Source organism: Aquarana catesbeiana, linkage group LG10 (genome assembly GCF_042186555.1).
Source record: "Aquarana catesbeiana isolate 2022-GZ linkage group LG10, ASM4218655v1, whole genome shotgun sequence".
Lineage (NCBI taxonomy): Eukaryota > Metazoa > Chordata > Amphibia > Anura > Ranidae > Aquarana > Aquarana catesbeiana.
In genome coordinates, this window is record NC_133333.1 from 203962772 (window position 1) to 204034860 (window position 72089).

The following is a 72089-nucleotide window of genomic DNA, read 5'->3' on the forward strand; positions in this document are numbered from 1 at the left end:
GGAGCCAAAAAGGCAGAGTTCCTCTTAAAAAAAAAAACCTATCTATTCTGCTCTCACAACTGCCTCACTTAAATGTGTACCCCATGCTGTCTGGGCAACGCTTAATATGCGCATCTTCCAGACCTGCTTCCCTTACTATCGTATTAAGAAAGACGCTATCATATCTTAGCCTTTCCTGTCTTTGGGCCCAGTAACGGTGTTAAAATCACCTCCAAAGACAACTTGTCGAGATGTCAAAAGGAAAGGCTTAATCTTTGTAAAGAGGCATTTCCTCTCCCATCTAGTATGTGGTCCATAAATATTTATTAAACGTAGATCATGCCCCTTCACAGAGACGTCCATGACCATACACCTTCCAATCTCTACCTCGATAACCCGCCGACATGTTACCATGCCAGTAAAAAGTACTGCAACTCCGCTGTAAGGCTCAGCCACAAGAGACCAGAAGGAGGGCCCATGCCTCCACTCCCTCTTTGCCAGGTGGACATCGGCAAGGCTATTTAGCCAGGTCTCTTGCAAAAATAAAATATCAGCATCCATCTCGCTGAGCAAAAATAAGGCCATGTTACGAGCCCTTACAGATTTTATGCTGGCAACATTAATCGTTGCCACCTTTATCGGAGTGGGATCTGCCATCAGGGTGATTGAGGTAGGCATTTCTTAGCCTGAGCTCCCTTGCCCCTTACTGGAGACCTTGTCCTCTTTAGGGAACACTACCTCATCGGATTTAGAAGACTCCTTCTCCCCCTCAGATAAGGACCCAAATTTGTTTCCCAGAGGTAGATCATCTACCTCTAAAGATGAGACCGAGGAGGCAGAGGTCAGGACTACCTTATTCCTCCTTCTCCCCACCTTGGTCTACTCTCCCTCCTCCCCTGAAACATTACCCTGAAATACCTCATCTACATCATTAGCAGTGGCAACTTCCCCCTTCTTCACCTTAGAACCTCCACTAGAGGTCTTACGTTGCCTCAGGGAAGGCCCAGATGAAGCTGCCACCTCAGATCTGCACGAATTTGCCCCTTTGGCAGCCTCAGCCAATCTGGATGACTTAGCCACATCTGGAACACTGGGCACCTGAAACACTGGGGAAGAACACACAACAGAAGTAGACACCGACACAGTAGGGAGCACAGACTGGGGAGCAGACACAAGAGGAGTCACACCTTCAGATTGGGAAACTGACACCTGGGTGGGCCCCTTAGGACTAGCTAAAACAGCTCCACCAACCCCTTGCTGCCCCCCACGTTCCTCCTCCTCCATCCTCAACAGTTCTTCCACCACCTCTGGCTGATTATGGAGGGCTTCAGGGCACAGGCTATAGGGGTGACCGAACTTGTTACAGAGATTACAAAGAATACTAGTGCAGTCCTTTGCAACATGCCCTGAGCCCTGACAGAGGGAACATTTCTGCACAGAACATGAACTTGAAAAATGCCCCTTTTCACCACAGCGATGACACAGCTTTGGTTGTCCTGCATAAAAGGTAATAATCCTGTCATACCTATAAAGGCAGACGAAGTGATGTGCTTAACAACATTACCCATGACATGCAGTTTTACTAATACTGTCCATCCTCCCGTCCATATCCCCCTATCATCTACAACTTTCCTGAAGGGGGCTTGGACATCCGCATATCTCCCCAACCACACCACCAGATCTGTAGCAGGAATGGACTCATTACGTACTAGAATGGTGACGTTCTTGTATAATGGCTGGCAAGAGACTACTTTGGGTGACAAACCTGCCCATCTTGGGGACTCCTTCCACCTCTGCTCATACCTCTCCCAAAAGACATCTAATCCTTCTTCCTTGACAAAGCGGAGATCATACTCATATGACCCAACTGGGCTGATAAGGGCAAAAATCTCCTCCGCTTTAAAACCCATCCCCAGAATACGGTCCACCACATCTCTCCTATTTGGGGGGGGGGCCTTCTCCAGTCCACCTCAATTGGACCACATTGCGGCTTTTAAAGGAGCTACCAGATGGTGTCAGATTGGCCTGACCTTCACTCACATCACTAGTGATCGCAGAATAACTGGCTATACTCACCCTTGGGACAGGTGCAGTCACCGCTGCAGCATAGGAAATAACCGCACTCCTTGCAGCATCCCGCACATCACTTTTAGTTACAGACCCCTCTTTAGATAAAGTAGTAACAACATTATTGTCAGAAACAGATGGAGCAGAGACTTCTGACAAAGAAATATTTACATTACCCTTGGTAATACTTCATTACCAGTAACTAAAGGGTTACCGACAGTGGAGATGTCCTTATCAGCACTCTTCACAGCAAAGTCTGCACACCCTTCACTGGATTTCTGTACACAGGTGGGAGTCTCAGCCAGGAGATGAGCTTGCTCTCTGCTGCCCTCTACTGCACCGTCCATAGGAACTACACCTCCATTATATTGTATAGGCAAGTCATGAACAAAAACAGCTTTTTATGTCACCTGTTGTTTCAAAGGTTTTGGGGGGACATCATTATCCTCTTCTTCATCCTCAAATGATCCAGACACGGCAAGCTTGCGACCATACAAAGGTGATTCCATTTCTGAAATTAACTTTAGCATACCTGCTCCCTTCACAGGCTCAGATGGATCATCTTGCTCCATAGTCTCCTGCTGCGGTGACATGGGCACAGAACTTCCTTGGCCTAATGACATATTGCCAGTCAAAACATTTGACTGCTGATCACCGGCAGCCTGTGTGCCAGAGCTTTATCCACTACCTGCAGGCATACTGATACTTGGCATGGGATGCGAAGATTTTCCAGTTTGCTGGCCAGAAACACAGTCCAAGCCCACAGAAACTTTTTTGCTTTGTACTGACCTTGGCTTCTCACACTCTGGTGGGTGATGCCTGCCCTCCACTGGACTCTATGGCCCCTCTGCGCATTGCACAGAAGCGATCATCGTTGCCATACTTTTCCTTGAAAGCAGCGCTGGTTTCTTTCAATGTGGCCACCAGCAGACTCTGCTTTTCCACTTTGGCCTCCAAAGCCATTAACTCAGGCCGCATCTGTCTTCTCTTGGAACTGTGAAGCCGGTCATTTGCAATTTCTTTATGCTTGAAATCAAACTTTAACTTCACCAGTACCTATTCCTCCTTGGCAATTCTCGCAATCCTAGCACAAACCTTCTTTCTGGAGGCTGCCAGGCTTTCACCTTTAGCTGGGCCATTTCCCAGGTCCTCAAACACTGGTATGGGAGGATCGGTACCCTGGCCATCTGGGGGATCCTCCCCTGGGTCCACCCCAGATTCCTGCATCCACTCTGGGTATAGGGAGTAATCAAGTTCCCTGGATCAGTAGGCCTCACTGGAGCTCAGGAGATCAGCAGTAGTGCAGCCACACCCATTGCAGCTATAACAGCTTCAACTCTTCTGGAAAAGGTCCATAAAACATGGATGAGCGTGTTTTGGGTGGAGGAACTTGACTGGCCTGCACAGAGTCCTGACGTCAACCCGATAGAACAACTTTGGGATAAATTAGAGTGGAGACTGCAAGCCAGGCCTTCTTGTCCAACATCAGTACCTGACCTCACAAATGCGCTTCTGGAAGAATAGTCAAACATTCCCATAGACACACTCTTAAACATTGCGGACAGCCTTCCCAGAAGAGTTGAAGCTGGTATAGCTGCAAAGGGTGGGCCAACTCAATATTGAACCCTACGGACTAAGCCTGGGATGCCATTAAAGTTCATGTGTGTGTAAAGGCAGGCATCCCAAAACATTTGACAATATAGTGAATGTTTCAAAATCAGGAAAAAAGGGAAGCAGAGGAAAAAGAATCCTCTAAAAAGAGCTACGGGCAGACCAAGCTGCTTGAAAAGGGTTTAACTTTATTGCACAGAAATAATTGATTGTACATATTACAAACACTAAGTACCCATCACCAACACCTAAGCTCATTTTTAAAAAAAGGACAACGTTGTCTAATTAAAAAACAAATACGTCACATAGAGTGCATGCATTTATCAAATACCCACTATAGCGCTACCTAATAAAGTACAAAGAGTATTCACAGATCCCGGTGAATCTCACCATTGATCAGTGTGCTTAACCAGTTATTAGTGCTCAAAAAACGCTCCCCCCCCCGACTGGGGGATAAGCAAGGGCAAGGATGAAATTAACTGTACACTTGAGGCCACTGGTCCGCTCACCCAGCCATGGTACACAGGGAATGTAGATGTTCAGGCAGGTATCCGGATGTTTCCGTGAAAGTCCACAGGTGGCTGAGTGGCATACACTGCATGGGGCTTTAGCAACTGGAGTATTCTACTGCCATCTATCGTTTCGGGTGGTCTGCCTGGGGGTTCTGCTAGACGCTGTATAGCGCTGTCACTTGTCCCAGGAGCCGTCCTATTAGCTTAGCCAAAAATGGCTGCTGCTGACTTTAAACAGTGTGCTGCGCATGGGCCGGCGTGACGTGATGCGTCATTTGTGAGGAGAGAAGAGTCACCGTCGTGGTATTAGGTCCGACATGTTTCACCTAATAAAATGGGTTTTATTAAGGATGGGAGTGGCTAGTGGTCAGCAGCATCTATTTATACTATTCATATGCAGCACATGCTTAATTAGGATTTGCTATTCCACTAGATGTCAGCCTCCCATAATAAACACCACATAAATTTTACTCTGCTGCTGGTCAGAGAAACTCCAGCAATTATGTAGTCACAGATCCATATATATATAGTTATTTATACTATAAATTGTATAGGGATCAAAACTAGGAGGGAAAGGAGTAAACAAAGGGTACCATAATCATTAAAAGAAAAGGATGATGATAATGAAGTGATATCAATCACAGCAATTTATAGAAAGAAATGCCAGTGATCAGTTTCTGATATCACATCAAACTGTATACCTGGAGGGTATTTATATATCTCATTTTGAGGAGCAGTAGGTTTGCAAATGTCCTCATCGTTGCAGAAAAGGTTGAAAACTACATTCTGTGTTTAAACCTAGGGGCGCAAGCGTTTTGAGCCTGAATATCCACATTTTTTCCTTCTGCAGCAGGATGGTATCAAAATCACCTCTATGTGATGGCAAATTAAGGGTATAAATCCCCTTAATGCTAATACCTGTCGTGCTGCCTCCGTGGAAAACTGCAAAGTGCAGTGCTAGTGGGGACATATCTTCTCTTTTTTTATTATGGTTCTCCTTGGTTGAGTTCCTTATACTTCTCAGATGTTCACCAATGCGAGTACTAAGTTGTCTCTTGGTTTTACCAATATAGTATTTTTTACACGGGCATTCCAGCATGTAGATCACTCTGGAAGTCGCACAGTTGATAAATTTATTAATACGTAAATTAACACTCTGATTCGCATCGGTGAAGACTGCTGTTTTCTCCACAAACCCACGCATCTGGCAGTGTCCGCATGCGTACATCCCCTTAAGGGGGGGGTAAGTCAGTCAGCCAATTTGTTGTTTTTTCTCTGGTATATTCTGAGTGGACTAAAATGTCCTTAAGGTTGCGGGCTCTTCTGGCGACCAATTGGGGACGAGGTCCCACCATATCTTTTAATGTCGGTGATTTTGAGAGTATTCTCCAGTGCTTTTGAAGGATATTGTTGACTTGGTCCCATTATGCCCCATAGGTAGCGATTATCCTTAAAGGGTTTTTGTTGAATAATATTTTTCGGGTACCCTGCTTGCTAGTCAAAAGATCTCCCCTATCCTTCTTCCAGGCCTTTTTACGTGCCCTTTTCAATACCTTATGAGGATAGCCTCGATCTTTGAATCTAGCAAGCATCTCACCTGCCTCCCTATGAAAATCAACATCGCTGGAGCAATTCCTGCGAAGTCGCAGGAACTGGTCCACTTGGATTCGCCTAATCAGATGATCAGGGTGATGACTAGAGGCCTGGAGCAACGTATTTGCTGTAGTCGGTTTTCTGAAAGTGCAGGTGGCTATTCTGTTACCAACTGTAGAAATTTTTAAATTCAGAAAATAAATTGTCTGCGGGTCCACTACATGGGTTAGTCTGATGTTCCTATAATTTTTATTAAGGGCCGAAAGAAACTCATAGAGTTGTTCCTGGCCATCCAGCCATACCATAAAGATGTCATCAATGTACCTCAGCCAGATAAGTACCCCGCCTAGGTACATTGCCATCTGATAAACCATCTCCCAGAGGCCCAGATGGAGACATGCATATGATGGAGCCCATGGTGCTCCCATAGCTGTACCTCTAGTCTGTTGATAGAACCCCTCTAAGAACTGGAAATAGTTATTGGTTAAAGCTAGCTCCAAAAGTTCCAAGATGAACTCGTTCTGTGCCCCAAAATTAGAATAGGTTACCTCCAGAAAGAAGGAGACCGCCCTGAGGCCCCAGTCCTGGGGTATCGATGTGTATAAAGATTCCACGTCGATCCCCATGAGTAGGGCCCCAGGAGGGATCTCCAAATCCCGTAATCTGGTAAGCATATCACGAGTATTCTGCACATAGGATGGCAGCAGAGTAACCAGGGTTTTAATAAATCCATCCACGTATCTACCCACTCTCTCAAGAGGACCCTGATCACCGAGACGATGGGTCTGCCAGCTTGATCTGTGAGGGATTTGTGAAGTTTCAGGATTATATAGAAGGTGGGATTGTTATATTCTCCCACCCTCAGATAATCCAATTGCTTCCTGTTCAGTAAGTTTGCTTTATGGGCAAGAGATAGTTGTTGGTTAACCTTAACAGCCAGAGAAAGAAAGGTGTTTTGTGACAGTTTTTGATAGGTGGAGGTATCACCCAACTGTCAGAAAACCTCTTTTTCATATAAATCACCCGACAGCAGAACCACGTTACCCCCCTTAATACTGCTCTTAACTATTAGGTCCCCTGCCTTCTCCAACTCAAAAAAAGCTTTTCGTTCTTCACTGGATAAGTTGTCTGGGCCCCGTCTTGACCAATCAATCTTATCAAGATTGTCCCTGACGAGGTCAAGAAAAAGCCTCATCCAGTGATGCTTCTATATAGGAGGCATTTTTGTAGATTTAATATATAAATCACTAGGTCTTTTAATCTTATCTGAATCAGGGTCATTTTGAGATCCGATTTGCTCATCCAGGAGAGATATTAAGCTCTCCAGGGCTAGTTTCTTCTCCTTATCCTCAGGGGTCATAGGTAGTGAACCATCATTAAGAGAAGTGTCCCTCTGACCAGCATGCCAGACTTGAAAAATAGCTTTACATAGAACTAGGTTTATATCCTTATATACAGTAAATTCGTCCATAGGTGTTTCCGGGGAGGAGGACAGTCCACTGCCTAGTAATTTAATATGTCTTTCCTCAAGTGGAAAGTTTGAAAGATTAATTACCCGCATATCTGTACTTGGGTACATTGGTAGATCCACATTGTCCCTTTCCTCTAATGTTTGGTACTGCAGGTTCTCATCTGTCTCTGACTTTTCCCCTGGGCGTTGCCTCCCCCATCTATTCCTCGTTCTCTTATGTCTAGTCTCCCCTCCTCTTTGGGAAAATCCCCTGGGGGTCCTAAATTTTCTGCTCCAGTCCCATCTGTGTACATAAAGTCAACAGCTCCCAGTGGGCCAGTTCCTGGAATTGCTCCAGCAATGTTGATTTCCATAGGGAGGAATATACCAGAGAAAAAACAACAAATTGGCTGACTGACTTACACCCCCCCTTCCCTAAGGGGATGTACGCATGCATGCGGACACTGCCAGATGTGTGGGTTTGTGGAGAAAACAACAGTCTTCACTGATGCGAATCGGAGTGTTAATTTTCGTATTAATACATTTATCAACTGTGCGACTTCCAGAGTGATCTACATGCTGGAATGCCTGTGGAAAAAATACTATATTGGTAAAACCAAGAGACAACTTAGTACTCGCATTGGTGAACATCTGAGAAGTATAAGGAACTCAACCAAGGAGAACCATAATAAAAAAAGAAAAGATATGTCCCCACTAGCACTGCACTTTTTCACGGAGGCAGCACGACAGGTATCAGCATTAAGGGGATTTATTCCCTTAATTTGCCATCACATAGAGGTGATTTTGATACCATCCTGCTGCAGAAGGAAAAAATGTGGATATTCAGGCTCAAAACGCTTGCGCCCCTAGGTTTAAACACAGAATGTAGTTTTCAACCTTTTCTGGAACGATGAGGACATTTGCAAACCTACTGCTCCTCAAAATGAGATATATAAATACCCTCCAAGTATACAGTTTGATATAGGAAATGTGAATGATTCCGCGCAAAGGAAATAAATCTTGGCCAAAAAAACAAAAAAGAACTGCTGTCTCTACTAATTACTACCACTAGGTGGAGTATATGATTGAAAATAAAATAAAGTAGATATGGCGCCGTTCTATATACGTGTTTGAAAAATAAATTAATTGGTGAATATACAAGTGTTGGTGCAATTGCCGTGTGTACTACATAACTTTACAGTGTCCTATTGACCAAAAGAAATAAACATATAATATTAATATATTATCGAACTATTATAAAAAAAACTAAATAAATGTCCTGTGCTGATGTACTAAACTAATAAATCCTCCACAGAAAATTTTCTTTTTCTACAAACTATTAAATGATTCCATTTGTGATTTAAAGTGCTTCTGTGCAAAAAACTTTATGAAAAAAAATGAAAATTAAAAATATAAAATTAAAAATTAAAAATACAAATATATATGCAGTCCCAAATTTTAAACTTCCAAAATTAAGGTGCTTCTGTACTTGTGAAAGACAATATTGTTCATTTTGCAAAGGTGATCACAGCATGCGTGCTTTATCCGTGCTTTTATGGTGGCTGCACTCACCAGAATTTCCCCCCCTCTTGGGGTATAGAGCATTCACAGTATCTGCCACTGTGCAGCAATCTGAAGGCTGGATATTCCCCGGTGTGTTAATAGTTTCCACTCTAAATTATGGGTTCCCTTATCTTTACAATTCTGGCCTTTTAGTCCCATTGCAGTTTGATTGTGGTGTGCCACACCGGGGAATATCCAGCCTTCAGATTGCTGCACAGCGGCAGATACTGTGAATGCTCCATACCCCAAGGGGGGGGGGGGGGGGGGGGGAATTCCGGTGAGTGCAGCCACCATAAGAGCACAGATAAAGCATGCATGCTGTGATCACCTTTGCAAAATGAACAATATTGTCTTTCACCAGCACAGAAGCACCTTAATTTTGGATGTTTAAAATTTGGGACTGCACATATATTTGTATTATTTTTAATTTTTAATTTTCACTTTTTTCATAAAGTTTTTTGCACAGAAGCACTTTAAATCACAAATGGAATCATTTAATAGTTTGTAGAAAAGAAAAATGTTCTGTGGAGGATTTATTGGTTTAGTACATCAGCACAGGACATTTATTTTGTGTATTTATAATAGTTTGATAATATATTAATATTATATGTTTATTTCTTTTGGTCAATAGGACACTGTTAAGTTATGTAGTACACACGGCAATTGCACCAACACTTGTATATTCACCAATTAATTTATTTTTCAAACACGGATATAGAATGGCGCCATATCTACTTTATTTTCTTTTCAATACAGTTTGGTGTGCTATCAGAAACTGATCACTGGCATTTCTTTCTATAAATTGCTGTGATTGATATCACTTCATTATCATCATCCTTTTCTTATAATGATTATGGTACCCTTTGTTTACTCCTTTCCTTCCTTATTTCGATCCCTATACAATTTATAGTATAAATAACTATTTTAGAATGTGGATCTGTGACTACATAATTGCTGGAGTTCCTCTGACCAGCAGCAGAGTAAAAATTATGTGGTGTTTATTATGAGAGGCTGACATCTAGTGGCGGCTCTGAATAGCAAATCCTAATTAAAGTGGAGGTCCGTCCAAAAAAAAAAAAAAAAATTAAAAACCAGCAGCTACACATACTGCAGCTGCTGGTTTTTAATAATTTGAAACTTACCTGTCCTGGAGTCCAGCGATGTCGGCACCACAGCTGATGTTTCCATCAGCTGTCGGGTGCTGCCGTCGCCATTGCGGGTAAGGGTATCCGGCAGTGTAGCCTTTGGGCTTCACACCGGGAACCCTACTGCATGTGTGCGGGGCCCCGCTCCTCTCTCCTACTGGCCCGGCGACAGGGGGAGGAGGAGGGAGCCCTAGTCGTGACGTCAATATCCGCGGCTGAGGCTCCCGGAAGTGGGAAAGTATACCTGTCAAAGGTATCCTGTCCCCCCCTGAGACTGTGGCACCGGAGGGGGGAGGAATCAGATGAGTGGAAGTTCCAATTTTGGGTTGAACTCCGCTTTAAGCAAGTGCTGCATATGAATAGTATAAATAGACGCTGACCACTAACCACTCCCATCCTTGATAAAAACCCATTTAATTGGGTGAAACATATTGGACCTAGTACCACGACGGTGGAGCTTCACTCGTCATTGATGACGCATCACGTCACGCCGGTGTATGCGCAGTACACTGTTTGAAGTCAGCAGCAGCCATTTTTGGCTAAGCTAATAGGACGGCTCCTGGGACAACAGACAGCGCTATACAGCGTCTAGCAGAATCCCCAGAACGATAGATGGCAGTAGAATACTCCAGTTGCTAAAGCTCCACGCAGTGTATGACACTTAGCCATCTGTAGACTTTCACGGAGACATCCGGATACCTGCCTGAACATCTACATTCCCTGTGTACCATGGCTGGGTGAGCGGACCAGTGATCCATACAATTGTGCTTCATATTTGTCAATACCATGCCTGTTCTGATTTGAGGCTATTGTCCTCAGCTGCTAACTTCTCCGGGACTGTACCTTGTTTTAGTTCCGAATTATCTGGTTTCACTAGTGATTGAATACCTGGACTGTCCAATCAACAGTGGCAGGATGCCACCTTCTATACAGGACTCAATTCCAGTTCACCACTAATACCATTTAGTTAACTAGCGGTACACTATCCCAGGGACCTCAAGTGTACAGCTAATTTCATCTTTACCCTTGCTTATCCCCAAGTCGGGGGGGGGCTTTTTTTGAGCACTAATAACTGGTTAAGAACACTGATCAATGGTGAGATTCACTGGAATCCGTTACTCTTTGTACTTTATTAGGTAGCGCTATAGTGGGTATTTTATACATGCATGCACTCACTCTATGTGACGAATTTGTTTTTTAATTAGACAACGTTGTCCTTTTTTTTTTTTTTTTTTTTTTTTTTTTTAAACAAGCTTAGGTGTTGGTGGTGGGTACTTAGTGTTTGTAATATGTGCAATCAATTATTTCTGTGCAATAAAGTTATACCTTTTTCAAGCAGCTTGGTCTACCCATGGCTCTTTTTAGAGGATTCCTTTTCCATTCGCTTCCCTTTTTTCTCAAGTCTAAGGTTCAGTTCACGGAGACCGCGCTAACCTTGGCGAGTCTGCAAACTAAGGGACGCTGCACCAGTAGGCACATATTTAATATGGTGTAGCAGTTACTCAATAGTAAGCTGATGACCTCCACCCCTTTTATATGTTTCAAAATCACTCAGGGTATTCAGACGGTGTATATGGGTGCAGCTCTGGTTGATTATATTACATTTTAGCTCAAAATATTATATATATTATATATATATATATATATATATATATATATATATATATATATATATATATATATTTTGTAACAGTGGTGCCATAGTAACACTGCACTACTCTGGGGAAGTGATCATTATTTTTTTATTTCATTTTTTTTTTGTTTTTTTTTGTTACACATTATGATTGCTTATACCGATGAATTTCATTGGTATAAGCAACCTTTTTTACTGAATGAAACTGATTCAGTGTCTTTTGATGTGACTAGCCAATGCTAATGACATGGTACAGATTTTCTGTGATTGGCCCTGTCTGTACCATATGATCAATGTGACCAATTACAGCTAGCAGCACAATTGTATACAATGCATGGCATGAAAGGAAGCCATCCATTGTTTACAATTGTCCTGTGATCTGCTGTGATTGGTCACATGATCCTGGCAGCAGGCCAGTATAGTGATCAGTCATCAGCTGTGTCCAGTGACAGATCCCACCGCCGCGTGCCCACATGAGCAGCGCCTTCTGAGAGGATGTCATATGACGTCCACTCAGAAGGATGAGAGTCCCGTCCGGCCATCAATCTGCTATAGGCCAGGCAGGAAGGTGTTAAAAATAAACCAATGCAGTCACCACATGTGTCTTATATTTTTGTTTTGGGGTTCAGATACACCAAAATAAGTGAAACTTGGCAGGGTATACAAGCAATGTCATAGATGGTCATGAAAGGCAAGTAGATTCGCAAGTCAGAAGTTGCATTAATCCACTAGCATTAATTATGGAATACCTCTTTAACCACTTCAGCCCCGGAAGATTTTACCCCCTTCCTGACCAGAGCACTTTTTACAATTTGGCATTGCATTGCATGCTTTAACGGACAAATTGCGCGGTCGTACGACGTTGTACCCAAACAAAATGTGTGTCCTTTTTTTCCCCACTCATAGAGCTTTCTTTTGGTGGTATTGGATCACTTCTGCGGTTTTTATTTTTGCGCTTGAAGAAAAAAAAACAATATTTTTTTAGTTTTTGCTATAATAATTATCCCAAAAAATGTTTTTTAAAAAACAAAATGTCTTCATTTTAGGCCAATATATATTCTTCTACATATTCTAGGTAAAAAAAAAAACCAAAAAAAATAAAGAGTATATTGATTGGTTTGCGCAAAAGTTATAGCGTCTACAAACTATGAGAAAGGTTTATGGCATTTTTATTATTATTTATTTTTTACTAGTAATGGCGGTGATCTGCGATTTTTAGCGGTACTGCGACATTGTGGTGGACAGATCGGACACTTTTAACACATTTTTTGGGACCATTGATAGTTATACAGCGATCAGTGCTATAAATATGCACTGATTACTGTGTAAATGTCACTGGCAGAAAAGAGGTAAACACTAGGGGGTGATCAAGGCGGTTAGCTGTGTGTTTTAACTGTATGGGGATAGGACTGACTAGGAGGGGAGACAGATTTTTGTTCCTACTTAGTAGGAACACACGATCTGTCTCCTCTCCTCTGACAGGATAGGGACAAGACACACAAATCCCTATGCTGGCTCTTGTGCACAAGACCGCCTGCCATGCGCAGTGGGCGGCGCTCCCTCCGGTGGCTCTTAAAAGGGAAACCCCGTATATGTATGGGATTTCACCCAGGAGAGCCATTGTGCCTCAGTAAATCTGCGTGAACCGGTTAAAGTGACCCTATCGTCAATGATGTGTCCTGTGTCTAGAAGATGAACCCAAAGCACACGTCAGGGGAAACAGGCATGCAATTTTATCTGGAAATGCTGAATATTGAAGAGCCTTGCAGAGGTTGCAACGCTGGAACACAGCAAAGTTGCAGACATGAGCTCCTAGAGAAGGGAGTATATCAGTTCCTTTATTGCACAGCACTGACATTTAAATTTAAGCAACGCAGAGTTGCTCAAACTGCTCCATGTCTATGATCTGTATATTAACATTTCTCAGGAAAATACAGGCTGAGCACCCATGCTTACTGATAGTTACATTTTTTGCTATACATTTATTATAAGCTGTTAAATGTAAAACTGATTTTTACGTTTAAGTCAATTTAATAGCCTTGAATAAAAATAAACTATATCTGGTCTCCCACAATACACAGAACATGGAAATGCAATTATTTTAGTAAATATAAACGCTAAATACCTTTTCTTATCAGCAGTATATAGCAGTCTTAAGACTTCTATCAGTGTCTGATTAAAGCTTGTAGGAGGAGAAGTCATTCCCCTCTGACTGTCCAATGAGGCTGCAGGACCCCTGACTTTGTCTGGACAGTGCTGATTGGCCCTGTGCTGATCACATGCACCCTCCCAAAAAAAGAACACCTCTAGCAATACAAACCAAACTAAGCATGTGTGCAGAATGGCTCCAAGGCTCTGTACTATCAGCAGATGGATTGGGGACAGTAAAAGAGGAGGAGAATAAGAAAAGACAGGATCAAACAGCCTGTTTGCACAATGCAGAGGATTAACTCCTTAGGTTCCACAGTTTGCATAACAAGCATGCTTTACTGCAGCTACAAACTGATTTTACTGTTGTGGGTTTAGTAACACTTTAAAATCATATATTAATTTCCACATTGTATCTCAATTATATTCCAGAACAAATTCCATTTCTCCTGAATGATCTTGAGGTTTGAAAAGAGTCCTATACATTTGCTTGCTTGAAATCTATGACACGTATTGACTATGTCCTGTAAGTAGGAACTGCTGTGTCACACAATTCACAGAGCCTTCTGAACTACAGAGGTGCGGAGAGAAAGAATTATAGGGACACAGTCAGTACAGGAATCCCAACTTGTAGGCAGCAAGGGATATGTATTGTAGTCCTTAGAAATGAAAGTAAATGAAAAGAAATGGGAAGCTGAAAAGCATGCAGGGAATCCAGAATTTGTGAAAACAGATGGTCAGCAGACAGGCAGCACTGACCATATGAAAGGAGATTTTGCAAGTAAGCTTATATGGGATTGTCAAAAAACAAATGTATGTATTGTTATCACAATGCTGATGTTATAAAAGGAAAGTCAATGCTGCGACTGTAGATCTACTTTAAAACTGTGCATTACATAAATGCCCTCTATGTCCTTAACAAACCATTTTAAAGTTTTCTGGTAGGCAAATTAGTAACATTTGTTTTTAAGTCAACCGACACATACTGACCCTGCTAAAATATGTCCTGAGCTTCTAGGAACCAGAGACATCTGGTAACAAAAGGGTTAAATAAAATATATACATATATATTCTCGCTCTGAATTAAACACGGTACCATAGTTATTGATGCCAGTATTTATTATACTTTATTTCAAGCATTAAACCAAACATATTCATTTCCGAGCTCTATTGAGAATTGCGCAGGCACTCTTCATTAAATAGTGTGTAAGTTTATTTAATGCATTAAAAAGAGAAACTTATTAAAACTAGCAATGAGGCTGAAGGATGTACAGATGCCCTTTCCACCCGGAAGACAGGATAGTATAGAAAGTGTGTTGATCAATCTGGCAAACCAATATATTGACAAAGAAATTGTAATTGGGACAATAACATATAGTGCAATTTCTGGCAGTAAAAGGAAACCGGCACTGCAACTGGATGCAGACCATGTTTGGAATATCAATCTCCTAATACAGAAAATGGTCAGATCCCCCAATTTAATAGTTTCTGGATAAGGTTGTGCGGCTGTATCTGGAAGAGGGGGGCACATTAAAGAAAAAAAATTAAATAGACTGTATATAATGTACTGCGGCCATAATTGGCTGCAAACACAACCTCCATCATAGACAGGCCAATGTACATCAGCTACTGGCACTGTCTGGTGCCTTGTTCCTCAGAGGTATAAAACAGTTGTTGCAATACATTCATTTGCCTTCAAATCACAGACTCCAAAGCATAGCGACTGCTTTGCAGATGCCAACGTCATGATAATTGAAATAACACAAGCCAGCAAATGTCAGGGACGAGAGAGCCAGAAGTCCAGTATTGGCCAGCTTGATCTTTGTATCTCCATGAACATAGTCAGTCACTACTTGTCCAAGACCCCTAAAAGAAATAAAAAAAAATATGAGGGATGTGTGCATGTGTGTATATACACATACGTTTTTCTAAAATACCAAACATGTTATACTTACCTGATCTGTGTAATGTATTTAACCACTTGAAAAACAAGCCTTTTCTGGATCTTATTTTTCAAGTTTAAATAAGTATTTTTGCTAGAAAATTACTTAGAATCCCCAAACATACATACATAGATATATATCTATATAGATTTAAATATATATCTATCTCTATCTATAGATACATACACACATTATATATATATATATATATATATATATATATATATATATATATATATATATATATATATATATTTTATAGCAGAGACCCTTGAAAATAAATTGGTGATTGTTGCAATATTTTATGTCACAAGGTATGTGTGCAGCGGGTCTTTCAAACGCAATGTTTTTTGGAAAAAAAACACTTTAATAAAAAAAAAAAAAAAAAAAAAAAACCACTTACCAGGTTTTTTTTTTATACAGGTGATACGAACAATTAGAATATCCTGCAAAAGTTCATTTATTTCAATAATGCAACTTAAAAGATGAAACTAATATAGGAGATAGACTCATTACATGCAAAGCAAGATAGTTCAAGCCGTGATTTGTCATAATTGTGATGATTATGGCTTACAGCTCATGAAAATCCCAAATCCGAAATCTCAGAATATTAGAATATTAGGGGCAATCAATAAAACAAGGATTGTACATAGAACAATATCGAACCTCTGAAAAGTATAAGCATGCATATGTACTCAGTTCTTGGTTTGGGCCCCTTTTGCAGCAATTACTGCCTCAATGCGGTGTGGCATGGAAGCTATCAGCCTGTGGCACTGCTGAGGTGTTATGGAAGACCAGGATACTTCAATAGCGGCCTCCAGCTCTCCTGCATTGTTCGGGTCTCACGTCTCTCATCTTTATCTTGGCAATGCCCTATAGATTCTCTATGGGGTTCAGGTCAGGTAAGTTTGCTGGCCAATGAAGCACAGCAATCCTACGGCCATTGAACCAGGTTTTGGTGCTTTTGGCAGTGTGGGCAGTGTGCCAAGTCCTGCTGGACAATGAAGTCAGCATCCCCATAGAGCTTGTCTGTGGAAGGAAGCAAAACGTGCTCCAAAATCTCTGGTAGAGGGCTGCGTTGACCCTGGACTTAATGAAGCACAGTGGACCAACACCAGCAGATGACATGGCTCCCCAAATCGACACAGACTGTGGAAACTTCACACTGGACTTCAAAGCATCTTGCAGTGTGTGCCTCTCCATTCTTCCTCCATACTCTGGGTCCTTGGTTTCCAAATGAGATGCAAAATTTGCTCTCATCAGAAAAGAGGACTTTGAACCACTGAGCAACAGACCAGGTCTGTTTTCCTTTAGCCCAGGTAAGACGCTTCTGACGTTGTTTGTTGTTCAGGAGTGGCTTGACAAGAGGAATACGACATTTGAAGCCCATGTCCAGGATCCGTCTGTGTGTGGTGGCTCTTGATGCACTGACTCTAGCCTCAGTCCACTCCTTGTGAAAGTCCCCAACACTTTGGAATGGCCTTTTCCTGACAATCCTCTCCAGGCTTCCACATAACTTTCTATTAATATTCTATTACTTTCATAACTATCCCTTCCACATAACTTTCTATTAATGTGCTTTGATACAGCACTTTGGCAACATCCAACTTCTTTTGCAATTACCTTTTGAGGCTTTCCTTCCTTATGGAGGGTGTCAATGATGGTTTTCTACACAACTGTCAGGTCAGCAGCCTTTCCCACGATTGTGATTCCTACTGAACCAGACTGAGACACCATAAAAGCTCAGAAACCCTTTGCAGGTGTTCTGGCTTAATTAGCTGATTAGAGTGGGACACTTTGAGCCTAGAATAGTGCACCTTTTCACAATATTCTAATTTTCTGAGATTGTGGATTTGGGGTTTTCATGAGCTGTAAGCCATAATCATCACAATTATGACAAATAACGGCTTGAACTATCTTGCTTTGCATGTAATGAGTCTATCTCATATATTAGTTTCACCTTTTAAGCTGCATTAGTGAAATAAATGAACTTTTGCACAATATTCTAATTTTTCGAGTATTACCTGTAATGTGAAAGATGATGTTAGGCTGAGTAAAGATACCCAACATGCCATGCTTTAAAATGTGCGCACGCTGGTGGAAGTGGAATAGCGACAAACTTCGGTGCTTAAAAGTCGCCATAGGCGACGCTTTAAACATTTTTACAAGTTACCTGTTTAGAGTTAGGGGTATTGCACTAGAATTAACGATCGTGGTGATACCTTGAACACCGTTAAATATGTGGGCGTGACTTACATATGTGTTCTCTTCTGCACGCGAGCTTGATGGGATAGGGTGCTTTACTTTTTTTTTTTCTTATATTACACTGTCCCTTTTATTTATTTATTTTCATCACTTTTATTCCTATTACAAGGAATATAAACATCCCTTGTAATAGAAATAAGGATGACAGGTCTTCTTTATTGAGAGATCTGGGGATAAAAAAAGACCCCAAACTTCTCATTTACCTTTAAAAGCAAAAGAAAAAAAAAAGTATTTTTGCATTTTATACTTTTTTTTTTTTTTTTATTTGTTTTGGCCCGAGAAACAAAAGTGACGCCAGACGTCGCTCCGGTCAACCAAGAGCATAGAGAGGACTTGATTTCCTGCCCAGCAGTGACCACATTGGATCGCTCCCGGGCTTGACCGATGGGTCTGGTAAGCCCAGAAACAATCTTCCAAAAGTGATGCTGCGGCAAATCTGCCCGCTGGACCACTTTTATGCGACGCAGAACCAGCCATAGTAAAAAAATGATACCGGGCAGCTAATTGCTGCCATAACAAACGTCAAAGCAATGACATTTTTACTATCAGCAAGTGGTTATTAAAAGGAGAAGTCCAGCCTGAGCTTTTCAGGTTGGGCTTCTCCTCTGGGTCACAGGAGTGCAATTCGTTTTCAGTGGAGAGCGGTCCGAAGTCCACTCTCTGCTGACTTCACTGCCATCAGTGGAGGCAGCACGTCATCCCGACTTCCGAGTTTGGATTCGCCATCTGCCTTGATTGATGGCAGTCTCAGCGAGCAGCTGAGATAGGCCGCTCCCTACCCCTCCACAGTTTATCGCTCCAATAAGTGTGGAGGATCAGAGCAGGAGTGATGCTGACTGACAGTCAGCATCGCTTTGCTTGGGGAGGAGTGAGAATCGAGCCATCGGCGGTGTTCGGTGGCTCGGTTCTCAGTGCAGAGACGGTGGGAGACAGCTGCAGCATCGGTCTGATGCTCCATCCACCTAGGTAAGTAAGATTATGCAAAAAGAAAAAAAAAAGAAAACCATACTTCTTTTTTAACAGAGTGACCCCAATTCTCCCCTTCTGGGTTCCCTTGTCAGAGCACTAGGCTCCTCCTCCTCTTTGTGCACCATCATAGCAAGCTGCTTTCAACAGGGAGCATATGTGCGGGTTCACTCCCAAGCCGGGCTGTGTGCATCCAAAAACACACAGCACACTGGGCGGCTCAGCCCCGCCCCCAGCACCATCCTTACAGGGTTTGGTTCACAGTAGCAGGAGCCAGCAGATACTGGCCGAATTCCGATCCAATTTATAGGCAGGCTGATTGCACCCAAGTTGATTGATTGATTCGGGTACAACCAGCCTGTCAGATTTTTCTACATGCATTTACTGGCAGTGGCTAGCAGTAACCATTGTATTCTGCTGGATGGGAAATCTCCCTGCGCCACCAGCAATTCTCTTGTGCAAGTTAACCATAATGTGCAATGTCCCCTATAAAACACTCTAAAATATATAACACTCAACTAAAGTGTCCAGAACATGCTTTCTCTCTTGCTACGACAGGTGTGTTACTTTTGCAAAAGTACAGGGGGTCCCCGGGTTACAAACAAGATAGGGACTGTAGGTTTGTTCTTAAGTTGAATCTGTTTGTAAGTCGGAACAGGTACATTTTTTAAGTGTAGCTCCAGCCAAAAAAACTATTTTTAAGCTTTTTGGATAGCATAGGGAAGGGTTATCACCCCTGTAACATTTGTATTGCTGTGTGTGCCCGTTTATAAGATTTCACCTCACTTTCTGTCCCAATGACAATTGGATTTTGAAAATTTTGGGTTGTTGTGGAAACAAGCCTTGGTGATAAAGCATCAGTGGAGACACCTTTTCCCCATAATAACTCTTACAGGAGTGAATTTCCCTTCCTAGGGGTAGATTTCATCTCACTTCCTGTTGTCTCCCTCCGTTTGTAAGTAGGAGTCATTTGTAAGTCGGATGTTTATAACTAGGGGACCCCCTGTACACTATCCACCATCTAACCATGTAACAATATAAACATTCAGTGCTATTTCACAATCCTCTTCACGCCATTCTCCATTTCTGCTGTGTGCCCACCACCTCCTTATCCAAGCAACTCACCAATCATTTAGACCCCCTGTACGCCGCTCCTGACGATGCTAAATAACGAAACATGTAGGGTAGAGTCTAGGCTTGTGACATCAGCCCGCACAGGACACTTGGTTCCCACAGAGTAGAGATAGGTGGTGGAACTGGCGTCTACACAATACTTATGCTATTCTTTTAGTGCTGAGGCCTGCCACCGACAAATGTGAGTTTTTTTAAGCGTTTTTATTATTGATTTTAAATAAAAAAAAACTGTATTACACTACTGTATAGAAAGTGGTCTCCTCTTGTTCCGATGTCAGATTGAGGACAGTGAATGATGATCACATTCCTGGTGGTTAAAAAGTGCTAATGACTGATTCTATTACAAGACTCTAAAAATCTGGTAAGTTGTTTGGATAAGGAGGTGGTGGACACACAGCAGAGACGGCAAATTGCATTAAAGTGTTACTAAAACTAAAAACCTTTTCAATTTCCCTGTGCCTCCCCCCCCCCCCCCTGTGTTAGGAATAAGAGAGGGGAGAAGAGATCAGCGCTGTGCACGGCTGCATCTATTCTCCCCTTACTTCCTCTTCACACAGCATTCGAGAAGCAGCAGGAGCTATTGGCTCTTGCTGCTGTCAATCAAATGCAGTGAAGAGGAAGTGGGGTCAGGCCTAAGTCCCGCTGTGTAAGTCTATGGAGCGCGGCTCCATAGACACACAGGTGAGAAGCGCGCAGATCATGCTTCTCCCCATAGGAAGCGGCTGGCTATAATGGACGTAAGAAGAAGAGGAGGAGGAGGAGCCAAGATCGCCACCGGGGATCCCAGAAGAGGAGGATCGGGGCCACCCTGTGCAATACCACTGTACAGAGTAGGTAAGTATAACATGTTTGTTATTTTAATAATAAAAAAAATAAGAAAATATGACTTTAGTAACATTTTTAAGTCTCATGTACACTGTACGATTTTGTATGTTTTTACAGCAGCTGTTTTTTGGCTTCAGACATTTTTTTCTACAGTCAAACTACCCATCATGTTATCCTGTGTGTTCATGCACACATAGGCTGTTATCAGCAGTATTTGGCTGGGGCATTTTTTGGCTTCAAAAAAAAAAAAAAAAATAAGTGGGTTCTGAGAGGAGTTTTTTCTTGCTGTTTTTTAGCTGTAAAAACACTCTAACGTCAAAAAACGCTGATAAACGCCGATAAAACGCTCAAAAACACGGCTCAGCAGCATTTAACGTCTTTGATCCATTGGAGAAAAAAAAAAAAAAAAAGCTATTGCAAAAACGTTAAAAAAATTCACTGCACGGCTACTAGTGTTTTTATAACATCTCTAAAATTTGCCCCTTTTTAACAAATGAAACCACCAAGCTCCTCATTCACTCCCTTGTTATCTCTCGCAACTCCCTTCTCATTGGCCTGCCTCTCCATAGGCTATCCCCTCTTCAGTCTATCATGAATGCTGCTGCCAGACTTATCCACCTTACCAACCGCTCAGTGTCTGCCAACCCTCTACTCCAATCCCTACACTGGCTCCTAATCACCCAGCGAATTAAATTTAAAATACTAACCACAACATACAAAGCCATTCACAACTCTGCCCTGAGCTACATCACCAATCTTGTCTCCAAATATCACCCAAATTGTCCTCTCTGCTCTTCTCAAGACCTCCTACTCTCAAGCTCTCTCGTCTCCTCCTCCCATGCTCGTCTCCAGGATTTCTCCAGAGCCTCTCCCATCCTCTGGAACTCGCTACCTCCACTGGTCCAGCTATCCCCTACTCTTGCTACCTTCAGGCAATCCCTGAAAACTCATCTCTTCAGGAAAGCCTATAACGTCTCCAACTAATCTTCTACCACTTCCATCAGCTCATTCCCCAACCTTTTGTACCACCTGCCCCACCCCGTTAGATTGTAAGCTCTTCTGAGCAGGGCCCTCTTAATCCTCTTGTATTTTATTGTATTGTAACTGTATTGTCTCTTTTTATATTGTAAAGCGCTGCATAAAATGTTAGCGCTATATAAATCCTGTATAATAATAATATAACGTTATTTTAACGTCCAGTGTGCAGGAGGCCTAAGGGGAGCGTGCGATAGCACTGAATGTTTATTTTGATACATTGACTATTTGAGGACTTTTGCACAAGAGAATGGCTATTTGCACAGATTGTTTTTGCACTAAATGTTTATAGGGAGTAGGTTCATATGTAATCAGATACATTTTTGGGGAAGCGATGTACAGTACACTATAAAAAGCATACATAGGAGCGGTTTTACCTTTTATTTTATTTTGCACTTCACCCATCCTACCGTCTTCACTCTCCTACACTCCTGAAATATGCACGTCACATATCCCAACAGACATCAGCTTCAACACAACGGCAGGATGATGGTGGACCCAGCTGCACATTATCAGGACGCCTTTTGCTTGAACCACAAAGAGACAGACGGCTCCCAATGATTTCAAAAAAGAAAGATGGCTGTGTGGGAGCCAGCATGCAGCATTGGTTTGGCAGATCACAACAGGATAGCACTGGATTTGCTGGACATGCAAGTATGCTTTTTGAGGAAAACTCAGCAGAAAAGACAAGGGGAAAGAAAAAAAAATATACGGGAGGAGTGAAGTACCTCTTTCGACTCAAAACAAAATATTCTAAGAACAGTCGGCTTACCAATGGCCATGCAGAGTGAGGGCAGCAGCCAACGAGTAGTCCATGGCAGCTCCTGGATACATGTAAGCGGCAGGGAGGAGACCCAGGAGGGCCACACTCAGCACTCTCTCCCCTGTCCAATGGAGGGAGGCGCCTTTGGATCCCGCCGCTAAAAACAGACAGAACAATCAGAATTTTAAAAATCATCTTCCTATCCTGGATGACCTGTCTCTTACAAATAACTACATTGTAGAAATACTCATTTTCAAAATCCTTTAATTCATAAGTTTTGGTTCATTTAATTAAAAAGGGACATAAGATCGTCTTGTACCACTGTAGAATTATCAAGTATTCTATTTTCTGTGTGTCATGTGCCAGGTGATATGTTGTACAACATAGTGCTTCCAGTCCAATGCACACAATATATACTGCAATAAAGCTCATAACATAATTCGACTTTTCATTTTTTTTCTGAAAAGAATCGCGGCAAAATGTGGGACACGATTATGATGCCATTACTTGTTAACGGCACCCCAATCGTGGTGCGATTTTGCCGTGGTTGTCCCAGCAAAATCGCAGCAAAATCACAACAAGTGAAACTTGTCATTTACAAAAGGTGCAGGAGCTTCTTCTGGGCGACAGTGTTGTGAATTTGCCACGATTGCAGCGCGATTTATTGCAGAACAACCACAGCAAAATAGAACCGTGATAAGGGTGCCATTAACAAGTAATGGCATCGCGATCAGAATTGCCTAGGTGTGAATGCAGCCTTACTCTCCAGGGAGCATGCAGGGAGTAACCGACGGGAGCCAGAAAGCTTCCGATGCATACTTGTGATCAGGAGCTTTTCGATTATGCGACTTCTGTGACTGCCAACCACAGCAGTCACATGATTGGAATGCCTGCCTCCACCTCTCAGCATCTAGAACCTGTTAAAAGAGTGGGAGGCAGTGGCAAGAAGAGGTTATCGTAAAACTAAATTATACAACACATTCATTCCTGTTGAACTCCCCAGGTATTTGCACTATAATGGCAGCAGGCTTTTTTGTCATCTGCTGAGCTTTTTTTGCACAGGTAGTGAAAAGCCCATGCGGCCGCTCTGGTTTCAAACAGGACGCAACTGCTTTATTGTACGTCTAGCATCAGAAATATTTAATCAGTATGCCTAGTATTAACATAACAGACAGCCTGCCCACAGCAAAAAAAAAAAAAGAAAAAGTCATAACACACAGTGCTTCACTTTTTCCACATTTTGTTATGTTACGGCCTTATTCCAAAATGGATTCAATTCATTATTTTCCTTAAAATTCTACAAACAATACCCCAAAGAAGTTTGTTTAAAATCTTTGCAAAATTTATTAAAAAAAAAAAAAGTACATAAAGTATTCACAGTCTTTCTTCAATACTTTATTGAAGCACCTTTTGCACAAATTACAGCCTCAAGTCTTTTTGAGTATGATGCTACAAGCTTGGCACACCTATTTTTGAGCAGTTTCTCCCATTCTTCTTTGCAGGACCTCTCAAGCTCCATCAGGTTGGATGGGGAGCATCTGTGCACAGCCACTTTCAGATCTCTCCAGATGTTCAATCGGGTTCAAGTCTAGGCCTTGGCTGGGCCACTCAAGGACATTCACAGAGTTGTCCCGTAGCCACTCCTTTGTTATCTTGGCTGTGTGATTAGGGTCATTGTCCTGTTGGAAGATGAACCTTCGCCCTGTCTGAGATGCAGAGCGCTCTGGAGCAGGTTTTCATCAAGGCTGTCTCTGTACATTGATGTATTCATCTTTCCCTCGATCCTGACTAGTCTTCCCAGTTCCTGCCAAAACATCCCCACAACATGATGATGCCACCACCATGCTTCATTGTAGGGATGGCATTGGCCAGGTGATGAGCAGTGCCTGGTTTCATCCATGACGCTTGCCATTCAGGCCAAAGAGTTCATACTTTGTTTTCTGAGACCAGAGAATTTTATTTCTCATGGTCTGAGAGTCCTTCAGGTGTCTTTTGGCAAACCCCAGGCAGGCTGTCATTTGCCTTTTACTGAGGAGTGGCTTCCGTCTGGTCACTCTACCATACAGGCCTGATTGGTGGAGTGCTGCACAGAGGGTTGTTCTTCTGGAAGATTCTCCTCTCTCCACAGAGAAAAGCTGGAGCTCCATCAGAGTGACCATCGTGTTCTTGGTCACCTCCCTGACTAAGGCCCTTCTCCCCTGAATGCTCAAATTGGCCAGGTGGCCTGCTCTAAGAAGAGTCCTGGTGGTTCCAAATGTCTTCCATTTACGGATGATGGAGGCCACTGTGCTCATTGAGACCTTCAATGCTACAGAAAATTTTCTGTACCCTTCCCCAAATCTGTGCCTCCTTATAATCCTGTCTCGGAGGTCTACAGAAAATTCCTTGGACTTCATGGCTTGGTTTGTGCTTATATAGACAGGTAGTTCCTTTCCAAATCATGTCCAATCAACTGAATTTACCACAAGTGGTCTCCAATCAAGTCGTAGAAACATCTCAAGGATGATCAGTGGAAAGAGGATGCACATGAGCTCAATTTTGAGCGTCATGGCAAAGGCTGTGAATACTTATGTACATGCGATTTTTTTTCGTTTTTATTTTTAATACATTTGCAAAGATTTCAAACAAACTTCTTTCACGTTGTCATTATCCCTTTCATGACTAAGCCTATTTTTGAAATTTGGTGTTTACAAGTTAAAATCCGTATTTTTTGCTAGAAAATGACTTAGAACCCCCAAACATTATATATATTTTTTTAGCAGAGAATCTAGAGAATAAAATGGCGATTGTTGCAATATTTTTTATCACACTGTATTTGTGCAGCGGTGTTTTAAACGCAAATTTTTGGAAAAGTGACACTTTCATGAAAAGTTACCCCAATTTTTTTGTATAATGTGAAAGATGATGTTATGCCGAGTAAATAGATACCAAACATGTCACCCTTTATAATTGCACGCACTCGTGGAATGGCGACAAACTACGGTACCTATGAATTTCCATAGGCGACGCTTTAAAAATTTTTTACAGTTACCAGGTTTGAGTTACAGAGGAGGTCTAGGGCTAGAATTATTGCTCTCACTCTGACGATCGCGGCGATACCTCACATGTGTGGTTTGAACACCGTTTACATATGCGGGCGCGACTTCCGTATGCGTTTTCTTCGCTACGCGAGCTCGCGGGGACAGGGGCACTTTAAAATATTTTTTTTTTTTTTTCTATTTAATTTAAATTGTGTTTAAAATTTTTTTTTTACTTTTATTGCTGTCACAAGCAATGTAAACATCCCTTGTGACAGTAATATGTGGTGACAGGTACTCTTTATGGAGGGATCGGGGGGCTAAAAGACCCCCCATCCCTCCTTTACACTTCAAAGTATTCAGATCGCCGAAAACGGCGATTCTGAATACTGTGTACTTTTTTAAATTCGGCGCCATTGGCAGCTGAGTAAACGGGAAGTGACGTCATGACGTCGCTTCCGCATTTACAACAAGAAGGCTGGAACGAAGCCGCCCGCAGCTTCGTTCCAGCCCGCCCCCAGCCGCCGAAGGCAGCCGAACGGACACCGGGCCTCCCGATCGCACGGGAGGCCCGGTAATAGCGGCGGGAGGGGGGGATGTCCCCTCCCGCTCCTCCGGTATAACAGCCGAGCGGCTTTTAGCCGCATCGGTTGTTATACATGGGTAGCCGATCGCCCGCTGGAAACAATGGTACCGGGATGATGCCTGCAGCTGCGGGCATCATCCCGGTATAACCCCGGAAAGCTGAGTACGCAAATGTGCGTTCGGTCGGCGGGAAGGTATTGTTTGTAGAATTGAGGGAAATAATGAATTGAATCCAGACAGGCACCGGAAGTGATGTCAACATATGAGCTCGCCGCTCGTGGTGAATAGCGATTAGCTTTGTTTGTGATGTGAGCACAGCTGTTTTTATAATAAAGTATCTGGTTTTACATACTACACTATTAGGAACCCATGTTTTCCTCCATATCATATATGGACCAACCTGGGAGGGATACCATTGCCGTCTACTGGCACAAAGGAAGTTTACATATAGTTTCGTAGTGGGAACCACCTATCAGGATCGAGAGGCCCCCTAGATGATTTCCATTACAAGCCATAGCGTGAATCACCTTACCATCCAGGCTCTTCACTGTTTTTTGCATACGCTGTTACCTTACAGCTGTAAGGTAAGGGGACACCCTGCACTGAGGTGTTATTGCACAGAAGAGGAAAAGTCACCATATATACTGCCCTTATTTGCACAGAGTGTTAAAGGGAATCCAGCACTTGTCTTCACTCTCCCACCATCATACATTTATCATTTTAGGACATTTGTCTATTTTTGGATTTTATCAAGTTTATATTGTCACTTTTAGCACGTAGTACTTTACATTTTTGCAATTCTTTATTTGATATATATATTTTTGGACTTTATCATGTTTTATATCGTTACTTCAAGCACTCCGCACTTTACCTGTGTTTTTGCAACTCTTTATTGATATATTGTTATTATATTGTACCTGATTATCACTTACAGCACAGGGGTGCACACTCTTAGTTCACCTTTTCAACTTTTCTGAAAAGTTAAAGTATACAACACGTTAATTCCTGTTGCACTCTGCAGGTATTTGCACTATAATGGCAGCAGCCTTGCTTTTGTCATCTCCTTAGCTTTCTTTGTACAGATAGTGAGATTCCATACAGGTTTCAAATAAGGTGCAACTACTTTAGATCTATTTCTGATGCTAGATGTACATAACCTAGACAGCCTGTCCACAGCAGGGAAAAGGATGTAATGTTTAGACCCACAAAAAGTAGGTCTTCCTTGCCAAACCTGCCACCACACAATCTCTCTCTGCAGAGCAACATGCTCTGGTTTTTTTCCACATTTTACAAGACTTTGAAAGGGACTCCTGTGAATGCAGCTGCCACCTGCTATTCTGAACAATCAACAGAGCCAGAATTATCCTGTGATAACGCATTTCTCAGGTACACGTTGTACCCTTTTCTAGCCAAACTGTCTTTCCCAGTCCTCACATCACTTGTGTGCTAAAAACCTCCTAAAATGCTGTAACAGTGCAATTTGTTCCATCAACAAGACTTTTAGAACTAGTTGTTACAGAGCCTTCAGAGTTTACATCATTTCATCTACAACAGGTCAAAGTACAGCAATCAACACAAGTGTCTACAGGCCAGCTACTTCTCTTACCTTGTCTATTGGATGAAACATGGATTAGTGAACCTTGAAATGAAGGACGATCTTGCGGTAAAACTGCCGCTGGTCTGATCAGGAAAGAATTCCCAAAAGCTGAAAACGGAAGAGATTAAAGGTTGTTGACATTATATATAAAAGCATATAAAAATAATTAGAAAGACAAAAAACTTTGTTCCCTTTTTAATGCAAACAAGGGGTAACAATATGAAGGAAAGCTGGACAAAGTTGCTGTAACTCCATCATGATGCTTATACTGCTAAAAAATACTGAGCTTCAACCACTGCCCAATGAAAACATCTCTCAGAACTAGAGGTACAATGCATGGAAATTTTGGTGCCAAAACCGAAAATGCAGGATGCAAAACCGAAACCGAAAATAGTTTTTAAAAAAAAAAGATTTATTTTTATATAGTATTATATTAGACTTTTTAATTAAAATCATCAATTTAAATGAATATGAATTAATTGTCGCCCATTATTGTCACCTTTAGCGCAAGAAAAGCTCCAGAAAAATGTATCCCTTTAAATTCTATGCATGTCTGCACACTGGCCCGTTGGGCTTCCATTGTGTTAAAAACTCAGCTTGGTACATTTTCAGTCAGTTAAAAAAATAAATAAAAACGCACCTCCCCGTTCAAATGCATTGAAAACGCAGCAGAAACGCATCATTAACACGCCCATGTTACGTTTTTGATGCGGTTTTTATGTCACATGACCTATGAAAAACACACTAAGCACAGAAAATCATGGTAGAATCATCCCAAAAATCACAGTGAATTTGCAGTAAAATTGTGGTTCATTTTCCGTGCCGTTTACGGTACCTTTTTCTCTTATTGATAATACTTGTTTAGGCGGCCGAAATTTCGTTGCATCTCTACTCAGAACATTTATTAACCTCTTCGCGCCGGCGATACGCATATGTGTCTCTTGGGATGTGAACCTTAACACCGAGAAGCCGCATATATGTGTACCAGAATGTGAACAGAGCTGTGCCGAGAGCACACACCCTGCGCGATCCCGGCACAGTTACCGGCGGCTAACGGAAAGCTCCCGATCTCTACTTGCGATCGGAAGATTTCCAATCATGTCACTGCTGTGACAGCCAATCAAGGTGGCCATATGATCAGAAATCAAGCCCCGCCTCCCGGCATTCAAAACCCCTTACAGCTCATGGCGTCCATGTTAAAGGGTTAAAGTTGACCTGAAATCAACCACTGAAAACCTGCTGCTATCTCCTAGAAATGTTAATTGTGTCCAAGCACTACCCTAAAGACTTAGGCTGGCCATAGACGGAGCGATTCCCCCATCAACACAGTGTTGATAGGGGAGTCCCTCCTGTGGAGCCATTGTGTGTTCTTGCAATGGGGAGGGCTATAACAGCCACAAGCAATAATCACATGTACAATCCCACAGGCTATTTGTACCCAAATTGATGAATCGATCAGCTTCGGTACATTCAGCCTGCCCATACATGCCTGCTAAACCGGATGAGATTCGAACCATTTATGGCTGTCCTTACTTTGTCTCTGGTGTATGTCCTCCGCCTACACCCTCATAGTTGTGCATCTACAGGTTGAGTTAATCAGACTGTTAGGGCGGCCATACACAGATCAAAATTAGTCCGCTTCAGCAGGGGCCAGCCGAACGTCAATCCATCAAGGAGAAGGCTGATTGTACAGAAGTCAGTTTAAAGAACGACGTCTGTACAACCAGGCTGTCAGGCTTTTCCTGAATGATCAGTGCTGCCGACTGGAGAGGAAGCTGTAGCTGAGGTCCTTCGAGGATTTCTCTGCTTTTTTAGATTTGTGCTTCATTCATCTCTCCTGCTGCTTCTTAAATATTCACCACAAGTCACGGGGCAGCTCTGACACGAGTAGCTTCTACACTTCAGATTCTCTTTAAAGGAACAACTTAATGAGAGATTAATAGAGGCTGCCATTACTGAACTCTCATTTAAAGAAGCTAGATCCCTGCCCTCAATGCTTTCTGTGTTGCTAACCGAGAACATGTACAGGGATAAATTAATTCTGATACTTTTTCGACACTTATTTACAGTGGAGTTCCCCCCAAATGTGAAACTTCTGCTGATCTGCTCCCCCCCCCCCCCCCCTCGTCCCACATTTGGCACCTTCCAGGGGGGACGGGTACCTGTTTTTGACAAGTACCCTTCCCCACTTCCGGGAGACGGCGTCGTCCCTCGGGAGTTCGACCCCCCTCCTCCTTCCCCTGCCGCGGGGCCAATTAGAAGGCACAGCGTGCATAAGCAGCAGGAAATCGGCTGTGAAGCCGAAAGGCTTCACTGCTGGTTTCCCTTCCTACGAATGGCGGCAGCAGCGCCCTACAGCTGATCCGAAAAACGGCTGAGGTGCTGACATAGCGGGGTCCCTGGACAGGTAAGTGTCTATATAATTAAAGTCACTACAGTATTTGCAGCTGCTGACTTAATTTTTTTTTTCCCCAGGTGGAACACCGCTTTAAGAAGTGACTCCAAAAGTAAGATAACAAAAGGTTTGAAGATTCCAATGGAAATCACTTTGGCACACTGGTTACCTAGCTCCTGGTACTTGTCCCAGTCTGCATTCGAACATACCAGCTAAAAAATGATTCCCATGAGAAGTCAATAACAATGTAATCCTATAACATGATGACAACATAATGAGTCCCTCAATGGTTTTGGAATGAAAAAACCTCTTGCTGAGGGGTGTGAGCAGAGAACGTAAGCAAACTGCAAATGCATTTAGGTCTAACGGTCTATAATATTTGGATAAGAAATGAGGGAAGGAAGGAGAATCAGATGTGACGCCAAGGGATGACACACCATGTATGGTGCAGATTTATAATCAAACTAAAGAACACAAACACATCAGAATACATTCTATAACTTAGAAGAGGGAAAGTTTTTTCGGCGGGACTTTGAATGAGGCCAATCACTATATAAAGTAAACATGTGGAATATAAAACACATTCTATAACTTAAAGGAACTGTAAAGGCAGCAGGTTTTTTAACTTAATGCATTCTATGCATTACGATTAAAAACCTTGTGTGTAGCAGCCACTCCAGCACCCCCCCTAATTATTTACCTGAGACCTTTCTCTCTCCAGCGACGTCCACAAATGTTTAAGCCGTCTGGGACACTCCTCCTGATTGGCTGAGACACAGCAGCGGCGCCATTGGCTCCCGCTGCTGTCAAAGTCAGTCAGCCAAACAGGGGGTGGGGCCAGGCTGAGCTCCGTATCTGAATAGACTTTTGGAACTTTTTTTTTTTTGGGGGGGGAGTGAAGTACCTAATTTTGACAGGTACCCACTCCCCACTTCTGCTTGAATCCCCTAGGCAATTCCATCTCCCTCCCTGCAACTGTCTGAGATATGTCACAGGTCCCAGAAGGCTGCGGGACCACTCACAGCACAGCGCGGATTGCAGGCTTCACAGCTGGCTTCCCACACTCAGTATGGCAGCACTGGGGACCCAAAGACCAGTGATAAACCAGCCTGCATGTGTACATCGCTGGATCACCGGACAGGTAAGAGTCTTATTAGTAAAAGTCAGCAGCTACAATATTTGTTTTACAAAGTGATTGGAGAACTGCTTTAATGAGCCTTGGTCACCCATGACCCTGTCACCGGTTCTCCTTCAATGGACCACTTTTGGTAGGTGCCGACCACTCTAGACTGGGAACATCCCACGAGAGCTGCAGTTTTGGAGTAGTACTGACCCTGTCATCTAGTTATTACAATTTTTTCACTTGTCAAAGTCGCTCACGTTTGCCTTTTTTACTGCTTTCAACAATTTAACATCAAGGATAGCATGTTCACTTGCTGCCTAATATATCCTATTCACTTTCAGATGCTACTGTAATAAAATAATCAATGTTATTCACTTTACCTGTTGGTGATCATAATGTTATGGCTAATCAGTGTATGAGAGCTATTTTATCTGCCAAAGCATTTCTATCCTGTGTCCATCCATTCTTGAGATTTACACAGCACAGTTCTGTCTAGCAGGGTTAGAGGCCTGACCTTTCTCTGCTGCAGATTCACTTTAAATTGCAGGTCTCTTCCCCCACACCTCCGCCTGGACAGGGAAAGGAGAAGAAGCACAGTGATGAGTTCATCTCTGTCACTCCGCTTCCTCCTCCTATCGGCATGCTTCTAGCACTGCAACACATCTGGCTCCTTATGCTGCTCCTGCTTCCCTCTCTGAGCCCTGATGTAAAGGGTATGTGCAGAAGCCTAAAAAAAAAAAAAAAAAAAACATGCAAGTTCAGGTTCCAGTACTTGCTTGCATGATAAAACTGCATTCAATCATGTAATAAGATGATGCATGACAGTCAGAGGACTGGCATGTTCATAGAAGTGCTCAGCAATGGTAGCCTTCATACTTCATTAAATTTTTTTTTTTTTTTACAAGAAAATACTTAATTAAAATTTACTTAAATAAAAAAAACTGTAGCTTTTTTTTTTTTTTTTTAAATATATACAATTTCTAAATTATAACTCAATAGGAGACTATTGAAAGGCCTTATTTTCTAGTTTTAAGACAGACAGATGGGATATCCTGCACACACGGCCTGCTAAGACACTTAAACCCCCAATCTTGCCTGTTCAGGAAGCAGCACACTTTTGTCATAATATATATATATATATATATATATATATATATATATATATATATATATATATATATATATATATATAAATTTCATGTTTTATATATGCTGCAGCTACCAATGAAAGCACACAATATGCACGTCGGCCTAACAAACAAGTCACTGGAGGATCTGTGCGGAAATTATAAAAAATGAACAGTACCACATTCATGTTCCATTGCTCCAGTGCACAGATAAGTATCCACAACTAATCATTGGCCAGATTCTTGGAATTCTATTCTACAACATCCACTCTGTCCTCACCACTTATTCTGGAATTTCCCAACACTATCTCCATCCAAAATTTTTTTTTGTAGCGTTGACGTGAAAATGAGTCAATGCTATTTTACCCCAGGTTCACACCTATGTGTTTTTTTTTTGTTTTTTTTTTTAACAGAAAAGGACCTATGTGTTTTTTAGTGCAGTTTGCAGAAATGCACTACAGCCCATTTAACATGGTTTCCTATAGTACACGTTCACATCTATGCATTTTGCAGCTGGTGCGTTTTGGGAAAGGGTCTGGAACTTTCTTCCCCCCATGTTTTGTGTGTAATAGACTTCAATGGAAGAGCACCAGAAACGCAAGTATTGTGTTTATGATGTGATTTTTTATGTTTTGCATTTATTTTTCCATTTTAAACACTGTATATAGCTGGTTGCTAAGGAGCGGGCTGGGAAGCTGGCCGCCGCGTTCTTAACAACCGATGAGTCGTCAGCGGGGTGCCCCACTGACAGCTGAACGTAAAAAAACAAAAATAAACAAAATTTTAAAAAAAGGTGGCGGCAAAAACAAAAATATATGTGAAAAAAAAAACGGCGTGGGGTTCCCCCTCAGGTCCATACCAGGCCCTTCTGATCTGGTGTGGATTTGGAGGGGACACCCCCCACGCCAAAAAAATGGCGTGGGATCCCCCCCAAAATCAATACCAGACCCATATCCAAGCATGTAGCCCGGCAGGTCAGGAAAGAGAGGGGGCGAGCAAGCGTGGCGTCACAAGGGTTGGGATCTCTGGAGTAAAAAGAGAGAGGGGCGCACCGGCCATGTGCATTATCTTTTGTAAAATATTTATTGAATAAAATAATAAAAGAAATTACTCACAAGCAGTTGTAACACCGGGTGGAGTAAGAATCAAGCACCGATTAGCAGCAAGCGGTTATTATGATGAGCGAAGCCTTCCAAAGGTCTTAGAGGAACATACAGGCATCACTACCAGCTAACGCGTTTCGAAGGGCACGTCCCTTCTTCATCAGAGCTCAGGCTGCTGAGCTCTGATGAAGGGACGTGCCCTTCAAAACGCGTTAGCTGGTAGTGATGCCTGTATGTTGCTCTAAGACAGTGGTTCTCAACTCCAGTCCTCGGGACCCACCAACAGGCCAGATTTTAAGTATTACCTTGGGGAGTTGCAGACTAGAATACTGCAATCACTGAGCAGCAAGTGATATCACCTGTAATGTATTTCAGCTATCTTGCAAACCTGGCCTGTTGGGGGGCCCTGAGGACTGGAGTTGAGAACCACTGCTCTAAGACCTTTGGAAGGCTTCGCTCATCATAATAACCGCTTGCTGCTAGTCGGTGCTTGATTCTTACTCCACCCGGTGTTACAACTGCTTGTGAGTAATTTCTTTTATTATTTTATTCAATAAATATTTTACAAAAGATAATGCACATGGCCGGTGCGCCCCTCTCTCTTTTTATTTCTTTGTCTGCTAGGATTCCCCATCCTTGAGGGCAGCAAGGCCTGTGTCGTTCTACCATCTGTCTGGTTGACCACTTGTGCGCAGGAGTCATTTCTTTTTCTGTATCGGTTGGGATCTCTGGATGGCCAATCCCCATGGCTATATAAGAAATGGCAGACAGCGGGAGCCGACGCAACGCAGGCAAAAAGCAATGGCGGAAGACCGGGTTTGTTATTTTTAGCAGGCAGCATCTGCCGCGGACGAAGAAGACGATCTTACCGGAGCAAAAAAACCAGCGGAGGGAGAAGAAACCAGTTGAGGGAGAAGAGGAAGAAGACGGAAGAAGACACGATTTTTAATAAAGGACTTGTCAACAACCCGTCTCTTGTGTTTTGTAACACTACACTTTTTTTTTGTGAATGTGTAGGGGTACCCCCTACTCATTCACATGGGGGGGGGGGGGGGGCTGGGATCTGGGGGCCCCCACAACCACCACCCAGGGTTGTCGGGAAGAGGCTCTTGTGCCCATCAAGAGCCCCCCCACCTCAAAGCACCCCCCCATGTTGAGGGCATGCGGTTTGATATGGTCCAGGAGGGGGGCGCTCGCTCGTCCCCTCCCATCTCTGACCTGCTGGGCTACATGCTCAGATAAGGGACTGGTATGGATTTTTTTTTGGGGGGGGGGGGGGGGCACCATACCATTTTTTTTTTTACATTTTGGAGTGGGGGTGTCCACTCCAAATCTATACCGGACCGGAAGGGCCTGGTATGGACCTGGGGGGGGACCCAATGACGTTCTTTTTCACGATTTTTCTTTGCGCAGGCAACTTTGGTTTTACATTCAGCTGTCAGTGGGGAACCCTGCCGACAGCTGAAGACTCATCGGTTGTTAAGGACGCGGCGGCTGGCTTCCTGACCTGCTCCTTAGCAACCAGCTATATACAGTGTGTTTACAGTGTGTTTAAAGAGAAAAAAAGAAAAAGAAAAAAACAAAAAAAAACGCAAGATTAATGAAAGCTGCAAGTAAAAATGCATAAAAAAAGTGCAACTTTGATGTGACTTTTGGTGGGACTTTGATCCAACTTTGATCCAGCTTTGACCTCTGCACGTATCTCCATCCCCCCCCTCCCCCCCCCCCGGCATTTCACCTACCCGGCCCGGCTCTAGTACCTCCCGGCAGTGTAGGTGGCTTCGTCTTTCTCTCTCACCTGCAGGGAGATCATTGGTTGGCATCTCTGCCCCCGGGGGGAGAACAGATGGGGATCACAGTGCATTTTACCATGCGATGCCCCATCCCACACTGCACCTCCCTTGTCCGGGCCGTGAGTGCAGGGCAGGCAGCGATCTGCGAGAGCCGCCGAATGGAAAGCTATCTTTGAAAACACAGAAGGCTTCTTTGTTTACAAGTGACAGTGGTCAGCTGGAAGTGGAGGGGGGAGAGCCAGAGGTGGCGGAAGAAAGTTCCACAATGTTCTGGCTGAAAAAAAAGACCTGGGTGTGAGGTTCACATGAAATTGCCTGGCTGGCCTTGTGTTTGACATGTGTTTTACCAAACAGGGCCCATTCACACTAGGTGCCAATATATGGACAAAGAAAATTTCCCTTTGTCCGCTTTCCTTAGTTCTCACAATTGTGTTGAGGTGGTGGAAAAAAAAAAAAAAAAAAAAAGTGTTGCAATTTGCTGCTGTGAGAAAATGGAATGTAATTTTTTTCATACTCCAAAAAAGTTGATAAAAAAGTAAAGTTGTAGTCAGCCCATGCTCCACACCAACACTACAACACAGCTACTAGATCGGGACAGCCATTAATGCTATCCATGTATCTGATTCCCCTCACTATTTTCCCCCATGCAGAGATTGTTACACACAACAGTAAAAACGTGAGACGACATTTTTAAGATAACCTATGAGAGAAGCATGAAGGCTGCCATGGCTGACCTTTCCTCCTGGCAATACAAGTTCCTTGTCTGTCATGCTGACCTTTTGTTCTAATACTTTGAAACACTAATCTGCCACAAGTATGCAGATAGGGAATGTAGGCATAGAAGTATGCAGAACTTGCCTCATGTACACTGCTGCTGCTAGACAGAGGTTTAGGAGCAGTTGGGCATTTTTTTTCGGCTGCCCCTGAACTCTCCTCTATGTTATCTTATCAGTACAGTACACAGGGTTGTTTATAGTCATTTCAAGGCAGTTGAGTTTAGAGGCCTTTTTTGGAAAGCAAAAAAAATTAATTTAGACGCTGAGTTTAGAGGCATTTCAAGTGCCAAACGATTCTAAACGCGGTAACCCGTGTTTAGCCGCACTTCATTTAAAGGCGTTTTTCATTTTTGGCCATTTTAAAAACGCTTCTATACGCAAATGCGGCATGCAAATGCGACAAAACGGATGTTTTAAACGTGGGTTACTATCTGTCAAGTTGAATCGTTCAGGAGAGGTTGTAAAAACGTTCCATGTACATTAAGCCTTAGGCCCCATGCACACGGGACGCTGTTAAATGTACGTTCAGAGACAGTTGGATGCTTTTTTCAACTGCCCCTGAACTCATTCAATGTTATCCTATGTGACCATGTACACATTCTCGTTTATTGCCGTTTTTATGCAGTTGCATTTAACAGCGTTTCTTTGGAAGCAAAAAAAATGGGTTCAGACGCCGAAGATTTCCACATTTCAGACGCCAAATGCGGCTAAACGCGGCACCGGCGTTTAGACGCGTTTTTATTTATAAGCGTTTTTAAAGGTATCCTATATTTTAGACCTGAAAAGACAAAAATATGATGGAAAACAATGAAAAAAACATAAAAAAAAACTAGTTAAAAATGTTTTAATTACTTGCGATGATTCATAGACCATATATTGTAGATACGCAGCTGTACGTAAATGTTTACAAAATATCCTGCCGACATTTGCTGCGCAATCAAAGGATGGGTCCAATAGCAACAAACTCTAACTCTGGACCTCTCAAGCAATTTTCTATGTCGTTCTAGCCTCATCAAGAGCAATGTCAGGAGCATTTCCTCACATACGCTCATTATGGGATCCATTGCAAAAAAAAAAGCACAGAAATAGAGGCAAATACAAGTAGACAACCGCTCTTTCTGCTGCTGCTACTCACTCTGGTCAAAATGGCTGAAATAGTTAACATACAATGTTTTTTGAGCTTGGGGAGGGTCTTATATGAGGTAATCTTAATAAAGGCTTCTAGACGCAAACACGGTTAAACGCGGCATGCAAACGCGGCTAAACGGGCGGTTTAAACACCGGTTTCAAGGTGTCAAAAAAATTCCCTAGCCCATTATGTTGCACTTACCTACAAATGAAGCACTCAATGTCCCCGCTGGTGGCCGCATCCATCTTCACCCCTTTTCCTTCCGGGGCCGTGGACTCCGGCTCTGTGACTGGCCGGAGTCGCCGGTCACGGCACGATCGTGCCCTTTCTTCAGTGCGCGTGCGCTGATGATGTTGGCGCAAGCTTATATGGTAAATATCTCCTAAACTGCGCAGGTTTAGGAGATATTTCCAATACCTACAGGTAAGCCTCATTATAGGTAAAAGTGATGTAACTAGGTTTACAACCACTTTAAGATCAGAATCTCAGAAAGTACCCAAGCATAAGGCCTCATGCACGCTGGACGTTATAATAAAGTTATAAAAATGCCAGTAGCTTTCCAGTATTTCAACATTTCAGGTTTTTGTAATAGTGTTTTTTCAATGGGATCAAAAACATTAAAAATCCTCATGAGCTGCGTTTTTAAGTGTTTATCTGCGTTTTTACAGCTGAAAAACTCCTCTCAGAACCCACTAGTTTTGGAGTTTTTTTACAGCCAAAAAACGAACAGAAGTGGAGTAACTCTTTAAAGCTCATTCACATGGGTGGCCAGGGGGTGATAAAGACAGGTGGCTGAGCTGTCGACTACTTACCTTAAAAAGGACATACAGCAAACTTGGGGCTGTACACATGCTGCAGCCACAATGCTTTGCTTCACAATAAAAGCAAAAATGATACCCCTTGTCCCGTTCAGCAACTATGTCAAATGTAACCCATTGAAGTGAATTGGAACACACTGGAACCGTGTTGTAACCCGCGATAGTGGTTTGTCCTTTTCAGGGTTACAACAGGAAGTGACATATAGGTGTTGATTTACTAAAGGCAAATCCACTTTGCACTACAAGTGCACTTCAGATCTGAGGGGAAGATCTGAAATGAGGGGAAGCTCTGCTTATTTTATCTTCCAATCATGTGCAAGCAAAAATGCTGTTTATATTCCTTGCATATCTCCCTCAGATCTACAGCAAGTGCACTTGTAGTGCAAAGTGGATTTGCCTTTAGTAAATAACCCCCATAGTCTCTTAGCCACGGCAAGGGCTGTGGAACATCTGAACATGACATTAGGGCTCATTCACACCAGCCTACATGCCAGCACATGTGTAGGGGTGAGGCTTTGCGCTGTTATAATGCATGGCACCATTTTTTACTTTATTCAAATGTCACAAAAAGACATTTCATTCAAATATTTACATGGCAGCACAATGTGACACACTGCAATGACATGCAGCGCGTTGTGCTTTTTATGCAGCACACAACACCGTGAACAGATTCCATAGTGCAGTGGTCTCCAAACTGCGGGGCACTATTCCTCCCACTGACATCAAAGTATTCCTCCCACTGATATGAGGACATTTACCTAATCCCGCTGGCCACAGTCCGGTCCCCCTAAAGTCTGAAGGACAGGAAGCTGCCCCTTTGTTAATAAAGTTTGAAGCCCTCTGACAGAGAAACAGAAACTAAAGACTAGTACACACGGGCCCAATGTCAGGCGGCATTGGCCAGTTCAATAGAAACTGCCCGACATTCGGTCTGTGTGTACAAGAGGGGTGCGACCCCCAGGCCAACGAAGGGAGGGGCGCGACCCCCAGGCCAACGAAGGGAGGGGCGCGACCCCCAGGCCAACGAAGGGAGGGGCGCGACCCCCAGGCCAACGAAGGGAGGGGCGCGACCCCCAGGCCAACGAAAGGAGGGGCGCGACCCCCAGGCCAACGAAGGGAGGGGCGCGACCCCCAGGCCAACGAAGGGAGGGGCGCGACCCCCAGGCCAACGAAGGGAGGGGCGCGACCCCCAGGCCAACGAAGGGAGGGGCGCGACCCCCAGGCCAACGAAAGGAGGGGCGCGACCCCCAGGCCAACGAAAGGAGGGGCGCGACCCCCAGGCAAACGAAAGGAGGGGCGCGACCCCCAGGCCAACGAAAGGAGGGGCGCGACCCCCAGGCCAACGAAAGGAGGGGCGCGACCCCCAGGCCAACGAAAGGAGGGGCGCGACCCCCAGGCCAACGAAAGGAGGGGCGCGGCCCCCAGACTAACAAAAGGAGTTAGTGGATATAAATCATTGGGTCAGAAACAAAATCTCCCATTGGACCAATACGTTTACAATGCAGATCTATCATACACACTCCCCTCTTTAATATCTTACAATACGGTATGATTTTACTGTGGATTTTTAAAGATACAGAGCTCCAAATACCAACCCATTGGTACATATTGACATTTTTGCACTACTAAATGGGTGAAAAACAAAATCTCCCATTAGATCAATACATTTACAATGAAAATGTGTCTTTCACACCCCCCTCTATGATATCTTACAATACAATATGATTTTACTGTGGAAATGTAAAGATACAGAGCCCCAAATACCAACCCATTAGTTATAAAAGCATCACTTTTTAAAAGTTATAAATACTTAGAAAATAAAATCTCCCATTGGAGCAACATATTTACATTTACACCCCTTCATACATAAGTCTAATGGTTTTAAACCCCTTTCACACTGAGGCGCTTTCATGCTAAAAAAAAAAAAAAAAAAAAAAAAAAAAAAAAAAAAAAGCGCCTAAAAAGCTCAGGGAAACCTATTTCCATCAAAATCAATGAATGCTTTCACACTGGGGCAGTGGGCTGGCAGGGCGGTGAAAAAACGCCCCTCTCCATTGAAATGAATGGAAAGCTCTTCAAAAGCACTCAAATGTTTTACTGGCAGTTTAGAAGGGCCTCAGTGCTAAAAATAGCGCCTGCACCCATTGGCTACAAACTGACATTTTTGCACTATTTCTAAATTGGTGAAAAACAAAATTTCCCATTGGACCAATACGTGCTAAAAATAGCGCCTGTAAAAAACCTCATCTGCCATGCCAGTGTGAAAGACCGAGTGCTTTCACACTGGCGCGCTGCGCTGGCAGGATGTCAGAAAAAGTCCTGCAAGGAGCTTCTTTGAGGCGCTTTACGGCCAACGTCCCCGCGCTGTGTGTGTGAAAGGGCTCTTATGGCCCCCCCCCTAAACAGGGAGTGGATTGTTCAGAGATGATGTGGCTGAACTTATTCTATCTCTTAAATTTCTGTAGAACTGGCTGATTTACTGGTACAATAATTTTTCAGTACCCTGTGTTCCGACATCAGCGGAGGATGAAGACATCGCCGGAGGGACAAGAAATCGGAAGGAGAAGAGACGCCGGAGCTGCTTCAAAAATTACTTTGTCAAAAACCTGAGAATTGTTTTCATTTTTGACTCTTTTTGGGTGAATGGGCAGGGGTACAATGTACCCTATACTCATTCACATAGGGTGGGGGGCCGGGATCTGGGGACCCCCTTGTTAAAGGGGGCTTCCAGATCCTGATAAGGGACAAGTTGCTGTGGGGTGTTGAGGGCACGTGGCCTGGTATGGTCCGGGGGGGGGGGGGGGGCGCTCGCCTGTCCCCCCCATCCCCTTTCATGACCTGCCAGGCTGCATGCTCGGATAAGGGTCTGGTATGGATTTCAGAGGGTACCCCAGGAACGTTTTTTTTTTGTTTCATTTTGGCGAGGGTTCCCCTTCAAGATCCTCAGTGCACAAGCCACACCGCAAGACGGATCATCATGATCCAATTTCTGGTGTGACTTCTATTCAAATCAATGGGCTCTCATAGGGAACCATTGATTTTGACATGTCAAAATAAAACGCTTGAAGAGGTTAAACACAGCTGTATCCAGTGTTAAACCGCATTTAGCGGCTTTTACCAGTGTCAGACGTTTTTACAGCTCTAACGCCGGTCCTGGGGTTGTGTTTTGCAGCTTGAAAAATGCCTATGTCAATTACAGCTCCTAAAATCCCAACCACGACACCATCTGCCTGGAGTTTGCATGTTCTCCTTGTACCTGTGTAGGTTTCCTCCAGGTACTCCGGTTTCCTCCCACACTCCAAAGACATGCTGGTAGGTTAATTGGATCCTCTCTAAATTGTCCCTAGTATGTATGAATGTGAGTTAGGGACCTTAGATTGTAAGCTCCTTGAGGGTAGGGACTGATGTGAATGTACAATGGATATGTAAAGCGCTGTGTAAATTGACGGCGCTATATAAGTACCTAAAATAAATAAAATAAATAAATAAATACAATAAAAATCTGTGTGTGCATGAGGCCATAGAATAACATGGAGCAGCGTTTTTAAGCTAAAAAAAAAAATAAAAGTCTGACTCTGCTAAAAGCAGCTTTAAAAAAGCGCCCCGTGTGCACGATGGCTTATGTATGAAGGGATGTAAATATGTTGCCCCAATGGGAGATTTTATTTTTAAGTATATAGAACATTTGAAAAGTGTTGCTTTTTTACACAATGGGTTGGTATGTGTGTGTCTGTATCTTTACATTTCCACAGTAAAATCATACAGTATTGTAAGACATCATAGAGGGGGGTGTGTACGACACATCTGTATTGTAAACGTTCTGGTCCAATGGGAGATTTTGTTTTGAACCCATTTAGTAGTGTAAAAACGTCAGTTTGTAGCCAATGGGTTGGTATGTGTGTGTCTGTATCTTTACATCTCCATAGTAAAATCATATCGTATTGTAAATGTTATGGAGGGTGATGTATTATGTGTGACAGCTCTATGTAATCATTATTTTATATATTACATTATTTCTGTGTTGGATATCCAACCAAACAAACGTGTCTGATGTGAAGAGCACTGATTTGAACTGTCTGATGATGTGACTCCAGACTAATAGAAGAGAACTGAACTAAGACAAAAAGAAGAACTTTCTAACCTAAGATGATCTCTTATAACTGTACATTGTGTATATAGAGAGATATTACGTCAGCACTGCTCCATCCTTCCACACACCATTACATACATGCACACTTATATATAACAGAAGGTTCACCTCTGCCTCCCCTGCACAGCGAGCCCAACTTCAGCAGAGCTGCCATCTTGCCCAACACACAACCAAGGTGCCCCTGTCACCCGGAAGTAAACCATTCACCCGCCACTAGAGGGAGAGCTCGGGCTGTACAGACGCTCCGTATATAAATGAATCACGAATTCCTGTATCTGTATCTCACCCGAGAACTCGCTAAAGCTGTTTGACTAGAAAAATCAGATAATACAGTCAATTTAGAGTAAGAGGGTATGCGGCGGCGAACTGCTCAGCCAATCACAATCAGCTTAGGTGAAACGCATGCTTCCGCGTTCCGCGACTCGCACAGGGGCATGCTGCTCAGTCAATCAGGCCGCGGTATTCTGTGACCCGCTCTGGGGGCGGAGCTGTGTCTGTGAACGGTGTTTCGTCTGATTTGGCGACCCGTCAGAATGTGTAACGGAAGTGACGTTTCGTCGCCGTCATCTTGCTACACCCCGCACTCCTCTATAGTAAGGATACACCGAGAAGAGGAAAGCGGACATATTGTTACACCCACCGGAGTTTTGCATTTTACACTTATTTTTAACAGTAAAGTGAGTTTCTATAGTGAAATACAGTACTTAGAATTCCGTCGGACTGGTTAGATGTTGAATTTTAAAAGCAGCAGCAAGCCTGTGGATCTCACAGGTTTGCTAATCTGACAGAAGTTCGTTTTTTTTTTAATTCAACATCTAAACCTTCATACGTAGTTCTAAGTTCTGTACTACATGATATAAACTCACTTTACTGTTAAAAAGTGTAAAATTCAAAACTCCGGTGGGTGTAACAAGATGTCCGCTTGCCCCTTTCTCAGTGTATCCTTATTATGGAGGCGTGCGGGGTGTAGCAAGATGGCGGCGACGAAACGTCATTTCCGTTACATATTCTGACGGGTCGCCTAATCTGGTGAACCACACAGAACACCGGGTGTGCAGCAGCTGAAGGTCGTGCTGGTAGACATGGCGGACTTTGATTCTGAAATTGACCTGTCCGGTCTGGGCGCCAGCGCCTCGGATAAGGCGGACCTGCAGAGGATGCTGGCGGTGGAGCAGCAGAAGGCTCAGTTTACGGCTCAGGTGAGGAGATGTGCCGGGAGGGAGATGGAGTGAGGCACATGGCTGGGGCTCAGCATGGTCTGATAGTGGTCATCATAGGTGAGGCATTGCTGGGCCCAGATATCAGGAGAGGTGGGGGCAGTGCACATGGAATCTTATTCCCCTAGCAGTCATAGTCAGGTCCTCTCATGGACAGTACCCGGGCCTCATTCACATGGACGCTGACACCGGGATCTCACATGATCCGATCCAGTGATGTGCACAAAAGCAGCGGCTACAGTCACTCTCCTCATTGGACAGATTGATAGCAACAGGAGCCATTGGCTCCCACTGTAGTCACTCACAAACTTTGATGCGGGGGGTGGAGCCAAGTCCCGCTGTCTGTGACAATGGACGACGCAACGGGACTCTGGCGTGAGCAAGCACGGGTGTCCCCATACAAAGTGGCTTTCTGTGGGGGCACCCGATGAAGAGGAGAGGCCTGGAGCACCGGCAGGGGAACCCCAGAAGAGGATTGGGGCAGCTCTGTGCAAAACCATTGCACAGAGCAGGTAGCTATAGGCACGTTTGTTGTTTTTATATAACCACTTGCCGACCGCATACTGTGTGTAATATATAATGTGTGTGTATAATATATACACACACACCGGCTCTCCTGCGCAGAATCATGTACCTAGTACGTGATCCTGCACTTCCAGGTCTGTGGCGCACGCCGCCAATGGCCCTCTCCTGCTGTGATTTAGACACTATGGGAGCTGATCGGCGGGTGTGGCGGACTCGATGTCCGCCGGCGCCCACCAATGCATTGGTACAGAGGGAGAATGGCAGTCTGTCTATGTCAACAAGGCAGATTGCCATTCTGTCACTACAAAAGGCATGGATCCTGTGTCTGTCTCTGCTAAGTAGGGGCCACAGATCCATGCCTTCCGCAAGTACAAGCACCTCCCCCACAGTAGTAAAGCACTGGTCAGGCACACATTTAACACTTTGATCGCTCCCCCGATGTTAACCCCTTCCCAGCCAGTGTCAGCACACAGTGACGGTGTATATTTTTTAGCACCGATCGCTGTATTTGTGTCAGTGTCCCGCCGCAATAACACAGTCCCATTATAAGTTGCTGATCGCCACCATTACTAGTAAAATAAATAAATAAAAATATCCCATAGTTTGTAGATGCTTTAACTTTTGCGCAAACCAATATATGTATATATACAGCATCTCACAAAAGTGAGTACATCCCTCACATTTTTGTAAATATTTTATTCTATCTTTTCATGTGACAACACTGAAGAAATGACACTTTGCTACAATGTAAAGTAGTGAGTGTACAGCTTGTATAACAGTGTAAATTTGCCATCCCCTCAAAATAACTCAACACACAGCCATTAATGTCTAAACCACTAGCAACAAAAGTGAGTACACCCCTAAGTGAAAATATCCAAATTGGGCCCGATTAGCCATTTTCCCTCCCCAGTGTCATGTGAATTGTAAGTGTTACAAGGTCTCAGGTGTGAATGGGGAGCAGGTGTGTTAAATTTAGTGTTATCGCTCTCACTCTCTCATACTGGTCACTGGACGTTCAACATGGTACCTCATGGCAAAGAACTCTCTGAGAATCTGTAAAAAAGAATTGTTGCTCTGCGTAAAGATGGTCTAGGCCAGTGATGGCGAACCTTGGCACCCCAGATGTTTTGGAACTACATTTCCTATGATGCTCATGCACTCTGCAGTGTAATTGAGCATCATGGGAAATGTAGTTCCAAAACATCTGGGGTGCCAAGGTTCGCCATCACTGGTCTAGGTTATAAGAAGATTGCCAAGACCCTGAATCTGAGCTGCAGCACAGTGGCCAAGACCATGCAGCAGTTTAACAGGACAGGTTCCCTTCAGAACAGGCCTCACCATGGTCGACCAAAGAAGTTGAGTGCACGTGCTCAGTATTATACCCAGAGGTTGTCTTTGGGAAATAGACGTATGAGTTCTGCCAGCATTGCTGCAGAGATTGAAGGGGTGGGGGGTGGGGTCAGCCTGTCAGTGCTCAGACCATACTCCACACGCTGCATCAAATTGGTCTGCATGGCTGTCGTCCCAGAAGTAAGACTCTTCTAAAGTTGATGCACAAGAAATCCCGTAAACAGTTTGCTGAAAACAAGCAGACTAAGGACATGGATCTTCTGGAACCAGGCGGTGGAGGCAGGGGAATAAGCCACAAGCGCATCTGATCTCCCATAACAGATCATTTACAGCTAGTAAGTGGCAGTGAGTGCGGAGGTGGAGGCACTATCCTAGTTTTTTCTTTACGTTTCCTGTGGTGATTTGTTCGTGTGCCACTGTGGAGGAACACATTAATCTATCACTTAATACAGGGGTTGCCAAACTTTCTAAACAAAGGGCCAGTTTACGGTCCATCAGACTTTAGGAGGGCCGGATTGTGGCCAGTTGGAGTAGAAAAGGTCCTGGCTTCAGTGGGAAGAAAGAATGCCCCATTGTTTGTTTCAGTAAGGGTAACTGCGCCCCAACGTTGATGTCATTGAGAGGAATTGTGCCTCATCATTGATGTCATTGGGCCCCATTGTTTGTGTCATTAGGAGGAATTGTGCCATATTGTTGGTGTCGATGGGAGGAATTGTGCCATATTGTTGGTGTCGATGGGAGGAATTGTGCCATATTGTTGGTGGGAGGAATTGTGCCATATTGTCGGTGGGAGGAATTGTGCCATATTGTTGGTGTCGGTGGGAGGAATTGTGCCATATTGTTGGTGGGAGGAATTGTGCCATATTGTTGGTGTCGGTGGGAGGAATTGTGCCATATTGTTGGTGTCGGTGGGAGGAATTGTGCCATATTGTTGGTGTCGATGGGAGGAATTGTGCCATATTGTTGGTGGGAGGAATTGTGCCATATTGTTGGCGTCGTTGGGAGGAATTGTGCCCCATCGTTGGTGTCATGGCAGGAAATGTGCCCCCTTAATTGGTGTCAGTGGGGGAGAATTATGCTCCATTGTTGGTATCAGTGGATGAAATAGTGCCCCAAGGGCCGGATAAAAGCAGGCAAAGGGCCGAATCTGGCCCCCGGGCCGCAGTTTGGAGACCACTGACTTAATACATGGACTTTTTTTTTTTCAGTCAAAGATTTAATAGTGATTTTTTTTTTTCATTAATTATGTTATTTTGCATTATTGGTAAACTGTCTTCACTGGTCACTTATTATTTAGTAATTTGTTTCAATAGTACAAGGAATCACATAGATCACTTACCATCAATCAGCGCAACTTGAATTTTTATTTTATATATTATAAATTAATTGAATTATTGTTGATAAATGTTTTTCTCTAAATGTTGTTCATGTTTTTGCTCCATGTTGAAAATGATCTTAATGGCATGTATAAAATGAAAAGGTCCGGCTGTATCCCCTCATTCCTTAATAAATATATATTTATATTTTACTTTTCCTAGGTGCACACCTTTATGGATGTCTGCTGGGATAAATGTATGGACAGACCTAGCAACAAGCTGGACTCAAGAACTGAGAGTTGCTTAGTGAACTGCGTGGACCGATTTATTGACACAACCCTTTCCATCACCAATCGCTTTTCTCAGATTGTTCAGAAAGGGACACACTGACTTCTCTTTCCTAATGTTATGGACTCAAAATTAATTTTTGTTCTTGATAGAAAATAACCAATTCATTCTGCTTCTTGAAACTCCAACAATTGGAGCCTGGCTCATTGTACTGATATATGTCGTCAGTCAGAACCTAAATACACAAAATCTGTTTTAGGGTGTCAAATAAAATGCTGAGAGCTATTGTTACACATACCGACAGTGTTTTATTCATCATTGCAATACATTCCTATAATGTATAAAAAATGATAAAGCTTCTAATCCGTTCTGTTGCTTTAGCATGGACTCTATAGTGGTTTTGGGTAAAAGGAATGCACCTTTTGCAACCTTTTTTGAAACCAGTTGCAAAAAAGAAATAAAAATATGCATTTATTATTTTTTGCTTTGGGTGCAATACTCTGATTCCTCCTCCAGCAGCTGTTACATGGTTGGCAGGCGATTGGGTGGGATATGCCCCCTCCTGCACAGCTGCTTGTAGACGGATTTCACATTAAAATCCCTCTTCACTGTGCTGCAACCATGTTCATATTATGCGGTTGCGGCTCTGTCCGCTTTACTTCTATGGGCCATAGTGGCAAGCAGTATTTCCCACTGAGCGCCATATGCCCTATGTTTTCGAAGCTGTGTCCACGCCTGATCTAAAAAAAAATCTATTTTGTAAGTTTTTTGATCCCAGGCCTTGATCGCTTTACCCACCAAAGTTAGGGCCACTGCAGGGCAACGGGTAATCCTGCTGCATTATAAATCTTTAAATTGGCATGGTCTCCGATAGCTAGCCACCCCAATACAGTGTCGCCATGCCAGTGCAGTCAGTGTCCTGATTGCTGCCACACCAGTACAGTGTTGCTAGATCAGTGTAGCCAGCCACAGTGTTCCTGATTATCGCCACACCATTCTAGCCTTCAACAGTGTTTCTGATCACCATCACATCAATCCCAGGGTCACTAGACCATTGTAGCCTTCAACAGTGTTTCTGATCACCATCACATCAATCCCAGGGTCACCAGACCATTCTAGCCTTCAACAGTGTTTCTGATCACCACCACATCAGTCCCAGGGTCACCAGACCATTGTAGCCTTCAACAGTGTTTCTGATCACCATCACATCAATCCCAGGGTCACTAGACCATTGTAGCCTTCAACAGTGTTTCTGATCACCACCACATCAGTCCCAGGGTCACCAGACCATTGTAGCCTTCAACAGTGTTTCTGATCACCATCACATCAATCCCAGGGTCACTAGACCATTGTAGCCTTCAACAGTGTTTCTGATCACCATCACATCAATCCCAGGGTCACTAGACCATTGTAGCCTTCAACAGTGTTTCTGATCACCACCACATCAGTCCCAGGGTCACCAGACCATTGTAGCCTTCAACAGTGTTTCTGATCACCACCACATCAGTCCCAGGGTCACCAGACCATTGTAGCCTTCAACAGTGTTTCTGATCACCATCACATCAGTCCCAGGGTCACCAGACCAGTGCAGCCAGCAACAAATTTCCTGATCCCACCACACGGGTTTCAGTGTCACCAGGCCCGTGTAAACCATAAACTGTGTTCCTGATCACTACCGCACCAGTCCTAGTGTCGCCAGATCAGTGCAGCCAGCAAGATTGTTCCTGATTGCCACCAGACCAGTGCAGCTAGCAATAGTGTTCCTGATCACCGCCTTACCGGTTCCAGTGTTGCTAGACCAGTGTAAGCCAGCAACAGTGTTTTCTCATCACTGCCACATGAGTCCCAGTATCACCAAACTAGTGTAAGTCAGAAACCGTGTTCCTAATCGCTAACACAAAAGTCTGTGTTGCCAGACCAGTGCAGCAAGCAATAGTGTTCCTAATTGCCACATCAGTTTCACAGTCGCCAGGCTAGTGAAAGACAACAACAGTGTTCCAGATTGCCTCAACACCAATGCCAGTGTCACCAGACCATTGCAGCTAACAACCGAATTCTGATCGCTACCACACCAGTGACGGTGTTCCTGTTTCAGTGTACATAATGTCATTGCATAATTATTCCAAACATTAAAAGAAATCTCACACATGTGGTATCGCCATACTCAGGAGGGGTAGCAGAATGTGTTTTGGTTTGTAGGATGAAGTATGCCTATGCTGTGTGTCAGAAATATCTTATTAAGTTGACAACTTTGTAAAAAAAAAAAAAAAAAAATCATTTTCCTTCCACATCTTCCAAAAACTTGTGGCAAAAAGTGAAATGTCACAAGACCCACTGTGTCTCTTAACGTGGAACTTTAGTCAGAAAAGAAGTCCTGCTAGATCTCTTCAGGCTGGCCCCATTTGCAGGTATAGCTATGTAAAACATTAAAAATAAGTGTTTTATACTGTTTAAAATCCAGTAATACATTGTCTCACCCTGCTCTCTGCGCATGCTCAGTTGCTTTCCATTCATAGGCACTGACTCATTTTTAGAGGCCAATCTGCTGACAGCCTTAAGCAGAATTAAACCCTCCTATCCTTTACAGCCAAGGAAGCTGCTTCTGTTTGATCTGCAACTGCCGTGGTGCTGTTTATGTGACCAGTTATGACACCAACCATTGGATGGTTTGACAGTTTGGTTGAGGTCACAAGCATTCCAGAAATGTAACTTTTATTTAAACTGTTCGATCAATGGGTTTAGTTCCTCTTTCTGATTTACTGCTGTTCAGGGGCTCTGTGCTTCAGCAAAATGGCAGCCTCCAGCATGAAAAAACAAGAGCAATGCTGGAGGCAATTTAAAGCACACACTAATTTGGTAGCATAATTATTGATGTGGAATGTATATTATATTACCAAAAGAATAGGGACACCTGCCTTTACACACACATGAACTTTAATGGCATCCCAGTCTTAGTCTGTAGGGTTCAATATTGAGTTGGCCCACCCTTTGCAGCTATAACAGCTTCAACTCTACTGGGAAGGCTGTCCACAAGGTTTAGGAGTGTGTCTATGGTAATGTTTGACCATTCTTCCAGAAACGCATTTGTGAGGTCAGGCACTGATGTTGAATGAGAAGGCCTGGCTCGCAGTCTCCACTCTAATTCATCCCAAAGGTGTTCCATGGGGTTGAGGTCAGGACACTGTGCAGGCCAGTCAAGTTCCTCCACCCCAAACTCGCTCATCCATGTCTTTATGGACCTTGCTTTGTGCACTGGTGCTCAGTCATGTTGGAACAGGAAGGCGTCATCCCCAAACTGTTCCCACAAAGTTGGGAGCATGAAATTGTCCAAAATGTTTTGATATGCTGACCCCTTAAGAGTTTTCTTCACTGGAACGAAGGGACCAAGCCCAACCCCTGAAAAACAACCCCACACCATAATCCACCCTCTATCAAATGATTTGGACCAGTGCAAAAAGCAAGGTCCATAAAGACATGGATGAGTGAGTTTGGGGTGGAGTAACTTGACTGGCCTGCACAGAGTCCTGACCTCAACCTGATAGAGCACCTTTGGGATGAATTTGAGTGGAGACTGCGAGCCAGGCCTTTTCTCCAACATTGTTAGTGCCTGAAATGCCTCAAATGCGCTTCTGGAAAAAAACATTCCCATAGACACACTCCTAAAGCTTGTGGACAGCCTTCCCAGAAGAGTTGAAGCTGTTATAGGTTATAAGGGTGGGCCGACTCTATTGAGCCCTACAGTTCAATATTGTACCCCTGTACACGCTATTAAATTTTCCGCAGATTTTTGCCTTCAGATTTACCAAAACCATGTAGTGGAAGGTCCTGCCTGATTGCATACAAATTGAAACTCTAAAGGTTTCACCTCATATTATATGGTTTTGGTAAATATGAAGACAAAAATCTGCAGAAAATCTAATAGTGTATGTAGAAGAGAGAAAAAGTGTCATTGGCTCCAACACCTAACCTTCCTGCTACTTGAACCTAAACATAAACAATAAATGCATAACTAATCCATACATATCGATCGGCACACCAGAAAGCTGCAGATAAAATCTTTCTTTTATTAATCCATTTGATGCTTTCTGCCCAACAGGGCCTTAGTCATAGCAAACAAGAATGGTAAAACAGCGCATTATATGGGTAACGACTAGTGAGGAAGGGAGGTGCAAAGAATGCAGGAAATTAACTTTCTGCAGCTTAGCTGGCTGTATAACATTACAGTGCCTAGAAAGTATTCATACCCCTTGACATTTTCCACATTTTGTCATGTTACAACCAAAAAACGTAAATGTATTTTATGCGATCGACCAGGGGTCTCCAAACTGCGGCCCGAGGGCCAGATGTGGCCTTTAGCTAGCCTTTATCTGGCCCTTGGGAAACTATTCGTCCCACTGATACCAGCAACGGAGCACTATTTCTTATACCAATGATGGGATACTATTCCTGCTACTAATTAGGGGCACTACTCCTCTTATTGATCACCAACCCCGAGGCCATATTTATTCTCACTGATGCTGGGGCCTGGTACATTTTCTGCCCTCCTAAAGTCTGAAGACCAATAAACTGGCCCTTTGTTTGAAAAGTTTGGAGACCCCTGTGATAGACCAACACAAAGTGGCACATAATTGTGAAGTTGAAGGAAAATGATAAATGGTTTTCAACATTTTTGACAAATAAATATCTGAAAAATGTGGCGTGCATTTGTATTCATGAAAAGCATGTTATCAGAAAGTCGAGATGACGTTCCCACATCCTGTGACAAGATCCGTGCTGTGTATAATGACAGGAGATCTTCCGAATGATGTAAACGCCGGCTCCGGAAGAGCGGCCTCAGAACGAGGCTTGGAACACAGTGGATGACTGGCAGCAGGGGGACGACGTCATCAAAAATGGACGCGTTTCATGAGCCTGCGCACTTGGATGCTCTGCAAGTCGCACTCCTTCCTCAGCAGACCAAGTCGTCCCCCTGCTGCCAGCCATCCACTGTGTTCCAAGCCTCGTTCTGAGGCCGCTCTTCCGGAGCCGGCGTTTACATCATTCAGAAGATCCCCGGTCATCATACACAGCACAGATCTTGTCGCAGGATGTGGGAACGTCATCTCGACTTTCTGATACCATGTTTTTCATTTTTATACTACATGTGAGTTGATCTTACGTTGTCTATTAAATTGATTTTTTAAAAACACCCAGAGGCACCTCTCCACTTGTGCTTTTTTTCAGCTCCTTGGAATATGGTTTCTTCCCTTAATTGATGGCAGCCTTGTGTGCTTCCTGTGGACGTTTTTTTTCCCTCTCCCAATACAACTACATAGCCGATTTGCCTGTGTATGCCAGATGGACTATATTGTCAATAACTAGCAGATTTGTATTGGGACTTTTATGATCTCTGTGTTGATGCGCCTATACTTGTTGTTATGTCCACCTGTTCTATGCAGCAGAATTTAAAGCTGGACTTCATCTCTACACTGACCACAGTTCCTCTGACCATAGTGGTTTGCTTGCTCGGCCTGGTGGGCTCACTTGCTTTCCTTCAAGCAACCAAGACCCCTATATAGGTCTGCTGTTATTCTACACGAGTAAGGCCGTAGTACTGAAATGGTAATTGAAGGAGGCAGCCTCTCTCAACCTTTGGAAATCCCTAGTTAAAGTGATTGTAAACTCTGTTACACCACTTGTACCAACAGGTAAGCCTATAATAAGGCTTACCTGTGGGTACTGTGAATATCTCCTAAACTTGCAGTGTAGGAGATATTCAGCAGCTGATGACATCATTGACACATGCGCTCTAAAGGTCCGGCTTACAGTGCCGGACCTTCAGAGCCTGTGCCAGCGGCTCCCGCGCGCATGCGTGGCAGTGACGTCTTTGCAGCTCCGGCCACTCAGCGCCGGAGCCCGCGAACCCAAAAGAAACACCGGGGATGATGTCAGCCTTCTGAGTGGGCACCACTGGAAGGGCTTCGTTCTAAGGTAAGTTTTTCGTATTGTGCTAGTATGCGATGCATACTAGCACATTATGCCGTTGTCTTACAGGTTTTTTTTTTATTCAGCGATTTAATTCCTCCATCCCCTTGTACAAGGCCTCATACTATTAACGTGGCTGCCCTGCCAAATTTGTTAAAGTAGGGAACGTTTGGACAGAATCTAATATCTAATGTCACCCAATAACTATTACCAATTCAGTTGGTCTCTGACCTAGCAGCTTTAAAGGTATATATGCCATTAATTGAAGCCTCTTGTTTTTTTATATTATTACCTCTCATTATCTCAGATGACAATTTCTAAACACTTGCATTTAACCCTTCTTCTCTTAATCATGGGTTGAGTGTATCCATTTGTAGTGCCAAATCTATCATACTCTACTATTTAGTGGACCCAAGCAGTATAGTGTTAGTAGTGCTTTTGTTTAGGTGGACGCCTGTTGCTATGTATCTTTTGCCTTTTATTTTGATGTACATGCCTGGGGAATGCCCAGAGGTTCTGTCTTGTAAACTTTCTCTCTTCAATCAATAAAAAGAATAAAAAAAAAATTAAAAAAAAGCTGGCCATGCTTCCCCATAACATTCCTTAAAGTATTGAGAAGCGTTCAAAAGTAATTTTAATTGGGATTAGCGGAGTCACACACGTTCCCCTATTCTGGTTCTCAGCGGTCTTGTGGTACAATATAAATACATAACAACTGTACTTTTATTAAATGTTATGCATCTGTGTCTCTGCAGTCTATTAAAAGCAGGCAATATGAATGGTTACCGACCGTTAGTAAAGATAAGGGTATATTCCAGCAGCATTGCCCATCTCTGTGTTTGCATGTTTGCTATACTTGATGTGATTGTAGCCGTATTAGTGCAATTGTGACAGAGAAAATTGAGTACTGTCCGTGATACTTTTTTTATTTGCACTAACATACAATTTTTCATTACAAGCTTTCCGAAAGCTTGTCCTGAAAAATTGTATGTTGGTGCAAATAAAAAAAGTGTCACGGACAGTACTCAATTTTCCCATGTTTGCTATAAATATTATGTTCCTTGTTACCACTAGAGGGAGCTGCTTGTGTGAAGATTTGCTCTGCACTGAATGAACAGAGGTTGTTTCAGCGCACAGAAGGATCAGTATTTGTGGACAACTGAAATTCCTTTTAGACAAGGAATCATACTGGTATTTCTTCTGAGGATGCTGGGGCAAGTTAAAGCGGTAGTAAACTGCAGCTTAAACAAAAAATCCCCTGCAAGGCAATACCATAATGTGCTAGTATGCATCGCATTCTAGCACATTATGCAAGATTTATCTAAAACTAGTTGTAAAGGCAGAAGGTTATTTGTTTTTTTGTTTTTAATCTTCATGCATTCTATGCATGAAGATAAAAAACCTTCTGTGTGCAGCAGCCTCTCTCAACCCCATCTCAATCCAGGGATGTTGCACAAGAGACTCCTAAACTTGCACTGTTTAGGAGATATTCACACTGCATGTAGCTGGTGACATCACTGGTGCATGCGCTCAATTAATCATCCCCTGCTATACATGCCAACTGTCCCTGCTTTGCTGAGACAGTGCCTCTTTTTAGGTTGTCCCGCATCAGTCACGTCCCGAGTTATGCCCCGGGAACCCTGTGAGCGGAGCACTCTGTGTTGCCTTGGACCTCCCCTCTCCACTTACAGCGTTTAATAGAATACTGCACAGCTTGGGGCGTGGGCGGGCGGAGCACAGGCTTGTAAAAGAAGCAGAGAAATGCCTGTATACACAGCCATGAGACCTTGTGGGAGGGTTCAAACTCTCCAGCTCCGCCCCCATCATGTACTCTTCCTGGCTGGCCAGGTTTAGAGAATCGGCAAGAAGATGGTGAGTGTAAAGGCACATACACACGATACGAAAATTGGAAGTAAAAATTAATCTGACGAACAATCTGCCAAAATTCGTATTGTTAGTACATTGCTTTTCGTATGGTGAGTAACATCTTTACTTTCGACATGTGACTAGCATTCCACAAAAAACGGACGAACGGCGTCCGAAAATCTGATCGTGTGTACGAGGCTTAAGGCTCCTTGCACACTGGATTAAAAAACCTTGCTTCTACAGGAGTTTTGTGTTCTGCCTGTAGAAGCAACTCAATGTTATCCTATGTGTCCATGCACATTAGGACGATTACAGGCATATTTTGAGCTCAACGTTTAGAGGCAGAAAAAAAAACCCTTCTGGTTCGCATTTCTGATTGGAGCTTTGTGGCAGAAAAAAAACATAAAACTCTCTAAACTTTGTACAAAAAATGTTCTGTATGAGCATTTTTTACTCCCAAGATAACAGATTTTTTTTAAGCCCAGTGTGCATGGAGTCTAAAGCCTCGTACACACAATGCGATTGTTGGCAGGGGATTGTCTGTTGACAGACTGTTGTCCTAAAATCTTACCGTTAGTACGCTCCTTTTGACAATTGTGGTCCAACTTTTGGCCAACAAATGGATGACAGGCTAGTAAATTTTCGGTTTGACATCAGATTTTCATATGGTCAGTACACAAATCCGTCACACAAACGTCGAAAGTACAAACACGCATGCTCGGTAACAATGCTCACCAAACATGAAATTAGCAGAAGGGACCCAAAGGGTGGTACTCGAGAGCTGAAATTCCTCGTAATACATCACTACATTTGTGTTTGTGGCACAACAATTGTGTAACGTTAGTATGCAAGACAAGATCCTGGCACACGTCCTTTTGACAAAAATCAGACGCTTGATTGGACAACAATCGTACCGCGTGTATGAAGCTTAACAGTGGGGAGAAATTATTGAGCTGCAGAGGTGTGCTGTGGGGAGGCATTGCAGGCAGGGATGTGCTGGTGGGGAAAACTGGAGGCAGAGGTGTGTGTGTGTGTATATATATATATATATATATATATATATATATATATATATACACACATATATGTGTGTATTTATGCATGTGTGTATTTATATGTATGTGTGTATATATATTATACAGTTGTGCTCATAAGTTTACATACCCTGGCAGAATTTAAGATTTCTTGTCCATTTTACAGAGAATATGAATAACAAAAAAACTTTTCTTTCACTCATGGTTAGTGTTTGGGTGGAGCCATGTATTAGCAATCAATTGTTTTTACTCTTTTTAAATCAAAATGGCAACAGAAACTACCCAAATGACCCTGTTTAAAAGTTTACATACCCTGGTGATTTTGGCCTGATAACATACACACAAGTTGACACAAAGGGGTTTGAGTGGCTATTAAAGGTATCCATCCTCACCTGTGATCTGTTTGCTTGTAATTATTGTGTGTGTATAAAAGGTCAATGAGTTTCTGGACTCCTGACAGACCCTTGCATCTTTCATCCAGTGCTGCACTGACGTTTCTGGATTCTGAGTCATGGGAAAAGCAAAAGAATTGTCAAAGGATCTGCGGGAAAAGGTAGTTGAACTGTATAAAACAGGAAATGGATATAAAAAGATAGTACTAAAGATAGCGCCTGCAAATCGCATGTAAAGTGCCTCTCCTGTCACTCCAGTGTGAAAGCCTGAGTGCTTTCACATTGGAGCAGTGTGCTGGCAGGACGCTAAAAAAATGCGTGCAAGCAGCATCTTTGAGGCGCTTTAGGAGTGGTGTATACACCGCTCCTAAATCGCCCCTGCCCATTTAAATCAAAGGGCAGCGCCGGCAAAGTGCTTTTAACCCTTTTTCGGCTGTTAGCGGGGGTTAAAAAGCGGCCAAAAAAACTACAGTAAAGCGCTGCTAAAAATAGCAGCGCTTTACTGCCGACGCCCGCCCGCCCCAGTGTGGAAGTGCCTTTAGTGTCACTGGTCCCCCACTGATGTCAAGTGTCAGGTGTCCAAGACGCACCATCGTCTAAGTAGACAAAAATCCTTGCACCGGCCCTGCCTACAGGTAAGCCTTACTATAGGCTTTTCTGTAGGTACAAGTAAAAAAAGTGAGTTTACTACCACTTTAAGATATATACAGTATTTCATGTATGTAAAGTGCAGTAGTACTCAAAGTGACCGTGTAGCATTAAAAAAAAATTGCAGAAAACTTCGCCAGTGGTTTTCTAGCAAAATTCTGCAGCATCGGACACTTCTGGAAGAGCTCCCTATGTCACTATAGTAAAAAATAGTGATGTTGATGTAGGAAATGGTCCGAGGAAGCACAGTGCACAGCGAGGAACCAGACTTGCAACACACCAGCAAGGGTGTCAGACGTAAAGATTATGTTGGAACCTGAAGACAGTGAAGTTCAGCTTCCAGGTTTTTTTATTTTTTTTTGGTTGAAAATTAATTGAAAAAGCTGAAGTTAAAAGCTGATTGGCTACCATGCACAGCTGCACCAGATTTTGCACTCTCCAGTTTTAGTAAATCAACCCCACAATCTCTCATAGCTGGAAGTAGTCGTTATCTTGCATTGGCAAAGCGAGGAGACTATAAAGTGCTCAGGGTGAATTATGGACACTGTCACTTTGCTTTAACTGGGCAAGGTGACAGTATATCTTTAAGACTGAATATTATATTTTTACACAAGAATAACCAAATGAACACTATCAGTATTGTAATAAGAAAAGCTGCAGTATCTAATTCCCTTTTCGGCATAGGTGAATCTTGTAAGGTATCTTACCAAAACGGACGTTCCCACTGCAGGGGATGCCTTTAATTGTATTTGTAGTTCAGTACAGACTTCTGGGGAAAAAGCAGTGACTTTCTGAGAAGCTGTATGTGTTTATGGTTTATGTCAAATTACATGGGAGTGAGATTTGATTTTTTTTTTTAACAGTTTAAAGAAAATCACAATAGATGCAGATTCAAATTGATTGATACATTTTAATGGCATACAGTTAAAAAAAAGAAGCCATTCAAATTTCACTTTTACTTGGCATGCTGTTGAACTAAAATGTAAAGATATTGCGCTACTAACAGATTAGTGGCATGGGCTATATCAACAACCTTGATCCTCTCAGGATCCCAAACACAATCTTCCTCTAATTGACTCTCAACCATACCACAAGCTGGAGGTACCCATGCTGTATCATAGCCGCGATCATGCCATGTCGTTCGCAGGGGGTGTTCTTGAAAGTCAATTTTTATGACCTTACCTACATTAACCCGGAGTTTCAAAACAACCTGATCTGCTTCATTAAATAAGGGGTAACGTTGAGCTTTGCTTATATCTCTACTGACGTAGACACCTCTTCCTAGCATGCCATCCTTTGACTGACAAAATCCATTCTTGATGATGCTCTCAGCTGCAGAAGACGTAGTACCATGGTACATGACATAGATCTTTCCATCAGTTGGCTTTTCAGCGGCGTCAAGATTTCGTTCCAAAAAGCTGGGTAACCTCTCCTCTGCCCATAAGTCCCCAATGTGATTCATGGTATATCCATAGCTATAGGCCATTGCTACTGCAAGAAAAATAAATAAAACCATGTTTTTTTAAAACATTGTCATCAAGCAGGATGTTGATACTCTACAAGACGTTGGTTTCTCTTGAATACAATGTTAAATCTATTTCTTTTGCAGGCCTTTTTTTCAGTTTTGGATAGAGTATGGAAAGAGTTAGAACCTCTGTCAGAATTTTATTTCTGTTTGAGTCCCTTTCTGATATAGCCCTTTTCCAACTGATCCAAAATGGGAAAGATGGCAGAAGTTGGACTTAAAGCAAACATAAACGTTCATCTAAACGTTGGCTGTTGCTCACATGCCTGCTTCTCTTCAAGACAAATTACCATGAAGACAATTGAAATACTTACCTGTTTGAGTAGTCTTTCTTCAGGTATTTGCAGGTCAGGATTTCAGGGATATAACCACAGAATGGGAGGATCTGTGTGCAGGCAGAGGTACTGACTGGCTGGCCAAGCACAGGCAGCAGATCCCACTTCTTCACTACAGTTGCATCTTCAAAACACCAGGAGAAGGCTGAAGCTCCAAAACGGTAAGTATAGTGGTAGTGTTTGGACTTGTTTAGGTTAAAGAGCAGCAGGTATAGAAACACTAATGGTTATAATAGGGTTTAGATCCACCTTAAAGCCAACATGGAAACACCTAGTACTTCCTAGTATGGAGGAGCATGTGGCTCACATATGTCACAGTCATGGACCAATCAGTGCTCTCACAGGGAAGTCCATAGCTCTGTCTGAGTTACAATATCAGCAACTGTGAGCTTACACAGAGTTTTCTTTTCACACCTGGCTGGTGAACATAGCAGTGGGGCAGCCAATGGTAAAGTAAAGTATGTATGTGCTTGCAGATGGGGCCAGCATTAAAGTGAACCTGTTGCTTTGACTTACATGGGCAAAACACATATTCACTTTAAAGGTGATTCCCAGGTTAAGCCTTCCGAAGCTTATAAAGGATTGAGCATGACTGTTTATTAAAGGTATGTACAGTATATACGTCAGTGTTAGGTCTATTAGACAATGATAATCTTTCATGGCTCTTTCTTTGTGAATAAGTGTTGTCACTTTTGAGACTTTTGCTTTCAAAATGATTTGTGTGTATATTTTGGGAACATACTGGAATGTACTAAAGGTTATCTCATATCTATGATTCAAGTGGTTGTAAACCTCAGACATGAAATACGAACAAAGCATATCCCTCTATATTGTGTACTGAAACCAGAGCACTAAGTGTCATTTCTGTCTGATGCTTTGTTCCTCTGCTATCAACATGAATCACTTCTGACAAGTTTTCCTGACACCAAGAGAAAAATAGTGACAGAGGAGGGATCTCCAGCGGATTGACAGCCTCAGCTCTGTTCCTGTATGCTGTGTGATTTGAGAAGGGTGGTGTGTCTCTTCCTTCCAATCATCTCTCAGAACTCTCCTCACTGAGTTCTGCAGTAATTTCAGTTCTCCGCCCCCTTTTTCTATACTCTCAGATAAGCTTATAAATTTTGGACTTTGAACGGATTTAGAGAAGACAGCAGATGGACAGATACAACTTATGTAGGAGGATTTGTTTCTTCTCTGTGTATCACCTGAGGATAATCCCTTCGCTGGGTATATGTAAGGGTTTACAATGATTTTGAGGCCTCATTCACACCATCTACAGAGACCTGCATTTTTCTGCACAAGAAATATGCAGGTCTCTGGAAGACAGACAGAAAACAATTGTTTTCTGTGTTTTGTTCACACCAAAACGCAGGTATGATGTGCAGCTCAGGGCTGTGTGGAATTATGCCACATATCTGTATTTTTCCGCATAGCTCCACACATAAACTGACAGAAGTGTTTTGCACCCCACTTGACAAGCAGTGTGGTGGAGAGCAGAGTGGTGTGTCTGGACTGCTTCATCTACTGAGTCCAGTGACTGAGTGATGAGGGGTCACTGATGACTGAGCTCTGCTGAGAGGACTATGATGAGGGGACATTGATCACTGGACTCTGATGAGGGGACACTGATAAGGGGACTGTGATGAGGGGTCACTGATGACTGAGCTCTGATGAGGGGTCACTGATGACTGAGCTCTGCTGAGAGGACTATGATAAGGGGACATTGATGACTGATCTCTGATGAGGGGTCACTGATGACTGAGCTCTGATGAGGGGACTGTGATGAGAGGATCCTGATATGGGGACTGTGATGAAGGGACACTGATGACTGAGCTCTGATGAGGGGATACTGATGACTGGACTGTGATGAGGGGAAACTGATGACATGACACTGATAAGGGGACACTGATGACTGGACTGTAATGAGGGGACACTGATGACTGGACTGTGATGAGGGGAAACTGATGACATGACACTGATAAGGGGACACTGATGACTGGACTGTAATGAGGGGACACTGATGACTGGACTGTAATGAGGGGACACTGATGACTGGACTGTAATGAGGGGACACTGATGACTGAGCTCTGATGAGAGGACACTGATGACTGGACTGTGATGTGGAGACACTGATGATAGGACACTGATAAGGGGACACTGATGACTGGACTGTGATGAGGGGACACTGATGACGGGGCTCTGATGAGGGGACACTGATGACGGGGCTGTGATGAGGGGACACTGATGACGGGGCTCTGATGAGGGGACACTGATGACGGGACTGTGATGAGGGGACACTGATGACGGGACTGTGATGAGGGGACACTGATGACGGGGCTCTGATGAGGGGACACTGATGACGGGACTGTGATGAGGGGACACTGATGACTGGACTGTGATGAGGGGACACTGGTGACAGGACTGTGATGAGGGGACACTGATGACGGGACTGTGATGAGGGGACACTGATGACGGGGCTGTGATGAGGGGACACTGATGACGGGACTGTGATGAGGGGACACTGATGACGGGAACTGTGATGAGGGGACACTGATGATGGGGCTGTGATGAGGGGACACTGATGACGGGGCTGTGATGAGGGGACACTGATGACGGGGCTCTGATGAGGGGACACTGATGACAGGGCTCTGATGAGGGGACACTGATGACGGGGCTGTAATGAGGGGACACTGATGACGGGGCTGTAATGAGGGGACACTGATGACGGGGCTGTAATGAGGGGACACTGATGACGGGACTGTGATGAGGGGACACTGATGACGGGACTGTGATGAGGGGACACTGATGACGGGACTGTGATGAGGGGACACTGATGACGGGACTGTGATGAGGGGACACTGATGACGGGGCTGTAATGAGGGAACACTGATGACGGGGCTGTGATGAGGGGACACTGATGACGGGGCTGTGATGAGGGGACACTGATGACGGGGCTGTGATGAGGGGACACTGATGACGGGGCTGTGATGAGGGGACACTGATGACGGGGCTGTGATGAGGGGACACTGATGACGGGGCTGTGATGAGGGGACACTGATAAGGAGGCTGTGATGAAGGGACACTGATGATGGGGCTGTGATGAAGGGACACTGATGATGGGGCTGTGATGAGGGGACACTGATGACGGGGCTGTGATGAGGGGACACTGATGACGGGGCTGTGATGAGGGGACACTGATGACGGGGCTGTGATGAGGGGACACTGATAAGGAGGCTGTGATGAAGGGACACTGATGATGGGGCTGTGATGAGGGGACACTAATGACAGGGCTGTGATGAGGGGACACTGAGGATGGGGCTGTGATGAGGGGACACTGATGACGGGGCTGTGATGAGAGGACACTGATGACGGGGCTGTGATGAGGGGACACTGATGACTGGACTGTAATGAGGGGAGACTGATGACGGGACTGTGATGAAGGGACACTAATGACGGGACTGTAATGAGGGTACACTGATGATGGGGCTGTGATGAGGGGACACTGATGACGGGGCTGTGATGAGGGGACACTGATGACGGGGCTGTAATGAGGGGACACTGATGACGGGGCTGTGATGAGAGGACACTGATGACGGGGCTGTGATGAGAGGACACTGATGACGGGGCTGTGATGAGGGGACACTGATGACGGGGCTGTGATGAGGTGACACTGATGACTGGACTGTAATGAGGGGACACTGATGACGGGACTGTAATGAGGGAACACTGATGATGGGGCTGTGATGAGGGGACACTGATGACGGGGCTGTAATGAGGGGACACTGATGACGGGGCTGTGATGAGGGGACACTGATGACGGGGCTGTGATGAGAGGACACTGCTAAGGAGGCTGTGATGAAGGGACACTGATGACGGGGCTGTGATAAGGGGACACTGATGACGGGGCTGTGATGAGGGGACACTGATGACGGGGCTGTGATGAGGGGACACTGATGACGGGGCTGTAATGAGGGGACACTGATGACGGGGCTGTGAAAAGGGGACACTGATGACGGGGCTGTAATGAGGGGACACTGATGATGGGGCTGTGAAAAGGGGACACTGATGATGGGGCTGTGATGAGGGGACACTGATGACATGACACTGATAAGGGGACACTGATGACTGGACTGTAATGAGGGGACACTGATGACTGAGCTCTGATGAGGGGATACTGATGAGGGGACACTGATGACTGGACTGTGATGTGGGGACACTGATGATAGGACACTGATAAGGGGACACTGATGACGGGGCTGTGATGAGGGGACACTAATGACAGGGCTGTGATGAGGGGACACTGATGACGGGGCTGTAATGAGGGGACACTGATGACGGGGCTGTGATGAGGGGACACTGATGACGGGGCTGTGATGAAGGGACACTGATGACGGAGCTGTGATGAGAGGACACTGCTAAGGAGGCTGTGATGAAGGGACACTGATGACGGGGCTGTGATAAGGGGACACTGATGACGGGGCTGTGATGAGGGGACACTGATGACGGGGCTGTGATAAGGGGACACTGATGACGGGGCTGTGAAAAGGGGACACTGATGACGGGGCTGTAATGAGAGGACACTGCTAAGGAGGCTGTGATGAGGGGACACTGATGACGGGGCTGTGATAAGGGGACACTGATGACGGGGCTTTGATGAGGGGACACTGATGACGGGGCTGTGATGAGGGGACACTGATAAGGAGGCTGTGATGAAGGGACACTGATGATGGGGCTGTGATGAGGGGACACTGATGACGGGGCTGTAATGAGGGGACACTGATGACGGGGCTGTGATGATGGGACACTGATGACGGGGCTGTGATGAGAGGACACTGCTAAGGAGGCTGTGATGAAGGGACACTGATGACGGGGCTGTGATAAGGGGACACTGATGACGGGGCTGTGATAAGGGGACACTGATGACGGGGCTGTAATGAGGGGACACTGATGACGGGGCTGTGAAAAGGGGACACTGATGATGGGGCTGTGATGAGGGGACACTGATGACATGACACTGATAAGGGGACACTGATGACTGGACTGTAATGAGGGGACACTGATGACTGAGCTCTGATGAGGGGATACTGATGAGGGGACACTGATGACTGGACTGTGATGTGGGGACACTGATAAGGGGACACTGATGACGGGGCTGTGATGAGGGGACACTAATGACAGGGCTGTGATGAGGGGACACTGATGACGGGGCTGTAATGAGGGGACACTGATGACGGGGCTGTGATGAGGGGACACTGATGACGGGGCTGTGATGAAGGGACACTGATGACGGGGCTGTGATGAGGGGGCACTAATGACGGGGCTGTGATGAGAGGACACTGCTAAGGAGGCTGCGATGAAGGGACACTGATGACGGGGCTGTGATAAGGGGACACTGATGACGGGGCTGTGATGAGGGGACACTGATGACGGGGCTGTGATAAGGGGACACTGATGACGGGGCTGTAATGAGGGGACACTGATGACGGGGCTGTGAAAAGGGGACACTGATGACGGGGCTGTAATGAGGGGACACTGATGATGGGGCTGTGAAAAGGGGACACTGATGATGGGGCTGTGATGAGGGGACACTGATGACGGGGCTGTGATGAGGGGACACTGATGACGGGGCTGTGATGAGAGGACACTGATGACGGGGCTGTGATGAGGGGACACTGATGACGGGGCTGTGATGAGGGGACACTGATGACGGGGCTGTGATGAGGGGACACTGATGACGGGGCTGTGATGAGGTGACACTGATGACTGGACTGTAATGAGGGGACACTGATGACGGGACTGTAATGAGGGAACACTGATGATGGGGCTGTGATGAGGGGACACTGATGACGGGGCTTTGATGAGGGGACACTGATGATGGGGCTGTGATGAGGGGACACTGATGACGGGGCTCTGATGAGAGGACACTGATGACGGGGCTGTGATGAGAGGACACTGATGACGGGGCTGTGATGAGGGGACACTGATGACGGGGCTGTGATGAGGGGACACTGATGACGGGGCTGTGATGAGGGGACACTGATGACGGGGCTGTGATGAGGTGACACTGATGACTGGACTGTAATGAGGGGACACTGATGACGGGACTGTAATGAGGGAACACTGATGATGGGGCTGTGATGAGGGGACACTGATGACGGGGCTTTGATGAGGGGACACTGATGACGGGGCTGTGATGAGGGGACACTGATGATGGGGCTGTGATGAGGGGACACTGATGACGGGGCTCTGATGAGAGGACACTGATGACGGGGCTGTGATGAGAGGACACTGATGACGGGGCTGTGATGAGGGGACACTGATGACGGGGCTGTGATGAGGGGACACTGATGACGGGGCTGTGATGAGGGGACACTGATGACGGGGCTGTGATGAGGTGACACTGATGACTGGACTGTAATGAGGGGACACTGATGACGGGACTGTAATGAGGGAACACTGATGATGGGGCTGTGATGAGGGGACACTGATGACGGGGCTTTGATGAGGGGACACTGATGACGGGGCTGTGATGAGGGGACACTGATGACGGGGCTGTGATGAGGGGACACTGATGACGGGGCTGTGATGAGGGGACACTGATAAGGAGGCTGTGATGAAGGGACACTGATGATGGGACTGTGATGAGGGGACACTAATGACGGGGCTGTGATGAGGGGACACTGATGACGGGGCTGTAATGAGGGGACACTGATGACGGGGCTGTGATGAGGGGACACTGATGACGGGGCTGTGATGAGGGGACACTGATGACGGGGCTGTGATGAGAGGACACTGCTAAGGAGGCTGTGATGAAGGGACACTGATGACGGGGCTGTGATAAGGGGACACTGATGACGGGGCTGTGATGAGGGGACACTGATGACGGGGCTGTGATGAGGTGACACTGATGACTGGACTGTAATGAGGGGACACTGATGACGGGACTGTAATGAGGGAACACTGATGATGGGGCTGTGATGAGGGGACACTGATGACGGGGCTTTGATGAGGGGACACTGATGACGGGGCTGTGATGAGGGGACACTGATGATGGGGCTGTGATGAGGGGACACTGATGACGGGGCTCTGATGAGAGGACACTGATGACGGGGCTGTGATGAGAGGACACTGATGACGGGGCTGTGATGAGGGGACACTGATGACGGGGCTGTGATGAGGGGACACTGATGACGGGGCTGTGATGAGGGGACACTGATGACGGGGCTGTGATGAGGTGACACTGATGACTGGACTGTAATGAGGGGACACTGATGACGGGACTGTAATGAGGGAACACTGATGATGGGGCTGTGATGAGGGGACACTGATGACGGGGCTTTGATGAGGGGACACTGATGACGGGGCTGTGATGAGGGGACACTGATGACGGGGCTGTGATGAGGGGACACTGATGACGGGGCTGTGATGAGGGGACACTGATAAGGAGGCTGTGATGAAGGGACACTGATGATGGGACTGTGATGAGGGGACACTAATGACGGGGCTGTGATGAGGGGACACTGATGACGGGGCTGTAATGAGGGGACACTGATGACGGGGCTGTGATGAGGGGACACTGATGACGGGGCTGTGATGAGGGGACACTGATGACGGGGCTGTGATGAGAGGACACTGCTAAGGAGGCTGTGATGAAGGGACACTGATGACGGGGCTGTGATAAGGGGACACTGATGACGGGGCTGTGATGAGGGGACACTGATGATGGGACTGTGATGAGGGGACACTGATGACGGGGCTGTAATGAGGGGACACTGATGACGGGGCTGTAATGAGGGGACACTGATGACGGGGCTGTGAAAAGGGGACACTGATGACGGGGCTGTAATGAGGGGACACTGATGATGGGGCTGTGAAAAGGGGACACTGATGATGGGGCTGTGATGAGGGGACACTGATGACATGACACTGATAAGGGGACACTGATGACTGGACTGTAATGAGGGGACACTGATGACTGAGCTCTGATGAGGGGATACTGATGAGGGGACACTGATGACTGGACTGTGATGTGGGGACACTGATGATAGGACACTGATAAGGGGACACTGATGATGGGGCTGTGATGAGGGGACACTGATGACGGGGCTGTAATGAGGGGACACTGATGACGGGGCTGTGATGAGGGGACACTGATGACGGGGCTGTGATGAAGGGACACTGATGACGGGGCTGTGATGAGGGGACACTAATGACGGGGCTGTGATGAGAGGACACTGCTAAGGAGGCTGTGATGAAGGGACACTGATGACGGGGCTGTGATAAGGGGACACTGATGACGGGGCTGTGATGAGGGGACACTGATGACGGGGCTGTGATAAGGGGACACTGATGACGGGGCTGTAATGAAGGGACACTGATGACGGGGCTGTGAAAAGGGGACACTGATGACGGGGCTGTAATGAGGGGACACTGATGATGGGGCTGTGAAAAGGGGACACTGATGATGGGGCTGTGATGAGGGGACACTGATGACGGGGCTGTGAAAAGGGGACACTGATGACGGGGCTGTGATGAGGGGACACTGATGACATGACACTGATAAGGGGACACTGATGACTGGACTGTAATGAGGGGACACTGATGACTGAGCTCTGATGAGGGGATACTGATGAGGGGACACTGATGACTGGACTGTGATGTGGGGACACTGATGATAGGACACTGATAAGGGGACACTGATGACTGGACTGTAATGAGGGGACACTGATGATGGGGCTGTGATGAGGGGACACTGATGACGGGGCTGTGATGAGGGGACACTGATGACGGGACTGTGATGAGGGGACACTGATGAGGGGACGCTGATGACGGGACTGTGACGAGGGGACGCTGATGACGGGACTGCGATGAGGGGACACTGATGACGGCACTGCGATGAGGGGACACTGATGATGGGGCTGCAATGAGGGGACACTGATGACGGGGCTGCGATGAGGGGACACTGATGATGGAGCTGTGAAATGGGGACACTGATGACGGGGCTGTGATAAGGGGACACTGATGACGGGGCTGTAATAAGGGGACACTGATGACGGGGCTGTGATGAGGGGACACTGATGACGGGGCTGTGATGAGGGGACACTGATGACGGGGCTGTGATGAGGGGACACTGATGGGGCTGTGATGAGGGGACACTGATGACGGGGCTGTGATGAGGGGACACTGATGACGGGGCTGTGATGAGGGGACACTGATGACGGGGCTGTGATGAGGGGACACTGATGACGGAACTGTGATGAGGGGACACTGATGACGGGGCTGTGATGAGGGGACACTGATGACGGGGCTTTGATGAGGGGACACTGATGACGGGGCTGTGATGAAGAGACACTGATGATGGGGCTGTGATGAGGGGACACTAATGACAGGGCTGTGATGAGGGGACACTGATGACGGGGCTGTAATGAGGGGACACTGATGACGGGGCTGTGATGAGGGGACACTGATGACGGGGCTGTGATGAGAGGACACTGCTAAGGAGGCTGTGATGAAGGGACACTGATGACGGGGCTGTGATAAGGGGACACTGATGACGGGGCTGTGATGAGGGGACACTGATGACGGGGCTGTAATGAGGGGACACTGATGACGGGGCTGTGAAAAGGGGACACTGATGACGGGGCTGTAATGAGGGGACACTGATGATGGGGCTATGAAAAGGGGACACTGATGATGGGGCTGTGATGAGGGGACACTGATGACATGACACTGATAAGGGGACACTGATGACTGGACTGTAATGAGGGGACACTGATGACTGAGCTCTGATGAGGGGATACTGATGAGGGGACACTGATGACTGGACTGTGATGTGGGGACACTGATGATAGGACACTGATAAGGGGACACTGATGATGGGGCTGTGATGAGGGGACACTAATGACAGGGCTGTGATGAGGGGATACTGATGACGGGGCTGTAATGAGGGGACACTGATGACGGGGCTGTGATGAGGGGACACTGATGACGGGGCTGTGATGAAGGGACACTGATGACGGGGCTGTGATGAGGGGACACTAATGACGGGGCTGTGATGAGAGGACACTGCTAAGGAGGCTGTGATGAAGGGACACTGATGACGGGGCTGTGATAAGGGGACACTGATGACGGGGCTGTGATGAGGGGACACTGATGACGAGGCTGTGATAAGGGGACACTGATGACGGGGCTGTAATGAAAGGACACTGATGACGGGGCTGTGAAAAGGGGACACTGATGACGGGGCTGTAATGAGGGGACACTGATGATGGGGCTGTGAAAAGGGGACACTGATGATGGGGCTGTGATGAGGGGACACTGATGACATGACACTGATAAGGGGACACTGATGACTGGACTGTAATGAGGGGACACTGATGACTGAGCTCTGATGAGGGGATACTGATGAGGGGACACTGATGACTGGACTGTGATGTGGGGACACTGATGATAGGACACTGATAAGGGGACACTGATGACTGGACTGTAATGAGGGGACACTGATGATGGGGCTGTGATGAGGGGACACTGATGACGGGACTGTGATGAGGGGACACTGATGAGGGGACGCTGATGACGGGACTGTGATGAGGGGACGCTGATGACGGGACTGCGATGAGGGGACACTGATGATGGGACTGCGATGAGGGGACACTGATGATGGGGCTGCAATGAGGGGACACTGATGACGGGGCTGCGATGAGGGGACACTGATGATGGAGCTGTGAAATGGGGACACTGATGACGGGGCTGTGATAAGGGGACACTGATGACGGGGCTGTAATAAGGGGACACTGATGACGGGGCTGTAATGAGGGGACACTGATGACGGGGCTGTGATGAGGGGACACTGATGACGGGGCTGTGATGAGGGGACACTGATGACGGGGCTGTGATGAGGGGACACTGATGACGGGGCTGTGATGAGGGGACACTGATGATGGGGCTGTGATGAGGGGACACTGATGACGGGACTGTGATGAGGGGACACTGATGACGGGGCTGTGATAAGGGGACACTGATGACGGGGCTGTAATAAGGGGACACTGATGACGGGGCTGTGATGAGTGGTCTCTGGTGAAGGGGACACTGAAGAGGAAGTGATGACATAGGACGTAGTGTGAACCTGTGCATAAAAATAACACACATTGAAAAAACTGATGTTAATGTGAATAAAACATTTCTGAAATGCCTAGGAAATCGCATGTAAACTTGTGTGTCTGCAAGTCAAATATGCATTTTTCTTTCAGTATTCCATGGAGACTGGCTTTAGGAACTGCATGACTGTAATCCGTCTTGGCTGATTAATGTTTTTTTGTGTATATGTTTCTGTTAAAAGAGAACCTGTCACTGTTTTAAACAGGAAGACACAAGCACTTCCTGCAGATAAATTAGATATTACCTAACCTGCCACCCATTGTTGGCATGAAAATAATTATGTTGAAAAATCTTCTGCATTTGTGTGGGATGTGCATCCCTTGCTGCATTCTGCATGTTCCATCAGGAGGACCTACTTTTCTACAGGACGGAGTTGTTATGTGGAAGCCAGCAGAAGGAACCAGGAGCGCGGGGGTGTGTCAAATGCTAAAGAGTATGCAGCAAAATGATGTCCTCAAGACAGTGAAGTTTGGTTATATGGAAGACGGAACAGGTAATCAATGACTGTTTGTTTTCATTGTAGGGTGTGTGTGTGTTTGCTTTTAAATTGGCAACAGTATCACTTTAATTGTATGTACTCAGCACTTTCCTATAAAGGAAAAACGATTCACAAATTTTACTAAACTACGTATTAAACAAATGCAACACAAATGGAATTTTGATTTTCACAACAGAGCACCTTGTAAACAGCAGGAGTATTTTTTGCCTTTGTTTTTAGAGAACCTTCATATCTGTATAGAGGTTCTGCGATGTTATATTTTACCAATGGTACTAAAGGCAAATATGTAAACACAGTTTCCAGTTAAAGCATATGAACTACATATTTTTCAGTGGATATGAACACCCTGTAGTTTTTTTGTACAGCCTCAGGTATAACCATGAATGCTTAAACGAAAACTTTACCTTTGGTACAAACTGTCCTTTTTGAATACAGCCACACCCCTTGAGTGTAGCCCACCTGGTTCTATACTCGTCCACTATCCAGCAATCATTACTGTGCTGACTCTTGAATAGGGGTGAGCCGAACACCCCCCCGGTTCGGTTCGCACCAGAACCTGCGAACGGACCGAAAATTCGCACGAACGTTAGAACCCCATTGACGTCTAGGGGACTCGAACGTTCGAAATCAAAAGTGCTCATTTTAAAGGCTAATTTGCATGGTATTGTCCTAAAAAGGGTTTGGGGACCCGGGTCCTGCCCCAGGGGACATGTATCAATGCAAAAAGAACTTTTAAAAACGGCCATTTTATCGGGAGCAGTGATTTTAATGATGATTAAAGTAAAAAAAAAAAAAAAGTGAAATATTCCTTTAAATATCGTACCTGGGGGGTGTCTATAGTATGCCTGTAAAGTGGCGCGTGTTTCCCGTGCTTAGAACAGTCCCTGCACAAAATGTCATTTTTAAAGAAAAAAAAGTCATTTAAAACTGCTGGTGGCTTTAATGTAATGTCGGGTCCTGGCAATATGGATGAAAATCAGTGAGACAAAAGGCATGGGTACCCCCAAGTCCATTACCAGGCCCTTTGGGTCTTGTATGGATATTAAGGGGAACCCTGCACCCAAATTAAAAAAGGAAAGGTGTGGGGCCCCCAGGCCCTATATACTCTGAACAGCAGTATACAGGCAGTGCAAACAAGACAGGGACTGTAGGTTTGTTGTTAAGTAGAATCTGTTTGTAATTTTGAACTGGTACATTTTTAACGTGTTTAGCTCCAGCCAAAAAATCTATGCCACAACACTGTAAGTCCTCACTTGCTCTTGGTGGGCGCAGAAACGGCCCTGCTGTGAAATATTAGATCAAGAATTGTAATTACATGCCCCTGTTGAACAGGGGCTGAAAAATTGGGCCTTAGGCACTGGTGCTGGTGCCACAACACTGCAACCCCTCACAGATACTCTAGTTGGAATGCAGGAACGAGCCCTGCTGCAAAGTATTGCATCAAAAATTTTAATTACACGCCCCTGTTAGACAGGGGCTGAAAAATTGGGCCTTAGGCACTGGTGGCAGCGCCCAGAACCAAAAATGTTCTTACAAGCTATCAGCGTGATCATTGAGGAAGAGGATAATTACTCAGGATAGCACTCAGCATCAGCATGGGCAGTCTTTGAAGGGATCTCAGATTTCAAAAAAAATTATTCGGTTACATCAGCATCAGGTGCTTGGTAGCTGGTGGTGATCCAAGACTGATTCATTTTTATGAAGGTCAATCAATCGACCGAGTCGGTG

General features: G+C 44.8%; 2 protein-coding genes across 2 annotated transcripts; one reads left to right on the forward strand and one right to left on the reverse strand.

Moving 5' to 3' along the window:
* Nucleotides 1-14892: 14892 nt before the first annotated feature.
* SDHD (succinate dehydrogenase complex subunit D) lies at nt 14893-42505 on the reverse strand. The gene is made up of 4 exons (XM_073603163.1): nt 42354-42505; nt 27841-27939; nt 22642-22789; nt 14893-15567 (listed from the first exon to the last, which is right to left on the reverse strand). The coding sequence occupies exons 1-4, from the start codon at nt 42397-42399 to the stop codon at nt 15402-15404; spliced, it is 459 nt and encodes a 152-aa protein (XP_073459264.1). The 5' UTR covers nt 42400-42505; the 3' UTR covers nt 14893-15401.
* Nucleotides 42506-43225: 720 nt separating this feature from the next.
* TIMM8B (translocase of inner mitochondrial membrane 8 homolog B) lies at nt 43226-47238 on the forward strand. The gene is made up of 2 exons (XM_073601319.1): nt 43226-43444; nt 46876-47238. The coding sequence occupies exons 1-2, from the start codon at nt 43328-43330 to the stop codon at nt 47041-47043; spliced, it is 285 nt and encodes a 94-aa protein (XP_073457420.1). The 5' UTR covers nt 43226-43327; the 3' UTR covers nt 47044-47238.
* Nucleotides 47239-72089: the final 24851 nt, after the last annotated feature.

What these genes read in the sequence shown, in the direction of transcription:
- SDHD (XM_073603163.1), bottom strand. Translation starts at nt 42,399, where the DNA reads ATGGCAGCTCTGCTGAAGTTGGGCTCGCTGTGCAGGGGAGGCAGAG. An exon ending in GCTGTGCAGGGGAGGCAGAG is followed by an intron (nt 27,940 to 42,353) that starts GTGAACCTTCTG and finishes TTCCGTTTTCAG; the next exon opens with CTTTTGGGAATTCTTTCCTG. An exon ending in CTCACTCTGCATGGCCATTG is followed by an intron (nt 15,568 to 22,641) that starts GTAAGCCGACTG and finishes TATTTCTTTTAG; the next exon opens with GGGTCTTGGACAAGTAGTGA.
- TIMM8B (XM_073601319.1), top strand. Translation starts at nt 43,328, where the DNA reads ATGGCGGACTTTGATTCTGAAATTGACCTGTCCGGTCTGGGCGCCAGC. An exon ending in AGGCTCAGTTTACGGCTCAG is followed by an intron (nt 43,445 to 46,875) that starts GTGAGGAGATGT and finishes TACTTTTCCTAG; the next exon opens with GTGCACACCTTTATGGATGT.